The sequence below is a fragment of the Apteryx rowi genome, unplaced genomic scaffold (assembly GCF_003343035.1).
Source record: "Apteryx rowi isolate R43461 unplaced genomic scaffold, aptRow1 scaffold_1, whole genome shotgun sequence".
In the NCBI taxonomy this organism is placed as follows: domain Eukaryota; kingdom Metazoa; phylum Chordata; class Aves; order Apterygiformes; family Apterygidae; genus Apteryx; species Apteryx rowi.
Genome location: NW_020447196.1, coordinates 8,758,807 through 8,829,006, shown reverse-complemented (window position 1 = coordinate 8,829,006; position 70,200 = coordinate 8,758,807). Strand labels below are relative to the sequence as shown.

At 38.3% G+C, this 70,200-nt stretch overlaps 2 protein-coding genes across 4 annotated transcripts; both read right to left on the bottom strand.

Moving 5' to 3' along the window:
- Positions 1-19,080: 19,080 nt before the first annotated feature.
- NUDT7 (nudix hydrolase 7) lies at positions 19,081-28,371 on the bottom strand. Of its 3 annotated transcripts, XM_026058624.1 has the most exons (6): positions 28,303-28,371; positions 27,913-28,066; positions 26,805-26,963; positions 24,592-24,663; positions 21,728-21,771; positions 19,081-20,089 (listed from the first exon to the last, which is right to left on the bottom strand). In XM_026058624.1, the coding sequence occupies exons 1-5, from the start codon at positions 28,335-28,337 to the stop codon at positions 21,733-21,735; spliced, it is 459 nt and encodes a 152-aa protein (XP_025914409.1). In that variant the 5' UTR covers positions 28,338-28,371; the 3' UTR covers positions 19,081-20,089; positions 21,728-21,732. The 3 variants fall into 3 exon arrangements, with proteins under 3 accessions (XP_025914409.1, XP_025914401.1, XP_025914392.1); XM_026058616.1 differs by having other exon boundaries at positions 19,081-21,771; XM_026058607.1 differs by lacking the exons at positions 19,081-20,089; positions 21,728-21,771 and having other exon boundaries at positions 23,883-24,663.
- Positions 28,372-32,470: 4,099 nt separating this feature from the next.
- Positions 32,471-42,945, bottom strand: LOC112962459 (hypoxanthine-guanine phosphoribosyltransferase-like). Its single transcript, XM_026058638.1, has 9 exons — positions 42,928-42,945; positions 37,360-37,474; positions 36,697-36,875; positions 35,722-35,784; positions 35,175-35,192; positions 34,891-34,970; positions 34,358-34,407; positions 33,444-33,505; positions 32,471-32,518 (listed from the first exon to the last, which is right to left on the bottom strand). The coding sequence occupies exons 1-9, from the start codon at positions 42,943-42,945 to the stop codon at positions 32,471-32,473; spliced, it is 633 nt and encodes a 210-aa protein (XP_025914423.1).
- Between the last annotated feature and the right edge of the window lie 27,255 nt (positions 42,946-70,200).

The window sequence follows — 70,200 nt, the reverse complement described above, 5'->3', positions numbered from 1 at the left end:
CGGGCGGAGGGGGCCCGGCCCGGGCGCGACCCCGCCGCAGCGCCGCCGGTGGCCCCGGGGGGCTGGCGGCCTTCTGAAGGCGCCCTGGGGTTTCTCTCCTCGTGGGCTAGAGCCACAAACGGGAGCGACGCGGCAGGGCCGCGAGTCCCTCTCCGTCTGTCACCCGCGCAGAGAGGCCCCTTGTGGGGATGCTTCCGCTCCTGCACAGTTACAAAACCAGAAAGACCCCCAGATACTTATATTTTACCCCAAACCTTGATGCATAAGCCTGGAGCAAGCTGTCCCGGAGGAGCGGTGGACAACCAAGGCCGCTGTGCGTTCGAAAACGCGAGGGACGAGCCGGCTTTGGGCGCAGGGCGACGAGAGAGATGGAGCCCAGCTTCGTCCAGCTGTAAGTTTTCTTCTGCTGAGGCAGGACCCAGGTGGCCTGTCATCTGCTCACAAGTTTTTAACATGGGAACAGCTGGAATTGATCCACTCTTATGGTAACGCCCTGGAAAGACAAACAGAGCCAGGCCAACCAGTTCTGCTTTCGAGGGTCACGGGGGTTCACAGGCCAGGCATGCCTCTGCCTGCCTTGCCCATAAAGCCCAGCAGCCCCATCTGGCCAGACCAGCCTCACTCCAACATCCTTCTCCCCACCATGTCCCATCATAATCCAAATCTCCACCTAGGGTGCCCGAGCCTTAAATTCAAATCCCTTCACACTTGAGGGACTGAAAGCCCCCTCACTTTCAGAGCTGTGCTCCAGTCACCAAAGCCCCGGGCATACAGAGTTGTTTTTGACCAATTCCAAGTCCTTAAGCTGTTCTTTGGGCCAACTTAATATTCTTTGCATCAGAGAGAACATACAGACAGACAGCAGCCTCACGATTGACACGCACACTTGCCAGCAAGACACCCAAGTTTGAAACTCTGATGTAATGAATATTTAAGCCTTTATACAATGGGTGTCTGTTTGGTGACTGATGCTATCTGCTGAGCTACAGGTGGTGGGCTGGATTTTGTGGGGAACTTGCTTCCTTTAATGCAAGTTTTGGATGTGCTGTAAGAACACCTACTACCTTGAGCTTTGCAGAGAATCACAGGAGGGCTCATTTCCAGGCCGTAATGAGGCTCAGGTATCAAATCACTTAGTCCAAATCACTTAGTCCTGTGTTAATGAGGATGGGTGCCTCCAGCGTTAAGAGACAGCTGAACATGGATTTGGAAGATCACTACTTGCGGTTTTGCAGGTGGTTAAATTCTGTCTATAAAGTTCTGTATTAGATGTCTGTATCATTTTGTAGCTGGTCCTTAGGCCTGAGCAAGTCCCCTACTTACACACCTAAAACTATGCATGTATTTATAGGGCTTCAAAATTCAGTGCAGCGTGCTGTGCGTATAGCCAGCATTCTTATGAATCTCTTTATGGACACAGCTCTTCTATCTACCCCCTTGCAACAACTGAATTCTTTTTAAGAAATTTCAGGACTTTTCTGACTTGTGATAGGGATTAGCATCACCATCTCTGGACTGTGAAGTTGTTGCAGTCAAAGTTCATTCATATTTCTTAATTTCACAATATGCATTTATTCCACGTTGGATTTTGCATTCAGCATGTTGTATTTAGAGGCAGCAAGAACTGGAAATGTCTTAATCATAACTGTAATGAGTAATGGGGTAAAATATTTCCTTCACATTAATGAAAAACATGAGATACTGGAAGGCTGGATAGATTTTTTGGATTCATCATACTTAGTATGTAACGCTTCAGAGTTTTCTGTCTGGTCTTTAAAAAGTTTGCAGACAAAATATTTCTTAAAGAAAAGTTGATATCTAAGCCTGTTAGAAAGGTAGCAGTAAACAAATACACATTAGGAGCAAATGAGAACAAGTACTAGCCACAGGGAAGCCTCAGTAGCTTCATTATCTCAAGAAGTTCAAATGGATTTCATCAAAAGTGAAGTGTGATGCCTTAAATCCCTCATATGTTGTCCTTAAGATGCATTTCAGACAAAGATTCAAAAATAGCTCATTAAGACTATCGAGAATATTCTGTGTGATGTATTAAAATGATGCCATCCGCTTCATTTGATAGCAGCTTGTGGAGGCATGTAACCATTTTAAAGGTCAGGAAGTGTTTTTGCTCCCCTTGCTCCCTTGGTACAAGCGTGAATATTCCCTTCCCTGTGGTAGCTATACTTGGCTAATTCAGTGCTGTGAAAGGGAATACAAAGTTCTGTCACTTTAGATCTGGCCATTTGAATGCATGACCAGGCAAGCAGCAGCTGAATAAAGAATAACATGCATTTGATTCTAAATGATTTACTCGCTTGGCATCTTATTACTGTTCTAATTCAAATGAATGGTAAAGTGCAGAATGACTGAGGAAAGTAAAGCAGATAGAATATGTCAACTAAATGACATCCAGAATAATGAAGAGGCTCTGGGGCAGCTCACTTGCATCACTCCAGTGGTCTGAAACATCCAAAAGAAGCAAACCTGGACCTTGAAACTGCCTTTATTCGCAGTTGTTTGTCTGCTACTGTAGTCCTAGTTCATATTGATGACTTGGGAGTTTCCCAACTGACCCTATTAATAATGATTTAAATCTATCTCTATTCCTCTTTGGTCCTGAACCAAAGGTAATTTATCTTAAGTGATTTAACCATATATTGTTTGCAAGTCAAAATGACTGAAGGATGGCCATTTCACAGAATCATAATATTTTGCTTCTGATAGCCAGAACCAGTAGTTGCCCACATCAGTTGCGGTAACTGAGGTAACAGATATTTTTGCATAATCCTGATTTCATTATTTTGATTTAATTTATAACCATTTCTTTAAGAATATTAGATGATACAGCACAGAAGGTTACACTAAGATGTACAACCAAAATTTATTCTGCCAATTGACTATAAATTACCACTCTAGAAATAGGCTATGGGATGGCCATTTATATCACTTAAGACTTAAACAAAAACCTACTGAATTGTAATGGTGGATTTCCATTGACTTCAATGGCTCTTGGATTAGACCTTCAAAGTGAAAATGGAGGACTCAATTTGATGAGTGTAGTTAAGTCGTTAGCATATTCATGAGCATGTTGTCAGAATCTGAACAAAAGGGATTTAGAAGTTCCTTAATCACCATCTTTATCTGCTGGTCAAATTGGTGATACCTATTCAGCAGCCCTTCCTTGCAATAGCGATTTTTTAAAACCCTGATCTAGAAAGAGACAGAAAATAAAACAATTGGATAAATGGGGGTGGTTGCAGTCAACCATCTCTTGTTCAGTTGGATACGTTATTTTCAGAGCATAAACCTTTATTCAGCGAAAGAACCTATTGAAATCCGTGTGACTATATCAGGGGCAAGCCAGTCTTCATCACGGACATTGTTCTCAGGGTTGGGAAAAACATCATTGAAACCGGTGGGGGGAAGCAGTCATTCAGACTAAATCCAAATGTGTATTACCATACCTTTGGAGTAAGGCAGCTGAAGCAATAGGCGTTGTTACTGCAAAGGTGGACCACATGAAAGGACAGTCAACAGCTAAAGTAATGAGTTAAATGTAAGGCTTGATTCTGTGTGGAGATTAAAAACAAAATTTTGAAACTTTGTGCAAAAGAGCCAGCATCGGATATTTATTCTGTAACTTGTGTCCATTTTTTTGGAAGAAGAACAACAGAGAGGTTTGCATTCAAAAAATACTTGAAGTTATTGTATCAGTTTCCCTTCTTTGCAGGAACAAGATCTAGGGCCCTGAATGATGGCTAATCACTTTGCTCAAAAGAAGTAATGCATGGATGGCAAAACCAAATCCTTGGTTAGAATGGATAATATTGTATTTTTTACCTCAGTTGTTTTCTCAGGGGCATAAATCAAATCCATTTTCTCTCAAAGCATAAGGATTTAAAAAAATATTTAAGCTAAGTGATGCAGTTTCCCAATAGTTACAAAAAATACTAAAATCATATTGAAATTTATTCTGGCCTCTTTAATGTATAAACATGGCATTTTTTTAAATGTGCTGTGTTCCAAAACATTATTTTCTTTACAGTCTACTGTTAAGAAATTCTGTGTAGTGCAGGGACAGAAAACAAATCCTCAGGACTCCCTTAACTATGTCTTCTCCCTACAGCTTTGTGTGCTATATAACATCCATATTGCTTGGCAGAAGATGCATATGATGCATTATGTTTTGAGTGCATGTTCGGAATACCTACTTTGGCTGTTGTTATAACCTATAGTCCATAGTGAATTTACTATCAATGAGAAGATGGTTTTATTGACTTTTTCCCCCCATATCTGTGTGTAGAATGTATTAACAGAGAAAGAAATTTTCCAAGGAAGGAAGCGCTAAGAATATAGGATGCTAGATTTATTTTGTTTTGTTTTTGTTTTTTTAAACCAAAGGAGACCTCTATTTCCTAAGATTAATTCACATTGAGATAATTGTTTTATTTTGTCTTTGTTGGGGGCTTTTTCTTATTGGTAGAGCTATGTATGAATCATACGAGCAATGAAGCAATTCTCTGTTTATAGTCACTGAAAAGAACTGTACATTTCCCTTCAGTAGAGAGAAGCAGTTTAAAGCTCCCCAGAATTATCAGGAGTAATGAAAATGTGTTGTGTTTTAAATTAAAGAGGAAAAGAAATCAAACCATTCACACAGGATTTGGCAAGGCCAAAATGACTTATCCTGTTCCCTGCTCTGTTATTGTATTTCTTCATTATTTTATCATTTGTCTTGCACATAAATTGTGCTCAGATAATTCAGTGATGGGTACAATAGAAATTAAATAAACAGATCACATTATTGTTGTTCAAGAGATAATGTTTAAGACAACTTTTAAATAGATTGTGAAATCTTTAAATCATGGTGTCGATAGTTGTAAGCAGACATGGACAGACCAAAATAACCCTTTTTAATGAAACTGCTTTTATATATTCATTTTTAGAACCATACTGTCCATTTTGTTGGGCAAACTGAATACATTGTATAATAAAAAATTACTGCTCAATATCTTTGCCAGATATCTGTACATTCTAATGCTTCTGTTGTGTTTTCTGAAAGCATCAAGTATTTTGTACACTGAAAAAATACTATTATACTATTTTTGATATTTGAGTTGAAGCTGTATGTTTCCTTTTAGGATTCAGCTCTGAGAAATGAAGAGAAAAAGGGTGTCACACTGGGAAACAATTACAGACATAGTAAATCACAATGAGCAAATTTACCGGAGAAGGGTACATTAGTAATGTCATGGCTTAAAAAGTCATTCTGGAAGAGCATCACTGAAAACGTGAGCAGACTTGCTATATTGTCCTGACTCCATCATTTCAACTCTTTATGACTTGTTTCCCTGTTTATAAAGCTGAGGTGAGTCATGTTTACCCCATAGAAATAGAGAGTGGTAACACACATTTACAATTCACTTGTAGTACTGTACAAGTGCTAAATACCCTTAGACTTTTTTAGGATATTATAATACCCTTCTTGAATTCCAAAAGGATTCATAACATTTTTCATACCTTGTTCTTTAAGGTAATCTAAGGGAAAAGTAAAAATTATTGACACAAGTTAAGTTTCCAATTGAAATTACTGTGGCCTTAGATGTCTGGAGATACTTTATGTACTTATTCATTCTGCGTGACTCTAGGCATTGAGAAAGAGTAATCCCGCTTGGCATTTTGAGTCAATTTGGTCTCAGTAATTATGGAACCACAGTAACTTGTTAGAAGAAGCTTGTGAAAAAATAATGTCTCTGAACTTTACAACAGAGCTTAAGTGTACAGAAGAATTCAATCAGTGAAGAAAATAAGTTTGAGAAGGATATCCACTTGTTAAGTAACTATATCACAGTGCATAATATCATCAGAAGCATCTGTCTGTGAATGTTGTCTTCCAGACTGATTACATCTAATAATGCATTATCTTTTTGCTCAAACTTACCTTCTACAAATCACCAGGCTGTTTTACCTTTTTATGGCCCATGTTTTTTTCTTTATTAAATATATATATTTATATGTGTATATATATCCATATGCCTCTGAATCTGCTCAAGACACAAATCTGAGCTTTTAGGTTTACTGAGCGGAGTTCAGCTCTGTTTTGCATATTTCTAAAGTTAAAGTCCAAGAGCATGGAACATGAGGTTTGCTGCTCTGGAAGCAACTGAAGCATCCAGCCTGAGTTTAAGCTTGAAGGCATTATACTAATTTACAGCTCTTGTTAGTGCTCTGGCATAGCACAGAATTTCCATAAGGTTTACAACACAAAGGCCTCTCCTCCTTTCCCCGCACTCTTGATGCGGCTTTCAGTACCACTCTAACTTTGCCTTCTGTGAGGGGCCTTTTGAGAGGAAGAACAGGATCAGGATGCTCTTGAGAATAATTGTGCTTCCTTTGGAGTATTTCATCATGATTCATGCTACCCTTAAATGGTCTCTTTTGCTGAGTTCTGTAGCTAGTAGCCACTTTATAACTCAGGCAAGGGTCATTGATTTTAATAGACCAACTGAGCGTGCCACTGTATTCTCTTCCACAGTCCATCAGGAGGTAAAAAACAAACAAAAAAGCCTCCATGAATCCCATCTTATTAGGAGATTGGTTTACTCTGAGCACTGTTAACATGCTAATAGAGCTGTTCATTTCAAAGCTGCTAGGTTAGATTTCACCTGAGCTGGCAGAAACAAGGGTTTTCACTGAATGACAGCATACGAGTCTGCAGGTAAGGTTTACAACCACAAAGACAGATGTCTACCACATCTCTCAAAATAGCTTCTTTTTATAATAATTTTAACAGAAAAACTGGTAAATTAGAAAGGTATGAGCCAGGCCTGAAAAATCTTAACTCCTTTCCTACCTAGAGAAGCAGGCCCTTAGACTACAGTTAGCATACTAGTGAAGCACTTTTGGTAAGCTTATGGTATTGATAACTGCACTGTACCCAATATTTACAATACTGCTAGAACAGTGCTCAAGTTTTATGACTTATTTATTGCATCTGTAGCTGTATTTCAAAGCAGAAAACGGGTATTCTAGTCTGAAATGGAGCCAGTTTGCTGACATGAATGTTTACTACAGAAGAGGACTAACTCTGCCGTTCTCTTTGTTTCTTAGGGTTTTGAAGAAGTATTGGCTTAATTACCAATGTGCTTTTCTGTATTAATCAGCTAAGTGTTAGACAAAGGTAATTTCTAGAGTCAAGATTAATGCTAACCTTGCATAGCAAAGCTTCATAATTGCAACCAAGACAAATAATTCTTTAGTGCTTCAATCTTTTGAGGAATCTGATCTAGTTTGATAGACTCCACAGTCTATAAGTGCATTTAGAACTTCTGTGGAAAAAAATAAAATGAATCAGGAGTCCAGAGCCCATACGGGTTTCTCACACTTTTCACTGATATAAAATCCAGATGGTAAGAGACTAGCAGGGAAGAATGTTGTTGTAGACTCCAGATAGACAATATATCTTGAAAAAAAGCATAAGATAAGCATCTATTTTTTCCTCTTTCTAGAAACTGTGAAGACAGATTCCAATTTTGGTAACTTATGAACTATCAGCAATAAGTATTAGGAGGACGTATTTAAACATGAATTGTAGGAGAACTTGGCCACAGCGGACATTAGACTGAAGCTCCAGCTAAGGAATCAAAGTGGGGGCTCCTTACTACCATGACCTAATTACACTGCAGGATTGTATCACTATGCATTTCTGAAATTTCTGTCTTTTGCCCGATCTTTTGTCCAATCTAAAAACACTGCAAGAAAATTTAGGCACTCCTAATAGATCTTTTTCTGTCAAGGTAAAATGAAAAGGCCATAACTGCTTCCTGAGCACACAGTTTGGTTCCCCCTCAGTTTGAGATATTTCTACATCTCAAGACTTGCTGGTAGATATATCAGCTGATTTAAATTAGAATTGGAAACTGTTTTAGGCAAGAATTTGGAATGCAGCCACAGAGTCACTTTGTCTTTATGAAATCACAGTGTAAGGTAGACCATGTAAGAGTGCTGGCATTTGCCTTACTCTTTAAAACAATGTAATTCAAAGTGCAGTCTACAGCTACAATTTAAAAAAAAAAAAAAAAGGTTAGCAAGTGCTAATGTGGAGAATGAAGTCAGAATAAAGGAAACTGAAATTTCCTAGTATGTGTCTGAGTATTTTGAACTATCCAAATAGAAAAGCTCTTCCTTTTTGTTGCATAAGGATAATAAACAAACTTTTCTGCTCAATATTTTAGCACTGAGCTGAGCAATACCCTTTAATGATAGGAAACTAGCCAGCATCCATCTTTAAATGTGGAGATGCTGAGTAGCATCTGGAACCTAAGGTAGCGCAGAAGGGAGATTGTGTTGCTAAATCAGATCCAAATACCAATACTACCTTGGTTAAGCTGGGGCATCAGAATTACTTCTGTTGAATGTTGTCCAAGTTTCCTCAGAGTCCTTAAGATCAATGGGATTGTCAGACACATATAGTCCCAGAAGACCATGAGGAAAGGAGTTTGTCTAATAATAGGCCAGACCTCTAGTCACCCTGGAGTCACCTCCTTAGTAGAAGAGGCCTGAACTGCCTTCAAGTCTTTAACTGAAGGGTTTAATTTCTGCAGTTCAGAAAAGATAGAGCTACAGCTGTGTTAATCAAGTTAAAAGAGGAGCAAGAACCTATACACTATTATTAATTAGGTTCAGAAAAGATCAACAGTGCTCCAAAAAGTCAGTATGGTGGGATTTTTGTCTTGTTATATGAGTTTTCACAAGGCAATGGAGGTGGCGGGGGGGGGGGGGCAGAACGGTACTTGCTATATTCTGAGAGAGCAATATAGGTGGGAACATGAAGGAATTAAGAGAGAAGGCACTGCCCTACAGACACAGCTAACCTAAAGAATCTGATATCATTTGTGGGAAGCAAGCACATCAAAAGAGAAATCCATGTGAAGTTGTTCAGAAAAGGTTCATGAATTACTTTTGAAAATGTAGGTCCTATCCAAATAAAACATTCCTGTAAGACAGGCAAGAAATCTTTTAAATAGCAGAATGAAAGTTCAGCTGTCTGTGGTGAAAACAACCAGGGACACACAACAATACTTTCTTTAGTGATATCCAGCTTCACAGTGCATCAGAGAAATGTGAGTTATGGCTGACCTTTGCAGAAAGCTTCAAAAGTTATATAGGAACAACGGAACTGAAGTGTTCTCACCTGTCAGTAGGCTTCCTGAATGTCCAGGCAACGGTGAATTTTGTGGCCAAAAAACTCCTCAGTTTAAAAAAAATAGAGCCAAGAAATAAGAAGACATTGCCAAATTTGGGGAGGGACTTCTAAGAATTTAGCAAAGATTCTGGTGAAAAGTCACAGCAATCACAGCTGCGCAGCTAACGAGCAACATCAGAACCAAACAACGGAAGTTAAAAGGAAAGAGATTATTTCCATAATAACAACAGAGGAACTTGACATGCTTATGTCATAGCTTTCCAATTAAAGATCTCTTGACATCAAAAACGGTAATGCATTAGGCCCATCATATAGTATTGCCACATGAGAGACAGAATGGCCCCCAGAAGGAATAGATTCCTTCCAGGGTCCTATTTTTCTGCTCGTGTATCTTAGCCAGGAACTGGATTTCTCTGCCAGGAGAATGGGAGATTCCTTTATCAGGGAAAAGCCATTCTGAGAGGGTTAGTCCAGCCTAATAACAGCACATCCTTATCCTTAACACATTTTCTCCTTGACGTAGCTGAAACAGAATTACAGGATATGCTTAATGATACATCCTCATAGCAACTCCCCTTTATCATTGCTCTCTCCTTTGAGCAGTGCCTTCCAAGAAGGAAGTCCTTGTGGAGCAGATCTTGCACTACACAACCCAGTGCCTTTATGACCTTTGCATCACAACCTATACAACATGCAGCTAGTCACTGGCAGAGCTTAAAACCACCCCTAAGCCATAACTTCCAGTCCTCTGCTTATTGATTTATGCCTGTGATACATATGATGCCTTGCTGAGTTACTTCCTATCATCTGAGCCGCTGTAATGGATTTTGCACATCCACAGACCACGCTATTTGTGAGGTAAATGTCTTTTTCAATTAGCCTAACACATTTTACCTCACAGCTGGGCAAAAAAGGGACACATATTATTTCACAAAGAGTTATGGAAGATTAGCTGTCAGAAGCTAACTCAGCCTTTATAAATCAAGCTGCAATTCATGAATTCAGGATATTCCTACTTACCCCTCCCTCAGCTGCTTGCTGCTCATGCCCACAGCCGGCTGCAAGGTGTTTTCTCCTCAGTTGTTTTAGCCCAGCTATTTATGTGGCCACCCTGTGAAATGCAACAGGGAATTGCTGTGGCTTAAAATGTCCCAGAGTATCAGTCACATTAAAATATACGTCCTTACTGCAAGAACTTAGAGGAATAGTTTCCAAATTTTTCTTCAGCCAGTGATCTCTTTCCCAGACCTTTTCATTTCTGATGTGGTGCCCCAGACCTCTTCCCTAAAATATCCATTTTTTATTCTTATAGGCCAAGCTGAGGACAAGCAAAGGTGGGGGATTTCTGCTATTAACTATTTTCCCACCTCTTTCCTTGTAGCTGAAGGAGAGAGGAAGCAGAGAGTTGTAACAGTGGTAGAGCACCCTTCAGCAAGGACTGGGACTCATGCTGCAACTCTTGCTCTACCTCCAGACACTTTCCCATCATCTACTACTAAGATTTCAGATGCAAGGGGAGAGCCTCAGCACAGTGCACTCCCAAAGGCAAGCATTTTCTAAATTGAAAATCTCTTCAGTAACTTGTGCCACTTTGCTTCAGAGCCGGACAAAAGGAGCATCCCCATAACCACCCATTGTCACTTAGGGCCAGGAGCTAGGTGGTTATGGGGATGCTCCTTTTGTCCGGCTCTGAAGCAAAGTGGCACAGCAAAGATGACTCAACTGCCAGTTGTGCCAAGGAATGCCACTTAAGGTGTGAATATTTGCCAGATTGTGCCAGGATAGGGATATTCAAGTTTCCACTGTGTTCAGTGGAAAGCATTATCACAATGAATGCTAGGCCCCTTTAAATTAAACAATATTCACTTCATGTGAAAAATGATAGTATTTTATTCCTTGACTCAAATTTAAACTGCTCTATCTTTTCTTCAGGTTACAGTGTATTAACACTGAGCAGTCAATCATCTACATTATATACTCAGAGGCTCATTTAAGCACCATCAATCTCTTGAGATTCATTATCAGCTTATCTTCTAGGTTCAGAACAATTCTATATTGTTTTATATTTTGTGGGTTACAAGATGAAATGCCAGCTCTTTTGTGGGTTACAAGATGAAATGCCAATTCTTCTGGATGAGGCAGAAGAGCACTTCCAGCCCAAAATGAAATGAAGGAGGAGTTAGAACATACCTGGGGGGGAGCACTGTAACAGTCAGAATGAAAAGCCACTTTCATGTCAGGTTTGATACTTAATTTGCAAAGACCAAAGAGATGCACCCCAAATTAACATGGCAAACATCTGTGCTGGGACATTTAATTTAGTTTAGTTTATGTAACAGTTCACATTGCATTTTGCCTATCTGAGCCCTGTGCATGCAGGAAATATGCTCCTAGACTGTTCATCAAGCTTCCGTTCTTATCACAACGTATATCCAAAAACTTCTTGTATGAGGGTTTATCTCACTCTTACTGTTCCCTTAGCTTTCGTGGGAGTATAATGGCATTCTTCAGCAATGTTCTGGGTGAGTTTGGTTTGATCCTACAAACCATACTTATACAAGTTGTCCTGATAGTCACTAAAATTCAACTTTGGTGACATACTATAAAGAAGTAAATCCTTGGTTGTTTTTTACCATTAAAACTGCATTCTTTAACACCAGTTGTAAGCAGACTGAACAGTTAAGAGTTTACCAATTTTGTTAGAAAGCATGATGGTTTGCTTAGAGCAGTCAGGTGCCAATGACAACCTATACACTGTAGCAGTTTAGATGAAGTAGTTGTCATGACAACTCAATTAACTAAATAAACATAGCTGTATGGAGCAGCAACCCATGTCCTCTGCATCATCTATACTTCAGCACAGAGCATTTTGAGTAGCTGTGCAAATGAATGTCCCCCCTCATTTTCCTCCCCTCCTCCCCTCCCGACCAGGAAACGATGAAAACGATGCACCACGCAGTACTGCTCAGCTGGAATCATAACAGCCGCGTAGCTGCTTCTGGCAGCACAGAAACCCAGGTCAAATTATTGCCATCTTCCTCCCTCTCCTGCTCATACTCCCCCTCTCCCCATCAGGTTGGCTGATTAGGTCACCTTTTCAGAAATGGCTTCTAGCTCTACCTTAATTAAAGGAAAAAAAGAAGGACAATTTGTGGATAAATACACAGTAAACTACCTGCCAGCCGGTAAAATCAGTTTTTACATAAAGAGCGAGCACACTCATATGACAACTAGTCTGAGATTGTCTGCAAACCAGCAGGTTTCAGTAATGCAGGCTCTTTTAGAAATATGTAGCATAGCAACTTAAGTTACTCAAATATCTCCGCTCACCAAAGACATATGAGCTCTGGAATAATTGACACATCTAAGTGGATGCTTAGGTCACAACTAAAAAAAATGTTTTAGTTGCTTCACAGCTGCCTTCACTACAAAAAGAATGTTGCTCCATAACAGAATAACTGCTCCAATACCCCCAAGGCACCCAGGAAAAGGATAGATAAAAAAAGAGAGGGAGAGACAGACAGACAGACAGAAGGGTTACTTACCAGACAGTTGTCGAGATTGCTGCAGGTTGAGGCACTAAATATGATATAAAGAACGGTCAGGTAACATCTGCCTGCAGTCTATCACCAATGGCTTTTTTATGTTTGAGAGCATCTATTTTCATGCTCCATCTTTTACCTCCTGTGTATTTATATGTCAGAAAAGATTATTGGGAGGAACTTAACAACAGCAGTAAACAGAGCCCAGGTGAGTAAGGCATGAAACGGAAGGAAAACAGAAGAGAAATAGGAAAGCAAAGCACAAAGGTGCATGTCACAGTCTTAACAGATCACCTGATAGACTCTGATGGTCTGCACTATCAAAGAACACTTACAATTTTTTCACCTCTATATCACATTCTGGTAGTTCCCAGTCTGATTTTTGATCATGAAAGAAGAATCAAACCCAACTCCTCTTTAGTCCAGGGAAATCCTTGGTTAAGCCACATTTAAATTTTAGCAAGAGACTTGAGYTTCCCCTGTTTGGTTTGTGCTATTTTGTGCAGAACAGTTTACACTGAGGTGAATTGTATCCAGTATTGAGTCTGATGGAATAGCAGAAGTTTTAAATACAATACTGAATATCTAAATGGAGTCTCACTCAGGAAAGCATTTAAACCACTTAATTTTGCCCTTCTAGGCTTTGGTGGGTTTTATGGGAAGCAAGTTCATGCCTAAAATTAAACGTTAATTTTTTTTTGAATAGAGATGATTTTCTGACTCAAGTCCCTAGTGATTCAGGTAGTAAAGCTTTAAACAGGGTTGCTCTGTGAGTCTACCAGGCATAGCTCTAGTTGTATTTTTGTTTTTAATTAGCAAAGGAAAATAAATCTACCTTTAATATTTTTCTGTTTTAAAAACACATACAGAATAAGTGCCACTCCCCCCAAAAGCCCCAGCAACAACAACCTCAAAAACCCAACATAACCCTTACACAGACTATTCCCAAAAGATAACATTTCAATATCACATTTCTGTGCTGTCAGATTCAAGCGGCGAATGAAAGATAAACTAAGGTAGTATTTACTTAAGATACAGCCCTCAATTTAGGAGAACAGACATATGCTATGATGGTTTTTAAGGTGGATCACCCCACTGTACTACAGTGAAAGCCTGAAGCCTCAAGACTCTTCGTCTGTTGTGCTCAGACACGTACACCTGAAAGTCACTAGAAAGTGCCAATTGAAGGAATTCAGTCCAGATAAGGTTTAATTATATACATTGGAAATACAAGACCGAAGACTATTCTGAAGAATTTCAGAAGTTTTCTGGGAGTTTGTGAAAAGGATTCATTTTGCTGCCCAGGCAGGTGTGAGGGGCCTCAGTGTTACCTTGCTTTGTCTGTCTTTGGGTGAGAGCAAGGTAGCCTAGGATTCTTACTCCCTGGGAGCTGAAGAAACTGGCTTCTGTGCAAGTGTTAAAGGACTCCTATGGACAGATGCTTGGAGAAAAATTTGGTTTACCAATTCAGTAACTGCTCTGGTCATATTTATCTGATTGTTCTCATTGAAAGCAAGGAAAACTTCTTCAAGCTTTTGAGCAAAGCACATTTTTGTACTGAATAAATCTAAAATTTACTATGCCTGCTTTTCTGATGGACAACTTCACATAGTAGACCAATCACCAGTATCAATGGAACTGCACTGATTTCCACCAGCTGCAGATCTGACTCACAGTGCCTAAATGTGACTGAAATGTCTTTATATTCTGAGTTTTGCAATACAGCTCCATATGATTGCTCACCATAAGAAACTGCGAAACATCTGTCTATCCTGTTTAATAAGCCTTAATGTTTAATAGGTAAATGAAATATTTAATRTTTATAAAAGTCAGGCTGCAGGTTGTGCAGTTGCCAAGTCCAAAATGGCCAGAGTACAAAACAGAATGTACACTGCTGCATTTGTGCCTCTGAGGACATAGCTGAAGAACTCTGATGTCAGTTGCTTTCTTAATGTATCTTAACGAACAACCTTCAAGAACAGACTTTTCCTGCTTTTTTGCTCAGCAGAAAGATGTTTATTAAGGATATATATTAAGCAAGGCCTCTGAACATGAACATAAGTGTTAATAAATACTTAGAAAGGGATCAGTGGACTGAGCAACTAAGAAACTTTTCCCCCTCTTTTTATTGTTGTTGACCTTCCCTCACCTTCCCTACTTCTCTCTGAATTCCAAATACACTTTTTCTTCATGTAACAGTCATAGCATCAACTGTCAAAAAAAACAAAACACCTCACCTGAAACTTTTCAATTTAGACAACCTTGAATAACCAGTTCAGATGTAAAAGATGCAACTTGGAGGATGTCAAAAGCGAAAAGCTTTCTTACTTGGGTCTGAATTCTCAGAAGGTATCAAAATGTTGCATAGTGGCAATGTTAGATAGCAGCCCCATCTTTGGGCTGAATTTATGGCTTACAGCTAAATTAAAAACCAGAGTCCTCTTCACCAGATAAATCCAGACAAATGTATTAAATGCATATTGTGTAATAGATACTTCCCATTTACCAGTGTATATACTGGTAAAACAAATGTGTTTGTTTGCTTAACTCTTTGGAAACAAAAATGGGTTAATTTAAGTACTTGAACTACAGTGTCAGCTGGGTGTAAACTGGCATAACTGCATTTACTTCATGGTTTATATTACGTGAAAACCTGTGTCAGGGAGGTAAACCTAAAAATACAATCTCCAGGAATATCTGTCACCATTTTCTTCATGTGCAGTTTTCTCATTCTTCAACTGTTCTAGCACTTCACTGAGTTCCTCACTGAAAGCCACAATCAGAAGGGGAAAAAAATAAAAATAAAAAGTGGTAACTCTGCAACAGATGTGCTAAAACAGCTCTGCCTGCTTTATGCTAGAGCTAAAGGGCAAGAACCTTCTGCCTTTCACTAGCTTTATAAAACTAAAGATGTCCTTACAACTCCACATGGGGGTAGATATGCTATAGAAGATATTTATCACTGCAATAATACATAATATCATGTTATTTTTGTCCCTCAGTCTCTCTTCTAATTACCCCACCTTTTCTCCTTTGCTCCACTTTTGTAGGATAGTCTTTGGATAATAATCCCCACCTGGTAACAGTCTTCTCCAACCAGAAGTCTTTTAGGAGGCCTCACTTACAGAGCTGCAGTCCCAGTGGAAATTAAACTTCAGAAGTGGGGCTTGTAAACAGAATTTGATTTAGAAGTTTAAAAGTGGAACTGGTTGTGAAATTACTGCAAAGTTTTAACACCAGTGTTTTATATCCTTAATAGCCAAAATGGACAAAAGACATGAGAAAACAAGCTCAGGAATTAGGTGATTCCCACTACATCACAAAATAAGATACAAATGCCTGCTCTGTAGTGGCAAGATATACAGAAGCTAGAGAGGGAAAATGTCAGATATATAATTGTATGCATTTTGTTAAAAATATTAAGATAGTTAGTAAGATATCTATGAAAATATCTAACTACCAGTGCTATTTCATAAAATTTTACTGGAGCATTTATTTTGACTGGTGCTCTTAATTTCAGAGTGCTGTTTTATGTGGTAAATAAATAAGTGTGGTAATCAATTACCTTTACTCAAAGCTGGAGTAAATACCACAGCAAATTCTAATAATTAAAATCAGTATGGGCAAAGTGTGGGCAATTATTTGATGCTGAGTATATATATTAATATAGTCATATTCCAAATAGCTATGCATTATGTTATTTGGATAAGCCTGCATCTAGCTGCCCTACGGAGCTAAGTAGCCAGCGTAAGGCAGTTTTGATGGTGGATCCCGACCTGAGGGGCTGTGCTGTGCTGAGCCAGGCTGTGCGGGGGGACCCTCTCGCGGGGTCTGCAGCCAGGCTGGCTGCTGGGCCCTTGCAAGGCACCTGGTTCCCCTCTCCAGGCACACCTCGCTTTCCTACAGTCTTTCAGGTTCTTTGGCCTTTTCCTTTTACCAGAGAGGAGATCTAATCATAGCCCCTGCTACAGCAACCACTTCCTATTTCCCCTCCCCAAATAGATTCTGTTTCTGTATCACAGACTCCTGTGCTCTCACCTCTAAATCATTTCTCTTTTCTTAGAGCCTTCTGGAGCTCTGCTCAGGTTAACAGGTTTTCACAGATATAAAGCTTTCAACCTGATTTGGGGCTGTCTTCCACTCTTTTTCTGACTGATGGATCATAAAGAATACACCCAACTACATACACCTTTTACACACACTTTTTTTTTGGCCTCAAATAGGGAACAATTTGATGCCAGGTGTATTCCATCAACTTCCATTTGTTAATGGTATTCCCAGCTTCCCAAGCATTGGCAAACCTTTGTTTACTTCTCCTACTAATTCATCAGTTACTGCATTTCTGATTTGACTGTTAATAGCTGAAAGCCTCAAATAATGAATTCTGTGTGACTTCCATTTTTAGCAATGAAACCTGGCAATGACAGAACTGCAGCACTCCCATTTTATTGTTTGTTTCCCATGAATATCTGCATATCCATACTATAGAAGATCTAAAAGAATGTTGCTCTTAATCTAAGAATTACACCCTAATATTTTAAAAACAACTAATTTACTATATTCTAAACAAACTGTTGATAACACCTGTTATGCAAATATTAAAAATAATGAATGAAAAGATAGAAGAGGAAATATAATTGAGATAACATACATTACCAGTTAAAGTAGGTCTGCAGTATGAGCCAAAGCCTCACAGCATGTAATTAGGCACAACTGCACTAAAGTCAATGAAATTATCATGATTTATGTCAGCTACAGATGTGCAGCAATTAACTTAAAAGAAAGTAAGATTGTTTCATTTGGTTTATCTAAAACAGAGAATATGTCCTACTTGTCAATCCCTTTTCTACAGGTGTTTGTTTCTATATACTAATCTAGCTAACTACAGAATTATAGCACTACATCCTTAATCCTTCAAACACGTATAGAACTCTAAACCTGGGATTATTCTTGCTCATTTCAACAAATTGGATATCTGACTCTTACAGGGGCTATAGTGTAGCATTATGATCTATCATAGGGTTCAAAGACAAATTTAGCTTTCTTCTGAAGCCCCCTTCCTATGTTTGTTGCCAGTAGTACTGGATTTTACTACAGGCAGCATTTAATTAGGAACAGATATGCAAATATTTTAAAGCAGCTGTGCTAACTGACAAGCACTGCAGCAGCTGTAGGACAAGTAGTAGGAATATATCTTTAAATACAAGATGAATCCAAAGGTAGTTTATAATAGAGTGGAGGTGAAGATACACGCAGGTCAATAAATGGTCATCCCAGTCTATCGGATTACAGAATTCAGGATGAGAAGTGTGTCCAAAATAATGAGTCTATTGCTAGCCAGTGAACAACCATTCCCCTGCAGCAGATTCTGACAAACAAGATGATTATTCTTCATTAATGTTTCATTACTACTTGGATGTTTTCCTTCCTAGTGCAGTTATTTTTTGTTTTGAAAAAAACAAACAAAGCCTACCCCAGATCTAAAGCACTAAGCAGCAGGCAACCATATAGTATTGTAAATTTAATTAACATCATAAAGCACTCCTTTTACTCTTTGGGTGCCAGTTTTAGTGACATAAAACAAATTTATGTTGAATCTCTCCCATCCCTAAATGAATGTTCTGGCTACAGAATTGTAGTTTCTGCAAGATATCAGAAATAAGTATGATTCCTTTTTCTATCTACCTAATTTCTTAGATTATATTCTGGGAGGGGAGAAGGTTAGAGGGAAGGAGGGATCTAATGGCCCTTTCCATTATAACTAAAAAAATTTTAACTGGAGATGGTTTAACATGTACTGCTATGAAAACTGCATTGCTATGGCAACCTACTTAAAAAAAAAAAAGAAGAATCCTTGTACGTACATTATATTGACTTGTAAGCATTTAAATGAGCTTGAAAGACAAAAACTTCTCCAGATTTCATACTGTTTATATATATAATATGATGTAGGCATAGGCTGACTATAAATAATGTCCTTTCTTGAGTATTTACATTCTTATCTAACTATGACTCTTAACCCTACATGAACTCTAACTATGCAAAAGTAACAAGGATTTTAATTAAACTGAGTGCATTGAACATTGTATGTTTCTCCCAATACAGAAGTGCTGTAAACTGGTATATATATCCGTTTATGAGTAATTTTCATTAGATTTTCTTCAATACAGTTATAATTGTTAAATACCAATTTACCTATCAAATTTATATAAATGTTAAATGTTTGCATAAACATTAAATACCAAAAGCCTGATTATTTGAGCACTCAAAAATGTAGAAATGTTAAATGCTGAATCACTGCACATTGACTAAAAGAATGACTAACAACTCACATTTAACTTCATACTATTTATTTTTAGTTAATTCTACATCATATCAGTAATTTTTTGTTCTGATACAAGTCTTTGCATTCATTTCACTGTCATGTTGCATTACTTACCCCATTGCTTGAGAAAGGATTCTGGACTCTATTTTTAATATATTTAACAGCATTTATTTAATAGCACTTTTCAACTGAGCAATGGCCTTTGCGATTTGTTTATGAGAAGAAGTTCAGAGGGTAAAAATACATGTATAAAACACCTTTACAGATTGGTAGCCATATTAACATACCATACTGAAATGCATTTGCATGACATAAATACATTTGCAATCAATAATTCCAAGTAAAGGAATCCTTTAAATCACCACATTCAAAATAAAATACAAATACAAAATACAAATCCATTTCTGTAATATTCAGGTGTAATAGAGGACTAGTAAGAGAGAACACTGGGACACCCAGGTCTTGATAAGCACTTTGTTACATGAATTTAAAGACAGATCTGAAAGGGAACTTAGGCATGGTAACATTTAACACTGCTGTGCCTAACTGCAAGGCACCAGGCCCATGGCATGACAGAAAACCAGGGCCTTTGTTAGATGCCTAAAACTTTCTATACAGTGCAGGGGGGAGCTAATCGCCTCGGGCTGTGAACCAATTCGAGGGGCAGAGCACAGCATTTCTCAGTAGGAAATTCTCAGAACAACTGATTTGCTAAATCTTTTCCCTTGCTAAGTTTACACATCTTCCCTGCAGCCCAAGGCCCAGGGGAAGATTCACCTCCGCAGAAGATCTGCCACAAATCTGATCTCACATGATGAACCACGGTCATGTTCTCCTTTAAAACCATGAAGTATGTAACAGCTGCAACTTCCCTTTAGTACAATATTCAAGTATACAAGGTTCTTACCCAGGATCAGAAATATCCAGTTTTAGTTCTCTTACACTTCAGTGGTAGTATCCTGACAAATGTGTGAATCACCAGATCTCATGATACTCCACCTGGGGCACTCTCCACTCCTTAGGTTTGAAAGTAAGAAAGGGAGCATGAATATGATACTGATTGATTAGGCAACTGTCTGACTGGGGTGGGGGAGTCCTGCACTAGTTTCTGCTTCAAGAACTGTGGAAATATTTCATCCAAAGATTGCCTAAGGAAACAAAATCCCACTAGCAAGTGTGGGATTTGCAAAATGGCAGTTTTAGTAATAGGTGCTTAAATTTCCTTCTATTCTTTTTGTGCTCAAAGTAGTAGTTTGGGCACTCAAATGCCAGATGGATATCTTAAAAATAAATAAATAAATATATATTTTTTAAACACATTAAGAAAACAGTTCCCAAATCTCAAACCCGGTATCAGTAAGATTATCAAGGATGCATAGTGTGTAGGTCCTGATGTGCATTCCCATCAGCATGAAGCCTCAGTGGTTTTACTGCAAATCACTGACGGGTTTCTGGCTGGACCTCTGCAAGTTTCATTTTTCAGCTAGTTCAAATGGTTAATTTGATTAAAAAACAAGATTTGCAGTTGATAAAAGGAGCAAACCTAACTGTTGTTCTGTGGATCTGTAGGGACAAGAACAACATTTGAAAAAGGAGAAGTAAAACCGAGGTTTGAACTTGTATGATTTCTTTGCTGGATTTGGTAGATAGATAAGGAAGAAAAAAGCCTACTGGGACCAGAGGAGGAGAAGTTGGTAATTATGTCACTTGGTACCCATTTTGTTTACTAATTGAAGGTCTAATTGGTTTGCTCTATTTTAATTAACAATGTTCTTATTTTAATTAGTTATTTTCCCTGTATACATTAGCATTAGGATAAACCACTAAGGATATGAATAATACAATGAAGAGTTTAAAGTTAGGTTTATCTTAAATGTTTAAACAAGGTCACAAGTGTTTAACAATGAAAATAAACCTGTTCATAAATGTGAGTACTACTTCTTTAAGAATTTCATCCCAGCTAAAAAAAACCATACATATATATATGTATGTATAAGTGTGTGTACATTTTTATATATACACACACATATATATATAAAAATAAAAGTGCCTTTTTTCTTTTTAACTTAAGAGTCAACTGATATCAAGCATGATTAACATAGATGCCAAAAGAATTAATGTAAGAATATGACAGGTTTGGTAGTACTTAGATATGCTAAAATGTTCAAGCTGGTTGAATCTTTTGAAACTTCCCAGCGCTATAGCCATTGTCAAAGAATCGATTCAAATCTACTAGCACTTATCTTTGAAGCTTAGGGAACTTTATCTTCTTCCATAATAGAGGCTGGGAAAAGGCAACGAGTGCCCTATGAAAGAACTAGAGAATTCAGACTAATTGTTCCAATTCCTGGGAAAAATATCAGAACAAGTAACTCATGTAAGAACTTTGATTAGCAAAGACATATGTAGCAACTGATATTTTCTTCACATGAACTATTTTTGACAAATGTGTCTATTTCCTTTATGTGGCAGGTAACAGGCTTGTTGTAAATGGAGAAGTGTCGATCTTCAAGTTTTGGATAAAGTTCTGCCACATGTTCCCATTTGCACGATAAGGAGCGCTGGTCTATATGAAACTAGTAGTAGTTCTCACATGGCTGGTTAGAAAACTACACACAGTAGTTAACAGTTCATTGTCAAAGGGCAGCTACTTACCAAGATCAGGCTTCTGTGGAGGCCTGTTCCGAGTACTGCTTACTCTAAGTTGTAAATGAAACAGAAAAAATATTCTCTAAATTGGAGGATAACAGTAAAATGGAAATGTCTGAAAACACACTAGTAGATAATTACAGTGTTTTGGAAAAAAAATCAGGATGTAATTCAATAAGGACAAATGCAAAGTGTTAAATGTAGGTAGATATAATCAACTGTTCAAATACAGAATACAATAAATAAGTATAGGAACAACTGGCAGATTTTTTTCACAGGCAGCTTCAGTGAAAGAAGTGGAATATGAGTCAATACTACCATGCTGCTGCACAAAGGGCAAATCACAGTGGCGTATATGAAAAGGAGCTGTGCAGTCATCCTGTCCTACCCAACCCAAATAAGTGGTTAGCTGGAGTACTGTGTCCAGGTTTGATTATCACATATTTAAAGGAGAAGAAAAAAATAAAATAAAGGGAAAGAAGAAGGTTCACTACAGAGTCTGGAAAGCAACAAGAATGACAAGAGATCTAGAAAAATATGACTGACAAAAAAAGATTGGGGAAATCTGATCATTAAGTCCAAGGAAGCCTCAGGAAGACGCAGTAGCATGGTCTTCAGATATGCAGAAAGTAACTAGGGAAATGAGGTATTCTCACTAAATAAGTCTTCCTTGCTACAGATAATATTTGTTAAGTTAGATGAACTTTGTAAAGTTAAAAATGTTTAAAGGACTAGAATAGACTGTCTAGGGAAGCTTAAGAAAAAGTTAGGTATTTATCAGGATATCATATAGCTAATCCCATATTTAGGTGGCAAGATACTAGGCTATTTCTTGAGGCCTCTTCCATCCCAGTTTTGGGACTGCCAATCTTACAACTTTTTTAATGCCACAACATAAAGAATATTTCAGGTAGAATACTGTGGTAGGATACCTACCACTTAATTACCTCTGGGGAGAGACAAATAGTAAGGAATCATAGATCTGCAACTTGAAGAAAGAGGCAAAAAGAAAACTCAGTCCTTGCAAGAAGATTTGCATTGATTTTAGCTTTGAATTCTTTTGGTACATTTCCCTCAGCTGAGCATAACTCCAAAATCTTTTTCTTCTTCCATAAAAGATCATCTTGCAGTTATCAGCAAGACACAAGCTAACGTTTCAGTGCCTGAAGGCTACTGCCCTAGCACAGTAGCCAAAGCATGCTACAGATGCAGTATCGGAAGCCATTAAAAAAAAAAAATAAATAAATAGATAAATCTTAGAACTGGGTTTTCTAGAAAATAACAATTAGCTATAAAAGTCATATTTGGGAAACACTTATTTGTAAAAAAGGATGCCTTTTGCTCAAATTGCAAACAACTAAGTATTCCATGAAAACTGCTTAATATAAAAATTTCTTTTTCTGCTTAACTACAAAACAATTCATAAAGAGTGCCTGCAACTCATTTTATCACCAGAGAATATGATACAGCTATTGAGTTAGGACAAAGGCAACTTTTATTCTGGAGAAACAGCTTTCAATATTATCAAACATGATCAAACATGACAACTGAGAGACCCTGAATGCTTTAAACTCACACTTGTTACTCAGAGAAGATCAGCTGTTTAAGGACTGGTAACCTGTTCACTTCTAAACTACATCTCAAATCCAGCCTAACTCAATTGTGCTTTTAAAAACGGAATCATTTGGCCACAATATGACCACTATGAATAAGCTGCTAGTCCACCAGCAACTAGTAAACAAGGTTTCACAGCGCAAAGAACACATGTACCTGACATTGCCAGGGTGACTGGTAAAGGTGCAATAAGCACTTCAGTCTTTATGAATACTGAACTCTACTTCGCTCTCTTCAAAATGACTCCTAGAAGCTGAATGAGTGATGCTAATAAGATGCTGAGGAAGAAAGTTCAGTATCATTACCTGTACACTAAGCTTTCCATAGCCTACAAGATTTCCTATGAGAAATGTTAAATTGAGCAAAAGGAATAAAACTCATTAAACCTCAATCTTCCCTCCAAAACCCCACAAAAAGCAAGAAGGTGACAGGTGCTTTCACAATCTATAATTTGATTGTGTGTTTCATAACAGTGCTTAAAGATACTAAACAAGACTATATGTATTATGCCATAATGTGGTACGTCACAGAATAAGAGACAGACAGATCCTCCAAAATTTTTATATTTAATTCAAACAGATAAAAGGTAGAAAAAGAGAGCAGTATTATCTCACTATGCAAAAGAAAGGCAAATCAGAGAAAGAATCTTAGATCACACAAGACAAAGGCAGAAATTGAACCTTTATCTTCCAAGTCAGTATATTAACTACAAGTCCATCAAAAATACTGTGCGCTTTTGACAACCCTAACATAGATACAGTAATTACATGAATCTAATTAGGGTTTGTTAACTTATTAGAACTTTTTAAAATCCAATTAAAGTTCCCAATTCAGAAAAATGCAAATGTGAAATTAAATCAAATAACAGGTACAAAGAGAATAAACCAAAACCTTTTTCTTTTTCACCAATTTCATTAAATTTCATTAATTGGCAGTCCTATATCTCATAGATTACTTTTCTTCCTTTCATATATTGATGCATATAAATTCATGAAGTTCTGCACAGCAGATGAAATTAAGTTGTCAAGATCATAATCAACTTCAAAGGTAGGTCTCCTTCCAAAAATTACAAGAGCAAGAAATACAGCAAAGTGTGCAGTAAGTCCCCATATCTTGAATGACATTTTATGCTCATGGTCATCATATGTAAAGCAATGCATCCGACCTGAGTGACCAGATGAAGTTTTATAAGGCAAGGTCATGTAATTTAAGGGCTTGATGAAGTACTCCAATGGCACCACAAAAACATCACTCACTTCATCTGGATTAGGAGTGGCCTGGAATGTATCCTCTATAAATCCTACAACTGGTGTTACCAAATGATTCCTCTAGAAGAAAATAAACAAGAAACAAACACTAATTTTGTACCAAGTAAAGGCAAGTTCTTTATTTTAAAAGCTTTTCAGATGAGTACGAGAAAGCTATGAAATATTCATACTTGTAATGCAATTTTAGTCCTTCAAATGGCAAGATATTTATATTTGCTTTTAAATAAACTTTCAAACTTCTTAAAACTCTCTTTTTATATTAATTAAGCATTGCTTTAACTAATATTCTGCTCATGCTGCATGATCATACAGCTGCTAAAAAGGTTTCTCAATCTGCTAGAGAAAGAAAAAACAGAAGCATGTTCTCACATGTCTGCTTGACTTATTTTGGGGTGTTCTGATTTTAATTCAAAATTTTCAAATCACTTATACTTTTATTTTATATATATACACACATACTATATATACACACACTCTACATATGTGATAAGAGTATATTTATATATATACACACAATACATACATTTTGAAACTGCTGGTTTATGCACATTTTTATTTTGAAGATTATCCCTTCTTCCATAGGGAGGCAAAATCTATTGAAATGGTCGCTTGCATAACCAGAAGACTATTAGTGTCCTCTTTATCTTACTAATTCCATTTTTTAAGTAACAATAAGCATTAATGGCAAACTCAACATTTGTACTGTTAGTTTGATGCAAGTCTGGAGGGACTCCATCTAAGACAAAAATCACTTTGAATGTACATACAGGGGAGCCAAAGTAGAATCTGACAGGTAAAAATTTATGGTCCAAAATCAAAGCTGCATCATATTCAACAATTTGTACTGTTTTAAGTAACTTTTGAGAGTTCTCAATTTATTTTAATTTTTTTGAGGAAATAACTACAGAAGTAGACAGTACTTTACCAGGGCATTAAGAGTTCAGTGTTTCCTGTATATTCTAAAGGTGCCTGAAGAATATGATCAAAATATGTTCCTTCCTACTGACTGAGGCAATTCACTGGAAAACACTGAAAACAGTTATAAAAACTGAGTGTATCCTTTTCACTTATAGCCTCTGAAGTGCGTGGGTCTGATGTTACCTACACAAAATAATAACTGAAAGAAATAAATAAAGCATGTTTACAATGCAATTTTAAGACTAATCCTCTGTCTTTTTAATGTGGCAAGGATCTTGCTAACAGTAAGGAGCTAACAGATACAAAAATCAAAGAATATTAATAAACTGTTACATCAAAAAGACACCTTAACATCAAAAATAAAATCTTTTACAACTTAATATCCCCTCTGTACAATGGAAAAACTGATTCCATGCAAAATATTGTTAGAAACTAACAGCCTGTGAATTTACAAACAAACAGTGACTTACACTCCAAAGACATCTCCAGAATGGAAGAAGTCTTCATAAAGTTGCAAACAGAATCACAGAATCATAGTCCACATAATTCAGGCTGAAAGAGACCTCTGGAAGTTACCTAGTTCAAACCCCCTGCTCAAAGCAGAGTTAACTTTGAGGTTACATCAGGTTGCTCAGGGCCTTGTCCAGATGAGTTCTGTGCATTTCCAAGGACAGCAATTATACGGCATCTCAAGACAATCTGTTCCACTGTTTAGCTAACCTCATGGTGAAGAATATTTTCCTTGCATCTAACCAGAACCTCCCTTGCTGCTGCTTGTTTGCACTGTCTCTTGTCCTTTCACTGCACACCTTCAAGAAGAGCCTAGTTTCATCTTCTCTATCATCACCCAGGGGGTAGTTAAAGACAGTAATTGGATCCCCTGTTAGCCTTCTCTTCTTCAGGCTGAGCAAACCCAGTTCTCTCAGCCTCTCCTCACACTCTATGTGCTCTCATCCCTTCTCTATCTTGGTGGCTTTCAACTTGGTGGCTTTCAACTTTCAATTTGCCAGTGGCCTTCTGGTACTCCAGTACAGGCTCTCAGGAGCCCATAACTGGTCACAGTACTCAGATGTTGTCTCACAAATGCCAAATAGAGAGAATCTCTTCTCTCACTCTGCTGGCAACACGGGCTGTGTACTTTAAGAAGCAGTGGCTATTCACAGTAATAGGCTTGAAAAGATCGTTATTAACCTTACGAAAGGAAAGTATGATTACAAGTGACAACAACATGATTTTAAGCTTGTTTTCTAATGATATGCTGACTTGTTCAGTATATTGCTTACTTTATCAATCCCAGGCACAAGCCTACAGATGACTTCCACCTCCTCTGGCTGGAGTCCTACTTCTTCTTTGGCTTCTCTGAGAGCGGTATCAATTTCATCTTTATCTTCTGCTTCACTTTTACCTCCTGGAAAACACACTTCCCCTGGTGATGATCTCAGCTAGAATTTAAAGGAGTATTACTGTTTAGTATAACACATCTAACGTTTCTCCTTAGATCCACACAGATACTGGTTCACATTACAGAACTACTTCATGTAACTTGTACAGTACTGCACAAGTTACATATAGTAACTTGTACAGTACTGCACAAATCATACTATATGTTTTTTCAAATTCACATTTTGTCTTCTTCCTTGCATATGAGATTGACAGATTAACCCAGACAACCAAATTGAACAGCGAGATTAAAATACTTAAGGCAAGAGCGAGAACAGCTAAAATACACATTGAAATAATGCTACCTTTTTGTACATCATAGGAATAGGCCTATACAAAGATCAGTAAAAAGCCCATTTACTATCAATTTATTAGCTGAATAACTGTAATCATTAGGGTCTTAGAATTTCTAAGCAAGACAAAAAATCCCCTTCACTTTTCAGTAACAAAAAAACCCCACATAAGTAAGTGAGCTCTGAATAAAAGCAGATGATCTAGGGAAAAAAAAAAAGGGGGGCCCAAGGGGATTTTTAAAGAAAACAAAATGCTGACAGAAAAGCTGCAGTGGGTTTAGATTGTTGCCTTTCCTTTGCTATCTGAACGCAAGGCGAGTAACACTAAAAGCAGGTTCAAAAGCCACATTCATAAAAACCCCACTGCGTAACCAGTTTTCTTATTCAAGCCATAGTAAAGAGAATCGGAGTTTCCTTTCCTGTCCTGGAAGCCGCCTTTTACCGCCGCACAGACTTCTAGGAACGTAGCCTTCTCCTGCCCTACAAGCACCGGGGCCACCGGGGTTTGGGCCGTTCGGGACCCTTCGCGCGCTCCCCGCGCTCCCGTTTGAGAGCCGTTAGGGGAGGGCGGCGCTCGCGCAGCCCCCAGCAGCGCGTCGCCGCCGCCGCCTCGCTCCCGCGCCCTCTCCGGAGCCCGCCGGGCGCGGCGGCCGCGTACCTGCATGGACCTGACGGTGAGCAGCAGGCACAGCTCGCCGCCCCTCACCATCAGCGGCAGCAGCACGGACGCCTTGGGCAGCGGCAGCCCGGAGAACCTCCCGCCAACGTCGTGCCTCCTCAGGCGGGCTCTGGCCGCCTCTTTTATGCTGCTCCTAGAGGCAAGCGGGCAGGAAAGGCGCCGTGACGCGCAGCTCGGGCGGCTGCCGGCGGCGGCCCCCGGCCCGGCCCGGCCGCGCCGCCGCTGAGGCGGGTCTCCCCCCCCCACCCCGGGTGGCAGGGGGCGCCCGAGGCACCGGCCGCCCCTCCAGCAGGGTCGCGAGGGTCCCTCCTCTCCAGCCCCGCAGCCACCTTCCTCCCGCTGCGGGCACAGGCCGGGGGGCGCCGCTACCTTTCCGCCTCGTCCTGCCGCTCCGCCGCCGCCATCTCGGACACCCTGTCCCGGCAGCAGACTTTCCCCCGTCTCCCTCCCCCACCTCCCCGCTGACCAGCAGGTCGGATTCTCCAATCAACGCGCGAGTTTGCCAGGCACCGCCCCCTGATTGGCGGCGGCGGCGGGCGGCGGGCGGGCCCAGTGGCGCGCTGTCACGTGACGCTCCCGCCTCCGGGAGCCGCGTGGGGGGAGGGGGCGGCTCGCGCGCTCGAGGCGGGCGCTGAGGGGCCCGGGCCGGCGCCATGGCCGCTTCCCCGGGTGCCCCCGCCGCGGGAGGACGGCCTTCACCGCCGGCAGCCCGCGGGGCGCCTCGGCTCCCTCAGAGAGAGGAGGCCCGGCCTGGCGCCACCGCGCCGTTTGCCCCCCCCCCTTTTTTTTTTTTTAGGTAAGAGGCGCTCTTGCCTCACGAGGGGAAAAGCGGGTTCTCAAAGCCTATTTTAATGATTTAGTGCAGGTAGGAGGCAGTGAGGCAATAGCGACTGGGAGGCCAGGCTGCCGTCCCCACTGATAACCCTCGCAGGGTCACCGCCAGTCTTCCCAACAGGATCCCACGCGTACAGTATCTCTATAACAACAAGCTGGTTGCAGGTTCACTTTGATAAACAAGTTTAATTACTTAACTAGGAGTTCTTCATTAGTAATCCCTCAATCTAAATGTATGCTGAGCGTTTCTTGAGTCTTTCCTGACTGTTGCAACAGTGGTCCCGCTATTTACTCATCAAAATGAATTTCAAAACAAAACTAATGATCCTAGTAAGCAATGTTATGGATGTATGTTCTTTTAAGCAGACTTAATTGCCTAAGTTGCTTTTCCTGCTCAAAGCCAACAGAGGGCCAAGAACCATCTCCATACAGGCATACCTCGTTTTATTGCGCTTTGCAGATGCTGCGTTTTTTACAAATTGAAGGTCTGTGGCAACCCTGCATCAAGCAAGTCTATCAGTGCCATTTTTCTAACAGCATGTGCTCACATGTGTCTCTGTGTCACATTTTGGTAATTCTCRCAATATTTCAGACTTTTTCATTATTATTATACCTGTTATGGTGATCTGTGAGCAGTGATCTTTGATGTTACTACTGTAATTGTTTTGGGGCACCACGAACCGCACTGATAGAAGACGGCAAACTTAATAAATGTGTGTTCTGACTGCTCCACCAGCCATTCCCCCATCTCGCTCCCTCTCCTCAGGCTTCCCTATTCCCTGAGACACAACAAGATTGAAATTAGGGCAATTAATAACCCTACAATGGCCTCTAAGTGTTCAAGTGAAAGGAAGAGTCGCACGCCTCTCACTTTAAATCAAAAGCTAGAAATGATGAAGCTTAGTGAGGAAGGCATGTCGAAAGCCGAGACAGGCCGAAAGCTCGGCCTCTTGCGCCAAACCGTTAGCCAAGCTGTGAATGCAAAGGAAAAGGTCTTGAAGGAAATTCAAAGTGCTACTCCAGTGAACACACGAATGATAAGAAAGCGAAACAGCCTTATTACTGATACAGAGAAGGTTTTAGTGGTTTGGATAGAAGATCAAACCAGCCACAMCAGTCCCTTAAGCCAAAAGCCTCATCCAGAGCAAGGCCTTGACTCTCTTCAATTCTGTGAAGGCTGAGAGAGGTGAGGAAGCTGCAGAAGAAAAGGTTGAAGCCAGCAGAGGTTGGTTCCTGAGGTTTCAGGAAAGAAGCCATCTCCATAACATAAAAGTGCAAGGCGAAGCAGCAAGTGCTGATGTAGTAGCTGCAGCAAGTTATCCAGAAGATGTAGCTAAGACAATTGATGAAGGTGGCTACACTAAATAACACATTTTCAGTGTAGACGAAACAGCCTTCTATTGGAAGAAGATGCCATCTGGACTTCCATAGCTAGAGAGTAGAAGTCGATGCCTGGCTTCAAAGCTTCAAAGGACAGGCTGACTCTCTTGTTAGGGGCTAATGCAGCTGGTGACTTTAAGTTGAAGCCAATGCTCATTTACCATTCCAAAAATCCTACGGCCCTTAAGAATTAAGCTCTACTCTGGCTGTGCTCTATAAATGGAACAACAAAGCCTGGATGACAGCACATCTGTTTACAACATGGTTTACTGAATATTTTTAAGCCCACTGTTGAGACCTACTGCTCAAAAAAAAATTTCTTTAAAAATATTACTGCTCATTGACAATGCACCTGGTCACCCAAGAGCTCTGATGGAGATGTACAACGAGATTAATGTTGTTTTCGTGCCTGCTAATGCAACATCCATTCTGCAGCTCATGGATCAAGAAGTAATTTCGACTTTCAAGTCTTAATTATTTAAGAAATACATTTTGTAAGGCTATAGCTGCCATAGATAGTGATTCTTCTGATGGATCTGGGCAAAGTAAATTGAAAACCTTCTGGAAAGGATTCACCATTCTAGATGCCATTAAGAACATTTGTGTTTCATGGGAGAAGGTCAAAATATCAACGTTAACAGGAGTTTGGAAGAGGTTTATTCCAACCCTCATGGGTGACTTTGAGGGGAGGGGACTTCCTCCAGTGGAGGAAGTAACTGCAGATGTGGTGGAAATAGCAAGAGAACTAGAATTAGAAGTGGAGCCTGAAGATGCGACTGAATTGCTGCAATCTTGTGATAAAACTTTAATGGATGAGGAGTTGCTTCTTATGGATGAGCAAAGAAAGTGGTTTCTTGAGGTGGAATCTGCTCCTGGTGAAGATGCTGTGAACATTGCTGAAATGACAACAAAGGATTGAGAATATTACATAAACTTAGTTGATAAAGCAGCAGCAGGGTTCAAGAGGATTGCCTCCAATTTTGAAAGAAGTTCAAGAAGTTGTGGGTAAAATGCTGTCAAACAGCATCACGTGCTACAGAGAAATTCTTCGTGAAAGGAAGAGTCAATTGATGTGGCAAACTTCATTGCTGTCTTATTTTAAGAAATTGCCACAGCCACCCCACCCTTCAGCAACCACCACCCTKATCAGTCAGCAGCCATGAACATTAAGGCAAGACCCTCCATCAGCAAAAAGATTACGACTCGCTGAAGGCTCAGATGATGGTTAGCATATTTTAGCAATAAAGTATTTTTTAATTAAGGTATGTACATTGTTTTCTTAGACATAATGCTATTGCACGCTTAATAGACTACAGTATAGTGTAAACATAACTTTTATATGCACTGGGAAACCAAAAAATGTGTGCGATTCGCTTTATTGTGATATTCGCTTTATTGCAGTGGTCTGGAACCGAACCCGCAGTATCTCTGAGGTATGTCTGTATTTAAGTTCTACAAAAATCCTGGCTTACAACCCTTAGAAGGTTACAGCAAATTTACCCTTAAGTGTGCTGCAGTTTCTGGACGGTAGAAGCTAGCTTCCAGTTCTGATTAGGAGCATGCAGACAACTAGCTGAAGTATTTTCTTGCTATAATGGTTTATCATGCAGTCTTAACAGCTAACAGTGAGTAAGCAGGGGAACCTGTATTTCAAGTAATATCTCTCACAAAGTTGTGATCAGTATGAACCCTCCCCCCAACAAAAAAAAAAGTTACATGGCATATACAAGTACTAATCTATCTTTAATTACCTTGATGTTTACTTTTTTCATTGTATTAAGTAAACTAGAATATCAGGATCTGTTCTGCATATGGTAAGCACTCTGTAGAGTAGACTCAATTAACCTTGAGTCCTTAAAATACTTGTGCAGCCTATTTATTATATAAAGTACATATTTAGCTATCTATCTATATATTTACACACACATGCATACATACAGAAATAACTGCAGTTTATATAAATACACATGATGTGTTACTTTATACAGTAACTAAAACCCAAATGTAACTGTATGAACATATATGTGTTCTGTCTCTGTCCCCTGGGATTCCAGTGGCGTATAATATACAATATAATACACATTTTATAGCCAGTGGTCTGTTCTGGTTTCACTAAAACTTGAAGAGAAGTCATTTGCCTTTGTTATACTGTTTTACAAAACATTATTTTCATCACTATAGGAAAAAATATACAAAGAACTGTCTTTAAAAGAATGTTGCAGTTATGCAGTAAAATGAATATGATTAGTAGGAAATTACTTCTCATCATTCATCCACACAGCTGTACATGACACTGGACTGTTACTCCAGAAAATTGATGTGATCAGATTTTATATTTCTCTTTGGCTTTCTCTTTCAGAATGCAGATATGCTAAAAACAAACAAACAAACAAAACTTTAGCCAATCTTTACCTTCAAAGGTAACGCAAGAATGATTTTCAGTAGTATTCCTAGGATTGGAAGGAGCACACACCAAAACACCACTGCTTTGTCAGTTTTACTACTTGTGGTGAAATTGAGCTGTTAATATTTCTTCCAACTTCATCTAAAATTTATGGAGAAGTTGTGTATTCTGGAAGAGGTCAGGTTTGTTTATTTATCATGTCCTTCTTTACATTACTTTACAATAGCACAGATCAAGTTTATGTCTTTTACAGAACAGATTTGTCATGTTAAAAATAGCTTCAAGTGAGAGACTTTTCACTTAGCCAGATTTAAGAAAATGCTTTTTAGAACTAGAGCAAAAATAATCTGCTCTTTCCATCACTTAGGATCTTTCTGAGCAAGTCTAATATTTGCTTCAGCCTAAAGTGGCTATTAGGGAACAAAGGGAAAAAGGACTTGATGGACATGTTCTACAGAGTAGGGAAAAACCTTCACCCACAGTCCAGTGTAGAGGCATTTTAAAAATTCCACCAGAAAAGAGCAACATAGGTTTATGCATTAAGACAGATGAATGTGGAGTCAAAGCCAAATTACAAGTTAGTTTCTTTTCAGCTGGGGCCAGCAGATTATATCCTGCCAGCCATCCTGGAGGATTCGGAATACTGTAGAGCAAAGCTGAGTGACAGTGCTTTTGGAGTAGATTCATAAAAAGGTAAGGCAGGTGTGAGTTGTTATGCATGTACATTAAATTATTAGCACGTTAATAACATTTTTGCCCTTTTAACAGAAATGTTTAGTCAGGTTTAAAGTTTTGTTATCCAGAAGCTCCCTAGGATAAGCTAATATTCTTGCTAGTTACTTGTGGTAATAGTCACGTATGTAACAGTTAAGGCACACATGTATGTACTTACATTTAGATCTCTGAAGTATTCATTATAGTCAAGAGCATATCCAACCACAAATTTATCTGTATCTGTAACAAAATCCAATTCTTTTTATACTTGAATAGTATAAATAGCTTTTATGTACATGGGTTGTCTTCAGCTAAATAAAAGCAATGCTTAACAGATACTTCATCTGCTTTCAAGTATTTAGCACACAGCACCTTTAAGAATCAGAGCTGTAAATTGATGACAGATTAAAATCCACACCATCCCCATCAGTTAATAATATAATTAAAATGTTAGTGACCTTTTAAGATAATTGTTTTGTTTCTTAAAAATACATTAATTAAACTTACTTATGAGATAGCCTTGGAAGAGGGGAGCAAAGGGGGAGGTTTCAGTTGTGGAGTAATACACCCACGTCAAAAGTCTTATCTTCTGCTGTCCCTCTCATGAGAGACATCCAAAAGCTAGGTCACAACTGTATGTTAATTCAGTATTGCATTTGTTTTTGAGAGTGAGTTAGTTCTGAATATGAAATTGAGCTCAGAAATTGAATTACAGCCCTACTTCTCTTTTTGGAGTAAATCTGAATCAAAATGGGATTTACAGTTTGAAAACAGGTTATATTTAAACCAGAGTCAAAATAAATGCCTTCTAGGGTCAAAACCAAACAATCAGAAGTTAAAAAGTTTGATTCTAGTTCAGGTATCCGGATACAAATAGCTAAACCTACATTCAGAACAAACAAACAAGAAGGTGGTTGTGAGGTTTCAGTGTGGGCTAGCTGGTGGTCAGTTTACAAGTTTTTACATGTTTTCTCTGCATTTTTCCCTATTTCTTTTGGCCTTCCTGATACGCACATCTTAGTGYCCAGGCTTACTGCATGTAATGAAATTCTGAGATCTTATTTTGGACAACTAGAAAAATGCAGTACTTACAGCCTGGTTTGTAACCTGAGCTTTGATGTGTCCTTTTAATGAGCAGGCTGTAAGACAGAGAAGAGAGAGTCATGATTTTTAAAATATAACTTGCTCCAAGCTGTAGACTTCACTTCTCCCACCTCTCTCCTTAAGCTTCTAGAATCATGCAGTTACAATAATCTCATTGTTTTAATTTATTAGAAAGAGAAGTAGTTTTCACCTTTATAATTGTGAAAAAAGCTAAGGGTCTGATCTAGGTTCATCCTGAAGCTCCATGTGACTCCTTTTATTGTCTTAGACTTAATTCTCTTCAATTCTGTATTCCAAATCGTTATTTTTTTCATGTAGCGATGTATCAGTAAACTAACATAGCACAGACAGGCAGATAAGCTCAAGTGGCATGTAAAGATTTTGGGGGAATAGGGAGGGAGGAAGGATTGTTTCCTGCTTTTACTTCCTCTTCCCCCAGATATATTAAAAAAAAAAAAGGCAGTATACTCTGACTATTCACCTGAATGATTTTGGTATCTTCTCATTATGATACGTTAGTCAGTACTTTTACCATCTTTGGTTTGTAGTCTTTTAGTTTTGAAAGTAGCGCCCTCATTGTTCTGCCAGTCTCAATAATGTCCTCAAAGAGATTAAAAAAAAAAAAATTATAAGTCTGAAAGAAAAAAAACAGACTGTCAGTGTAACTTGCAGTGTATAAAGCAATCAGAGGCATCAGTAGTGCAATAACACGACAAGCATATTTTAGCTGACATGATCAAGTGTTGTTTTATGTACAAAAAGCATCAACGTGCTAAGTGGGAAAAAAATCAAAATCTTTACTCACCTCTACTACTAACACATTCTGAAAAGATTATTCAGGGAGAGAAGAAAAACGTTTTAATGGCAACATTCACTAAATTATACAGCTAGGAAAAAAGTTTGCTCTGTGAAGTTCAGTTACAAATAAGTTGCAATTAATTTTCAAAGGAGTTTTTCACTTAACTACTTACATTATTTTAGTATTTTCTGAAAGCATTTATAGAAGCATAAAATATTGTGAGAAAACCACCTATATCAGGTTTTATGTAGTATTATGATATATATAGCAATAACATTTAAAAAACCATGTTGCATAAGTCAGTTTAATATAGTTCATTTCTGGTGTTTGGGGGATAAAGCATAGAGCAGGATTTTTAGATGCATTCAATACTGATTCCATTATGTTTTCACTGAGATCAGTGGGAATAATTCTCCATTTCAAGGCATGGTATTTTAAACCAGCTTTAAGTGGCTGTAAATATGTAAAATCAACATCCTAATACAGATGAACTTCCTGGAGGATGTGTAAGAACTGTTCTTTCCCCTTAAAGGCTAAAGATGCTAGTTCATACCTTCCCATTTAATGTAGACAGTTCTTCTCCAATGATATTGATTTTTTCTGTAGGTGAATCACTCTAAAAGGAAATGGGGGAGAAGTCATACAAAATATGTTCAAAAGTATTACCTTGTGTTTATCAGGAATGTTGTGGTGCTGTTGCTATTCACCTGTCACACAGCTTTATGCAGTGTTCTTTCAGTAAAAGAGCTTTTAAATAGTGGAAAGCAAGAGATGGGAGTGAAGTATCCCAGACAGAAGTTTGAGCTTCTGAGCAAGAGTGTATTCATATTTCTAGAATCGACATCATTGCTTTCAGCTATTTTTGTTACCACTGATTTGTTTTAGAATTCCATGATACTTTTATAGGATGTTGTAAACTGTTGTATTTAGCTTGGGATAAATTTTGATCAATGCACAGAGCTTGAGTATTCAAAGAGTGGAGAAGATAAAGCATAGAAAACAAGATAACTGTAAATCACAGAGTTGCTTTATGGTAGTTGGCTCGGGCCAGCTAGGGTTGGCTCGGGTGAAAAATACCTTTTCTCCAACACACAGATTACAGAAACAAATCTCACCATCATTATCTGTAAGAAAAAGAAATAATGCAGAGGGAGACCTTAAGCAAATCTCTAATGCCGAGCTCCTCTCCATACTCCCTCCCACCAAAGAGTCCCATGGTAAGGACAGTTAGAGTAGAACCTGTATGGAAGCTTTGGGCTAGAGAGCAGGACTTTGGAGACCTGAGCCCAGCCCTTGCTTTCTCACTTTAAGTGTTCGGCTGTATATTCATGCCGGTGAATATAAATACTCATCTGATCCTTTGGGCAGGGCAGTAAATCAGTTGCCTTTCAGTACATAATAAATTAAGTTGCTTTGAACAGGGTATATGCTAAACTCAATTTCATGTGTTTTTCATGTAAACTAACAGGATTCAGAATGTCAATATATGGGGAGAGTCAATTTTCCAAGGAAAAGAAAAGTTACTTACACAGTAGCTTTTTATTCTAACAAAATCCACAGTAATAGGCACAGATTTATCACTGTTTTGATTTAGTACTTTTATATGGTCCAGCAAATCAGCAAAGAATTTATAGCCTCCTTTAAGGACGCGGAGTGCAACAATGTGATGACTTCCCATATCTTGTATGATATCTCTTGCCAAACATTCTGTCCTGGAAGAAAAAACAAATCACAAATCTTGTAAAATGTTTAGTATGTCATGTTTGTTTGTCCATACAACAATGCCCAAGTTAAAATTCTGATCTTGCTGTTGAATTTTTTAGCCAGCAACTTGTGACCACATGAAGACACAGGAAAGTTAGTTACATATTGGCAGCTAAGTTCACAGGATGACACTTACCCACCTGACATATAGCTGGTTTAAATGATATATCTAAACAGTGCAGAACAGGAGGGCTTAAAACTATTTGAGATGACTTGGAAACCTAACTGGGATTGTAGAGAAGTCCTCTCCATAAAAGTCCTCTTGCATTAAACTCCAAAGCTAAACTTAAGTTTTATAGCTGCAGGGTTTCCCTGTTCCTTAAAGTTTCCATAAGGGAGGTGTTAGTCAATGTGTAGCGTATCAGTCTTTTTTTTTGGAGGGCAACCAGGGCCTTTGGCATCACTGCTGCTGCTCTTTCTTCAGTACCCCCATTTCTATCCAGGACGAGTCCGTGAGGAATAAAGACTCTTTCTAGATCTTCTTCATAATGCTTAGGAATGCAAAATAGATTTTTATTATAGCTGCTTTCTTCATCTTTTATCTGAAAGTGAAAGGGAAATAGCTCTTCAAGAACAAAGACAGAGCCATACAGGAAAGAAAACTTTCAGCCTCTGACACTGTGGAGGAAGAGAAAAGTTGTGAACTCTGTATTAGTAAACTAGCTGTCAGGCACAACTTTGTCTCCTTCTCCACATTCTCCACTGTAATGGCCTGCTTTGGAGGCCAAGCTTCGCCATAACTTCTAATAAGTCACTTAGAGGCAGAAAACAGTAAGAAAAAAACTCACTAAAGAGCAGTAATGAATGACATAGGACCAGCCACCATCTTTGTTTTGACAGAGTATCTTACAAAGCCGGGCTAAAACAAAGAAACCCTATGAGTTTCCCCACCTATAAATGTAACCAAGGTGTTGAGACCACTACAATGAACAGACAGTAATGCTTTTCTAGCAATGTGATAAAAAGCTTTTGTTGCAGAGTTTTGGTTGTGGAAGTAAACAAGACTCTGTTCTTCCCTCCCCCTCAAAGAAAAGGAGAGAGTGTAAAAGTAAAATATATCTGTTTGAGAGTTTTTGATCTTTCTGGTATGATGTTTCATAAATTCAGCTTTTTGGTTCTAGAGAGACACAAAAGAAAATTTAATTATTTCTTTAAGAATAGGGAACACAAGTGAATGGGAAATGTGACCTTTGATGACTACTTTCTTTGTCATAATCAGAGGATCTTTAAGAGTCTTTTTTTTTTTTTTTTTTTTACTCCCAGATCATTGGCAATTATTGATAATCCTATTTTCTTCACCCTTGTAGCAGATTCCTCTTCAATACATTGGCAAATGCCTACTACATCAGGAACGGGGAGTGTACAGAGGAAGCCGTTGCAGAGCACCCACAGTTTAATCACAGAGAAGGAAATCTCTCTTGTGCACAGGGTTGACAGTTATTCTCTCTGTTCCTTCACCCTGTTCACTCAGTTCTCCATCCCACAAAAGGAGAAGCAGAACCAAGATTAAAAATTATCCTAATTATACTTTTTCAACCTGTTACTTGTTCTGTCATAGTGCAAATTAGGAGTTCAACACTTCCATCTCCTATTACTAGAGCTGAGTGTAAACAGGAAGTTCAGAACCTCCCAATGTAGTTCTACATACATGCATCAGTAAATAGCTACACTGCAGATAGAGATGCCCAGTAATTACTTGGGCTAAGAAATGGCTTTGAAGTTGATCTCCCCACAAATATAAGTAGGAGAATTAATGTATTCCTGAAAGCAGAGAAGTAAGGGCATAACAGGTTATCTCCCTGAAATATCAGGAATATTATAAAGTGTCAATAGTGAAGCTGTCAGTAGCCAAAGTTAATAATCCTTAAGATTAATAACATATTTTTAAATAAAACTTACCTGAACATACTAAACTGCACTTCATATATGAAACAGGCTAGTAAGATCATGTGATTGATGAACTCATCTTTTTCAGACACTTCAGAGAAACATATGTACATAGTGATATAAAACATTAATAAAAATTGTTTTCCAGACTCTTCCATACCTTTGAATTTTTGCTGGCGCAGTAAAGTTCCCACATCATAACAACCCCAAGCCTGTTTTAACTGTTATAGAATCACATTTGGTACATGTCCTGGGAGAGAAACAACTATGTTCTTTAGGTAGATGAATGTGGTATAAATAACACAATCACAGTGCTGCAGAACAACTTGGTTCTTCAGCTCCAGGGTGACTACAGTCTCGGTATACCCTAGCAGAGTCTCTGACAAAGCAAGATCTARTGAATGTGCTAATATAATGCCCAGTTCTCCTTCTCTTCTCCTCAAACAGAAACAAGAAGGCAAAAGCAAAGAACAAGAACAAGGTATCTTCTACTCTTATGCTGGATAATTCAGTAACCAATATGATTATCTGAAATGTGAAGGGTGTAGGTTCCTGTTCCACCCCAATATCATAGGAGAAAGCCTCAACCACCATCAACTAGTTAAAATCAAAAGGGTGCTTGTATTCTCCATTTCCCTTTCTGCAGAAAAAAGTTCCTTGCTCATGTGGTAGGCTTGGATTTTAATTCCTGCTTGTCAGGTAAATTGGAATTACAGCTGGTTTTCTAATCAGCAGATGAATTTAGGATGCAGCACTACCACGGCCATCATTTTCATTGTATAAGAGAGACAGCTCTGTCCCTTAAGTTTTGAACACTGGAGACAGAGGCAGAATTCACAACTGAACTTTTGACAGAGGTAAGCACATACCTACCATCAGCTGCTCCCAGAGAGCAGGGGAGATGACTGACCTCAAAAGAGTGGTAGTGTGAAGAGGGGAAGCTGCAGAGTGAGGACCTGGATGGGAGCCAGGGGCCTGCTGAGCTGCAGTCCAGTGCCTTCCACTGTGCTGTACGCTCTGCTAGCAGAGCGCCCCTCAGCCTAGGGTGGAGAAGCCATAGCTGCTTTCCGCAGATCAGGGCCTTAACCCTTTTCCCATCAGGGTTTAGGATTATAGGTCTTTCCTAAACACGCTGACTCCAGGCTGTTGGACTCAGGGGTGTCACGATATCTGGAAGTTATGCATTTTTCCATTTGGGATTCTCTTCAGACTTGTCTGTTGGCCCCAAAGAAATCTGTTTAAAGGAAGCTGTGTCTTGGGATTCTACCACCCTTCAAGAAGATAATGGATGCTTCACTCCTTGTTCCTTTGTGAAGTGGTAGAACAAAAGCAGGCAAGGAAAGTATAATCCAGAAGAAACAGTTGTGAATGAGAGTGTTGACATGTAGGTATTAGAAATTCATTAGGAAACACCTGAAATTCATTACTGAGATCTCTTCACATCTGATATTATCCTGGTATTGTTAAAGAAATATGGGACTAACTAAAGAAACTAAAGAAAAAAAATTCAAAGCTGGGTCACATCTKCACTAGTGCAAATAGGTTAACTCCAAACCAGTTGGATTCAACAGAACTTAGATCAGTATAATTCAAAATATAAGAGAACTTACTTATGAATTAGAAGTCTGCTCAGTGTGCTACACAGTGCAGGTTTCTTTGGTGGAGGAACACTTGGAGAAGCAATATAAATACAGTTAACTTCAAGACAAGCCAGTTCAGAGTGGCATATGTTCCTAATATCATATGGTCTGTTTATTTAGCAACAAAATAGACTACTGCAGCAGAAAACAAAGTTTTAATAGTTTGTTTGTGTTCAGCATTCTTGCCAAGATCCTAAATCTTTCCCATCAGTCTTGGCAAGCATAACACCCTCCTACCAACTGAGAAGCATCCTTTGATTTACTAAACAAGCCCCAGAACCAAGCATTTCATGGCTCAGTAATGGATAGCGTGGAGCCCTGAGTTAGGCAGTAATAGCATGAAGTATTGTGAGAAAAAAAAAAAAAAAAAACCCTGCAAACTCTTTAGATAGATGAATTGTTTTTAATTCTGCTTTTTTGGCATAGGAGAGATGACTGTTTAGGAAGAAGGGAAAAATGGACCTTAGGGAACAGGGGTAGGATATTACTTGCAAAACTCACAGCAGCTATGAAGTGAGATAATCAATTAATGCGTTGTATTTTAAATTGGCTACAAATAACCCACTTCATTTGAGGATAAAACTAGCAAACAAGTGTTAACAAGGATTTCAAAAAAACAGAAGACTGTTGTACAAGGCACTGCAGATAAAATCTCATCTTTTCTGAACTATCTGTATTCTGCAAGTATACAAAACTGATAGGCCTCGATGTTCCAAGGAAGACTTACAGAGTATTCTTGCAGCTGAGCACTGTTCAGTGTATCAAGAGTGATATTTTTCCTGTTTTAATTACTATTTTCTTCATGGCTGAAGTCAATAAAGTGAAGTGAAAGCTCAGGTGAAAGATTGTTTTCAAATTAAGTTTGTTTGTCCTTTATTAATCTTGCAAGAGCTGTTGGCACTTACAGGGGTATCAGCTGAAGATCAGGCTAGACAATAGCATTTATGAGCAAATTTCAGTGCAATGCAGAACTGCTTATTGGAATTTTTGAATGTTATATTAACCCCCTTGACTAGCTTGAAAGGGACTAATTTCTGCCTGTGTAAGATTGCTGGTGGTGACAGAATACACATACAGGTTACGAGATTTGACCAACAGAAAACAGTGACAATAAGACATTAGAAGCATTGCTCAAAGTTAAAAGACAGTGTTTATTTAAGACTACTTAAAAATGTAAGGATCATTTTTCATTTGGAGTGCAGGAAAAGCCTTTAAGAATAATCAGTTTACATGATAAACAGTAGTTAAACAAATGCTGTGTATTTTCTACAATCACTTTCTTTTTTATGCAGCAGAGAGCCAACGTGCACACAAAATAGAGATGTGGCTTCTTCATGTTGATGATAAAACTAATTCAGGAGGCTTTTTTTCTTGCAAGACTCCCATCTCTATTGCATTCTATGTAACTGCAATTTAAATGCAATGAGTATGTTACCCTTGATTTGAGCAATTTATTTTATCCCAGTTAAGATACTGTTTGCCCAAGGAACAGCTTCCTTTTTTAATGCATTTCAGCCCTATAATTTGGGATTTCATTGGCACAACAAGTTAAAGGTCAGCTGTGTTGCAAAAGAATTTAGCTTCCTAATGGATTTGATGAGAGGCATCAGAACTGGTTCAGCTTAAGTGAGGACCAAGCTTTGACCATGTTAATACAGCTATTGAACACAATTAATCAAAAATTTGAAGTATACTGGTATGCATGGTGATCATTGATTATAGCTGCTCTAACAATACAGTTCAGTTTTGTTTGGTTAACTATGCTCATTCAGAATATTTTGTACAAACAAAATTTTCACTACTACATTAATATCTTGTTTGTTGCTATGTGTAAAGAATTTTGAAAGGTTTACTGAAAGGTTCATAAGCAGAACCTTAAGGATTGCATCAATTTGAGCACCACATCACCATAGCAACATGCTGCATCTACCTTACAGGCTCATAAAAGTGTTTGCATCATGGCACATGMTAAATAATACAGCAGCATCCTATTATAATAAAGCAGTTGACTACTAAACTATCACAGAGTCATTAAGTTTTTAAAACATCAGCTTACCATTTGAGGAATTAGTTTTTAAATTTGAATTCATACTCATCTGTTGCTCATTTGCAAATGAGCTTTGCTGGCTTCATAGTTTGAACTGTCTTGTTGGGGTTTTCCCCTGCCTTTAAAACTACAGCAGTTATGTAGAATAAAGAGATACATAAGTAAGTATTGTTTCATTGGAACAGAATGAAAAAACGTGGAAGTCTGATACATAATCTGTAATAAGTTTATATAGAACTAAGTCTTTTAAGACATCTTTGCTTTGAAAGCCAGCTTTTCTCCTGAGTAAATAATAAGAAACAAGGCTTTTCATTATTCAATTTTTCTAAAGTTTTACTATTTTCTCTGAAGCTATCTCCCCCCCGCAAAGCTCCCCTCAACAAAATAACCAACCAAATGTGGCTATATTATGTCTTCTTACCTGCAGCCCACAAGCCATGATCTTACTTTGAACTATGTTATCTGAGAATGAGTTGGTGTTATTACTGCCATCTCTCTCGCTCTATTTTCATCTTGCAGTCAGATCATGACCTGCTTCTAATAGGTTAACTTTGCCATTCTTCCTACAGGAAGCATTACGTCCTTGTACTAATACACTCACCTCACAATCCCAGGTTATTACTTAGTCAGATCAACCAGAAATAAAGTAAGCATTAGCCCTGCTGCAATCAATCAGAATAATGATTATGGGGAATGAGGAAGGTGCAAAAACATGAATCAAATTAGTAGGAAGGACTAGACAGGGTAGCAGTATCTTTATCAAAAATAGAAATCAGATACATGCTTGTACAGATGGCAATTCAGTAGTATACGTATAGAAGGTAGTTTTGTATACCAGTTTCTTACACAATATTTGCAAAGCATTGTTGCGGTAAAGCCCACAGCTTTTCAAAATTCTTGTGCTAACTTGCAGTCAAAAATCAATATTTGAATGAACAGAGTCATATTTTTAAAGATTACTTGAAGCAGAGATCTGCAACTGTTGAGACATGGTAAACACCACCTGACATTCTTCCAGGTCATCTTTTCATAGAAACAGAAGGTGATAGTTCCAGTAGTATACTCTATATCATTTAGACTCAAATGGCACTGACATTCACTATAATCTGATTATTTCAGTGTTCCAAACTGCAGTATTATCCAAGATTAACATTGAAATCTTAGATTTCTAAAAATTAACCCTGCTAACAAAATGGGTTAAAGCCAGGTTGCATACAACATGTTACAGAACGTTCTTACCAGTCTGGATACATTTTTTTTTAATTCACCAGTTCAGTTTTCTGTTGTGGGGAGAACACATTAAGAAAAGAAGGTTTTTCTCAGTTTCTTTGTAATCTCACAGACACTCTTCAGATCGTTGTTGTCAACGCTTGAGATAATCCAGAGACACTTTCAAAGTGATTAATGAACATTTCCACAACCTTCATTGATAATGTTAAATAGTAGCACTATTTGGGAACTATTACTGCCTTGAGAATATTTGGGCCCTATTTTATGCAATTAGCAATACCTTCCTCAGAATTTTCCCTCATATTCCCAACCTTACATATGTGAGTTCTCTATCTTGTGAAAAGAAGCCTTTCCAAGTAATTCCTAGTGTAAGGCATGCTTTTTTAGCAGGTAGCAATGTGGGTTCAAAAACCTGGAGAATTTCTCAACAGAAGCGCAACTTGAAAAGGAGCATGAACAGAAACAAACAAGCAAATAATGGTGGCTGTTGCTTGAGCACAGCTACTCTCCCTTCCTTATTCTTAAGTGACAAAATACAGGTGAATAGCAGCACCGCTGAGGAGCTCATGCAGATAGACGTTTCCTTTTTAAGCATTTGTGGAGAAAAGAGCAAAAAGTAGTGACTGCCAGACTTGTTTGTATGCATTTCCTTTTGCTCACTTAGCCCTCTCCTGGGCTTTTCAGCACAGTGTAATTTAGCTGCCACAAAATGACGTTGCTGCTTTAGAGAGCCCTGATAGACTGAACACACACCACAGAATCTGGCTGCCCCTGCTTGAATCCCTTGTATATAAATGAGAGCAGGATGTTGTTTAATTGGCAGGTATGACTGGAAGAAGGTGAAGGTCTGAAGAACAGTATATTCAGAAGCACTGAGTGCAAGGGTTGACTTCGCTGGAAGCAGAGCTAAGATTGTGTTCAATACTTGAAGGGATCTGAGTCATTTACTGCGTGCTGCGCTATTGCTCTCAGTGTCACTGATTTCTCACTTATCAGAGCTACAGGGTTATATGACCGGTTCTAGGATTTAAGTCAGTTTCTAGAATAATTTATTTACAGGAAAAAAGACATTTATAGATTTCACATTTGTATATTTACTCTCGTGTATTTTGCTACATTTAAACAGAATTCCCTGTAGTTTTGCTCAAATCAACAGTATGGATGAGATTACTTGTTTTAAATCTCTTTCTTAATGAAAGGGTTAATGGCGTTATCTCCATTTACAAGTTCCAGCAGTCTTATGATGTACTTTTTTGTTGTTTTTTGAGCACAAGTTACTCAGATTACAGGGAATTAATAAATATTGTGTGCATATCTGACATGATTTGTAGCACACAACTTTGGTTGTGTCCTACCCTTTCTTTAATATTCTTTTCTTCTTTGTATTACATCATTTTTGGCACGCTTAATCTACAAAAGGAAAACTTGATTGTAGATCACGCTTACTAGGCAGCCTCCTCTTTAAAGAGACCACCTTAAAATATCCTTAAGTGTAACAAGCACACTTTGGCTCTGTCTTTATGAGAAGACCACCTCTGTTATGTAAATTACTTTTATAAGTCCCTGAAGTGGTTACTTGAGGCAGCTTTGATTCCATATTACTCACATTTTTACAAATTATGTTTTGGACCCTGCAAATCTTTGTCTACTTTAGACACCATACCGTTTGATCTGATTTGAATAAGACCTAGTCCTAAAGTTCTGCTTAATCTTGTTTCAAAAAAGGATTGCAGAAAACCCCTCCCACTTCCTTTAATTATTTCTGAGCTTTTACTACACTGGGACTATTGTCTGAGCTAGAAATGAGCAGTGACTTTATGACCAGGGTCCATGTTAAGTCCATTCATAAATGGTGTGTGCATATACACGCATATTTTATATACAGTAATATTTTTAGATTTCCATAGAAATGCTAGCTTCTCTTCAGAGAGACTGTCAATAAGAGGCTATTGTTGTGACATTGTTTTGTGATTTTGACATCTCTTCAGCTGGAATGAAATTCCTGTTATTAAACTAGGTCTGGTCTACTAAGATCCCCATAGACAGAAATGTAGGACAGGCTACCCTGTGGCCTCCAAAATTTCCTGAAAGGATTCATGAGAAATCAGTCAGGTCAACATCCCTCATGGAAAGTAGATCTTGGAAACTCTGGGAGACTCGAAATAGAGTGTAGCGTGGGGAAAACCATAGACTTTCATTGAACTTCAAGCTGGTACAAGAAGCCTCTGCTTACTGCGTCTGAAGCTCTGAAGCGTATTTCTCAGATCATGTTTGCGTGAATGAGTTTAGGATTCTCAGTGAACTGCATAGAGCCCTAACAGTAACCTGATACCATGATCACCTGGAAGTTACTTAGAAGCCCACAAGAAATGTTTGTGATCTCAGTTACTGTTGGGCTGAGATTTACGTTATGAAAGCTACTGCCACAATAAATGTTTTTATTGTCACTCTTTGAAGAAAGATACTGGGATTTCACAGGTGAATGGTGTGGAAGTAGTTCGCGCTACTGAATAACAAAAATAGAAAGTAGCCATTTGACATCTTAAGACTGGTCCTAAGTTGTATCATCATCTTCCCACAGGAAAGAACAAAAATGTTAAATGTATGTATTTGTTCCCTGTAGGAACTTTTTCTTTTTTAATTAGATGTTTTGACAAAACCAAAGCACCAAACAAATCAGCAGGTATCAATCTATTTCCCTCCTCTAAACAACAGGATACTGAAAGATCTAGTAAGTGTAGTCTGTACAAACAGACTGGAGATTCCTTAGATCAGCACTGATAGTTTGGTCAAACAGCAACCAGTTAACAGAACCACCTTGCTCTTATCCTTATATCAATTCCCTGAACTACTGAGTCAGTAAGTAGTTTTCTCAGGACATGATTTTGCTGCTTACATGCCTCCAACTTTGTTAAAGCTCTACATTTTCTTATGTTTGAAGTAACTCATCTTGAGACTGCTGCAGTAATTTTAAAGGTCCTCACAAAATGCTGTAGAGATACTAGTTAGTAAATCACATCAAGCATTTCCTCTTAATTATTTTCAGTCAGAAAGCCAACACATGCTGTTAGATGTATTGTACAACTATTCAAGTAAATTACTAAAACTTTACAAATAAAACAGAGCAAGTGTCCACTAGAGGGAAGCCTCTACCGTAGAAGACAATACTTGAAAGAAAAATAGACTTTTCTGTGAAACAAACTTTCTAGACTAAGAAACTCCCTATTCACTTACCTATACAGATCTCACTGAAATACAAATACAGTCAGGAAGTTTAAAGCAGGCATCCTAAATATTTAGATCAGTTTCTGGACTTGTGTAATCGTGGATTACAGGAGAGCTGCTCTGATTTGCACCATTGAAGACTTGACCCACATGGACTCTGTGTTCCAAGCGATTGATAAAGTCTTAATTTAAACCTGAGTACTTGTATCCAGTGATTGATGTGCTTGTTAGAAGACTTGTTTTATATGCTGTGAAAATCAGTAATTTGGAGCCATCCCAGATGAGTTCTGTTTGATATTCAGTTGTAGTTAAACCAGCTTCTTACTTGCTTTGCTAAAAAGCAGTTTGGAAAAAAAAAACCTGCATTGCACATCCTATGGTAAACAGTGCATATTTCAATTAGAAATTAGAAACTATTTCACAATCTTAAGGTTTTATCATATCTTTTATAGTCCACTCCTGTAAATTATATAGCAAATGGAAAGTTTCATGAGTTTGAACTTTCATACTTTTCTTAGCTATTTTCTGTTTGGTCTGAAGATGCATTTTTTTTTTTTTTTACTTTCTTGGAACAGAAAGTGGTCAACACCTTCACCAGTATTGGATATTTATAAGTGTTGTTCTCAGAAAGGTCTTCCACTTTTGCAGCTCCTCTAATACCCCCCACAACATCTAGCAAACACATACTGATGGCAGAACTTGAAGGAAACATTCCAGTAAAAGGAGACTCATTTAAATTTGAATGTTTCTGGGAAATACCCCTGACACCAATTCCTGAATAGACAAAAGACATCTTAAGCAGACTCAGACATTTTGATTACTGACCTAGAAGAAATGTGCAATATTTTTGAACAAAGTTTTTCCAAGCAGAACTTAGTGTTGGGGGTGGCCTTGGGGAGGAAACCTTTATGTACTTTCTACCGCATTATTTCGTAGCTAAGAAATGTTTCAGTCTCCTGGCCTGTCTATATTAGAAAGTGGTTTTGAGAGAGGATCTTAGAGTAATAGAGCATGGAGACAAGGAATCAAGACTTCTGGATTTTATTCACAGCTCTGACACATGGTTTATCTGCTGTATGACCCTGGCCAATTTATTTTCCTGACTACTCCTGTTGTCCATCTGACCTTTCGCTGTGTCTGCTCCACCCCATTCTCTCCTGTAATCAGCTGACCTTCATTTTCTGAGATTCTCTCCTTTGTGCTGAGGAGGTCATTATTATTTTTGGGATAGTGCCATTTAAGAAACACTGTTGCTGTCATTAGCTAATGGTCAGATTAATTATTTGGAACAAAAAAGATGCTGTCTATTTACTTGAATGTTAAAATATAGTTGTTCTAATTTAATATGTCAGTGAGCAAACATGAATTGTTCCAGATCTACCACACTATCCACTGTGTCTGGTCAAGTTCCTGCTTCTTCCCTTCTGTCCCCCTCCCCGCCCCCCCAAAAAAAGACAAAGTTGGATGCACTGTTTTACCTAGGGAGCAATGGGTGGTCCGGGAAGTGGTCTGCTCTGCTCTTGGGGAGCTGGACTCATCACTACAGAGATGTTTAATAAAAATATTTGTTGAGCAATGGCTTTATCTGAGTATGTGATCACAGCTGTTTTATTTTAGCAATGTAACAGCAATAACAATTAAATCCATATTCCTCCTTGGATATTTATTTTTCTGGATTAATTCTTACTGCATTGAAAGAATCTGGTGTGAATTGCAAAGGAATAAGTTAGCAGAACTGCATGTATCTGATTTTAAGTTACTTGTAATACCTCTATAGAATTATTCTATTTACTTGAGACCTTTCTAATTTACTTGAGACCTTAAAACATTATAAAATAATACATACCAAAGAGGCAGTATTTTAAAGTATTCTATAATTTTTCTCTCTATTTTTTTTCTAATCACCATGTTTGATGTTAACAGTGTTTTGTTCTTCAAAGCCATGTTCAACTATTAAAAAAAGCTAAGTGCCATCTTCGCATAACAGCATGCAAGAAAAATGTGAACTATGCATTTTGGTAAAAAAAATACTCTTTTAAAACACCATGCAATTACCATGTTCAAATAAATAGAAAGAGCTAATCCCTAAATCTCAATTTTATAAAGCCAGCTATTTCAGTGTTGCCACTGGCTTTTGTTGAAATATTATTTAACAAAGATGACACTGTTTGAGCTTGCTTAGAAAGATTTTGCTGCTGCTACTTCTGTTTACTTATAGGCAGTTCTGGTTGTTTGCTGCTTGCAATGAAAACCACTGCCAGTATGTATTAGCTGTGCAGGCTTGCACATAATCTAAAGAGGAAATTCGGTGCTGGTCCTTCTGTAAGGACATGGTTTCACAAGACAACGAAGGAAACAGAAAGCTTCTATTACGAGTCTGGTGTTTTCAGTTCTTTCCTCAGATCTCCAAAGTACTTCAGTTACTGCCTGTTGAATCTAATGGGAAGGGTGAATCTTTGGAACCCGTTTACATTGTTGCAAATGTGAATACCATGGGGGACTTGCACTGTTATAAAGTCAGTCAATCCTAATAAAAGTGTTACCTTTTTCATATTGCTGAAAATGTATTGTTTGGTCTTCTTCCATTTTCAGCACCGAGATTTTACACCTTCACTCTCTTCATAAGCTTCCTCTTACTCTAGCAAGAAGATAAGAACTTTCCTTGCCCTTGTCACCTTACTCACTAAACCCATTTCCACCTGGTTCTTGCATCTCACATTTTTCCATCCTAAAAGCATGCTCTCAATTTCCCTCTAATCAGCTACCATATCTTTCTGTTCTTCCCATCACATCACCTCTAATTTCTCCTCATTCACCAGATTATCCTCCTGGGCAAATGTAAGAGTTCTCATCTATCCATTCCACATGGCGGCTTTTGTCCTGGTTAATGTCTTCCTTCTTGAGTGCTTGTCCTTGTTTTGCTTCCAATTTCATTAGCTCCTTCCTTCAAACATCTTCTGGTTTTCACATGTTTTATTTACTCTCTCACTTTCTGAGAGTTTCTGCTGTAGCAGAAAAATGAACAAGATGCATTTTCAACATAATTCCCTTGCATCCTCATTAAAGATCATGAAAAGGCCTTCTTTAATTGGAATCAATGGATTATGCCCTTAATGCATATCACACTAAGTAATTTGCTATACCACTTTAATCTCTGATTTGTGCTGCAGCGAATGGCATGAAATGCAGCCTGTGGAATTACTGTATTCAGTCACTTCAACTAGAGTCCTCTGCAAAGAAAAGCCTAAAAGGACTCAGTAGTTCAGGATCATCACATTTCTGTTCTGTACATATACTCTAATACAAACAGTTGCTTTTTCTTTAGTCTTATATGACCTATATCCCAGCCTGGCAGTTTTTATTTTATATATATTTAATATGTGTATTTTGCCAGCCTAAAAACTAAACATGGCTTGCTCATTGTACTTGACAGCTACTATTGAAACAAGACAAAGTTGGAAATACGTTATGCTAGAGGCTTATGTTTAGTTTTGGATTACTTTCAAGTAAATCCTCCAGTGTTAATAAAATAATTTAGATTTCTCATGAAGCCTCTTTAGGCAGTTTCTATAAAAGCAATAATTCTGAAAAAGGGTAAGTTGTCAGCACTGATATTTCTGAAATTGTTTTTCTGCACCCTTTTAAACACTAGCAAAAGGTTGTTGAAAGGGCAAATAAATCAGTCAGCCTCAATGCAACAAAACACTGTCTTCAACTCTACTTTCCTTTTTTAGTTGTCATTCTTACCCAATGCAAAGCCAGGTCTTGCTTCTGCAATATGTATAAAAAAAGTAAAAATTTCCTGTTATGCAAAGTCACAAGTGAAATACCGATTTATGTAAAACTACACATTTTCACATAAGACCAAATCCGGAATTTTGCTGGAAACCACCTCATTGAAATCCAGACTAGGATTTTTAAAGGTATTTAAGCAACTCGCACTGTCTGTGAAGGTGCTAGTTTTCCACTGACAGCCAGCTTCTATTCCCAATTCATTATGCCTCAGATTTTTCAAACCCAGGTACTTGAATTACTTATCTGTCATCTTTAATCTGAGCAGAATTTGGACAATGTGTTTAGTTTCATGGCTACACAAATATTACAGAGAGAAATAAAAGGTACTTAATGCAACACATTGTTTCAGGGTTCCCTTAGACTGTTGTGATGGCTTTGGTCTGATAAAATCAGAATCTGAATTTTTGAAAATTAATGCAGTTCTACAGTAGTTAATTTACATATGCTTTAAGAAATCTATATACTAATAATCAAACCTATGACATAGTCCATTTAAAAAGTGGAGTTAATATCTAAAATTTAACTGCAAAATACATATTTAAAACATAGTTAAAACTATTAGATATAAGCAATTACAAACATCTGTTGAAAGCAATCAATAAAATTCTTCATTAATAAACAATCTTGTTTAATCTAGAAGCGTTTATATAACTGAAGTTTTAACTACTGTAGGACTGGTAGTGATATTCTTATGCCCCAAACCCCCAATGGAATTAATTTCCTATTCGCTCTCATAACAACAACGGAAGTGTTGACTATATGAGGGTACCCAGAAAGAAGAACAAGTCGGGTTTGTTTTAACTGTCCTAGAAGCACCTTGGCTAAGAGCAGAGAGTTTGTATGTTGGCAAAAGTGATCCTACAAGCCTATGAATAGGGAGCAGCCATGCATACGTTTTTATGGCACAGTAAGTGTTTGTAGCTGTGTTCAGCCATTCACAAGAGGATGTCATAATGAAACTAAAAACCATGATTAAATATTACTGAAGGCCAACAGCATTCTTTGCTCCTTAACTAGTCTTTTCCATGTTTCATTTGAGTGTATGCCAAAACTGACATAAAACTAACAGTAAGGAAGGAGCCATCTTGTATAACATTGTGTGATGCTCTCACATGACACGGCAGCTCACTTTCATTTGTTGTTGTTAACTTACATTTCAGAAAGTGCCATCCAGCACTGACTGAAAAAGAGATGACTTTGTAGAACAAAGTTATGATGCAGTGGTAATCAAGAGAAACCAGAATATAAGACTGTGGGCTCGGATGCTGGCTGAAGATCACTCAGTCTAGCCACAAATCTAAAAATGCACCACTGTATGGTAAAGCTGGAAAGTCTCTAGCATCTTGGCTTTTACTAAAAAAGTTAAACTCATGGACTCATGGAAGACAGCTGTGATAGTTTTGGTCATTTCCAGATCTGTTAAGTCTTCATTTTAGCAGTTAYTCTTTTAATTATCTTCTCAAACAACTGCCATTTTAAAACATTCATTGCAATTGGCTCATCAAAAACTCATTTTAATCAGTAGGGATCCAATTTAGGAAAGCACATAAGCATACAGTTAGGACTATCCCTATTGAAGGCAGTAGCTAAAACCATTCTTAACTTTAGACATATATTAAGGCTTCAATCTGGCTTCAATCAGAACTAATGAAGTTAGAATGATTCAGTCCTAGGGTAAACTCAAACTCTGTCCCTCAAAAAAAAAAATTAGTGAAACTTTACAGCCTTTAATCTTCTTTTACTTCTAAGAGAACCTCTGACAGCTGCATTGTGGAGGGGCAGAAGGGAGGGTTGTCTGCATGTCGTAGGTAGAGACTGAGAAATATAAATCTTCAAGTTTCACATTGTCAGTTCAAGAAATTCCATAGTTTTCCTCCTCCATTGCTATTTTAACATGCTAATTTATCATCCACTTAGAGTAGTGAAAATAGCATGCCTTTTTGCTAGATTCCTGCAACTTTCATATGGCATCCTCTTGTTTCAGTTGCCTTCACATAATACTATCAACATAAAAACATTGTATAAAAATTATCATATCTTGCAAGTATTTCATACCTGACCATTATCTTTTGTAAGCTCATTCTGTCAAGATTATGAGAGGCTTTTTCAAAAGTCAGTGAAGTTGATGGCATGTGGCATCTTCCTTCCTAGTGCCCTTTCTGAGGTTCTTTTCACATTCTTTGCTATTTCTCTGCCTTTGGTTTCACACACCACTGGCATCTCTTTATAAGCCTTTTTGTATTGACAGTGCTACTATGCAACACCCTTTGTTTCAGTCTTTCAAATCCCCTTTGTTTGGCAATTAGAGACTTAAGTGTTTGCCAGTTGCTCAATATTCTCCTGTGATTCTGTGCACGGTTGGAGATACCGAGTAGCTACTCATTCCATTTGTGTGAGCAGTTCAGTATCTGGGGATATAATGCTGGGTTTTGATGCATCATGATTGTTGTGAACAAATTTTTCCACAATTTATAGTTCTTCATTCTCAGTTTTTAATGTCTTTCAGTCTTTCATCTTAAGAATTTTAGCTCTTGAGTAACACACTTGCATTTTGTCACAGCTTTTTTGCATTCACTTTTCATGGTATAAACATCCTTATGATGCTGAGCCAAATTAACACATGGGGCCAGATGAGATTTCAAATCCATCCAAGAGAACTAAGTCATAAATCCCATTATTTCCTCTCAGTTACTTTGTGGAGATTATTATCCCATGTGCTTACCTCTTGAACTCACTACATCTTTTTTCCAGATATTTTTTCTAGCACGAGAAATAGCCCATTAATACTTACTCTTAGAAAACCTCTTTGCTGGATCCTGTACTAAGTTGCTTTCTGAAGTCTTGCATGAAATTTTAAGTTTGCAGTGGCTAAAGCCAGTAGATAGCTGCTGGATTCCTTTATACTGCATAGAATAGAGCAGCTTCTTTTGTGTAGCAGGTTCATAGGCTAAAGAGATTGACTTGTCTTGCAATCACACTAGAGGTCTGTAGTGCAAAAYGTAGCCATCTGGGTATCAGATACATTTATAACTAATTCTTGAAGAAATTGCACTTGCAGATTTATGAAACCATGCCAAATTGAAGACAGAGCTTCTTTGAGCTCTTAATGTAGTTTAATTAGATTGTATGATGCAAATATATTTTAAAAACTTAGAGGTTCAATATCCCCCCCCCCCMAAAAAAAAGCTTAAAAATAAGTGTGTCTATAAACAATATAACTGTGCTCCATGTTTTTCTAAACCATTTAAAGGAAAATTGTTCACCAGGAGTTTGAGCTCACAAACAAGTTAATTAGTAACAACTTTTATGTCATATTCACTGATTGAATACCACTTTTTCTGCTTATGGTATACCTGCAGAAGGTACACAAGAGCTTAAGTACTCCAGAACAAAATGAATTATCAGGAGCTCTCCTGTGCATCAATATGCTTTATGCTTTGAAACACACAGAAATAAAATCAACTCTGTTATCTACTGTTGGCAACATGGCTGTTCATTTTTTTTAAGATATTATAAGATTATGACATTTGTTAGATGTCAGGCAAAGAGTGTGGATGTTATAACTATGATGAAACATTAACATAGTAATATGTAAACTAGCAAGTTTTAGAAGAAAGCGCTTGTGAGACTAGGGAAGATCTGTGACTGTACTTCTCAGTCAGGTTTTTCACTTACTAACAATACTTGGTCCTAACAGGATCATTTCAGACACCTTTTAAGTGACATTTATCTTTATAGTCTTTGTGATTCTGTGTTCAGGAAGGGGTAGGGAGGTCCAGCTGAAATGATGTAGTTGTCATAAACTAAACAACACAGGTAGTATTAGTAAGAGCTTGTAATAGTGAAGGTTTTTTATGATAACATGGTGCAAGTAGTCTACCCAGAAAAAAAAAAACAAAACAGACTATTAAAAAATATTAAGTTGTGGACAGTTATAATAGGACTCTCACACAGCTGTGTCGGTGGGCTCAAAGCACAGGCTTCTGCATAGAGTTAAGATGCACAGTATGTTGCTATGCTTAAGTGTATTAAAAAACCAACATGATCTCAAAGTGTGTTTTCTAGCTGGGAAAGATTGAGGAACAGGCCATCAAGGAGCAGTAAGGGCCAGCTACTCCCTAAAGGAGAAGGAGCTGAGCTTATTAATACAGCTCCAGGGCAGGGGTCTCCCCAGGCAGGGCCCAGTCCCACAGTACCTGGGTGAGGTGAGCAGAGCAGGCCTGCAGACAGCAGCTGGGGTCAGCTGAGAGTCCAGATTGCCAGACAAGTTGTGGGGAGGAGCCAGGTCCAAGCTCAAGCTGGGAAGTCAATCCACAGGTCAGATCCAGTGATGTTAACCAGGGTCAGACACAGTCCAGTACCTGCTGGTCAAGTCCATAGTGTCAAGGCAGGTCCAAGGTGAAGTCAATTTATGGGTCATAGTCTGGATCAACAGGGCCTAAAGCCAGCCATAGTAACCAAAGGCCTAGGTCTGAGCTTAAATGGGGCCCCTGCCTCCATGGGTGGGGGTCCCAGGTGAGGCTGGTCAGGGCCATTAAGGCCTATTAGTGCACTCAGGACCCTGATATAAGCCATGTGTCAATAGGGGACTTGAGCTGCAGAAGGCTCTCTTTAAAAAAAAAGCCTGGAAAAGTTATGCTTAAATTAAGCTACAAGAGCAAGTCACAAGAGACCCATCTGTGATACTTTTTTACATAATATCTGTGTGTGTCTGAAATAGGTATCTGAAAGACTGGAAAAGAATGGTAAAAAATAAATAAAGTTTTATTTACTCTAGCAAGAGTTCTTTGTGAGAGATCACACAGTATCCATTCAAGCTATAGGGGAAATATTCCTTTCCAAAAACTCACATATTACATTAGACATTCAGGTCTATCACTGTAGCTTTGAATTCGGTAGCAACAACCTAATTTGTTTCGATCAAATGCTTCCACAGCTGTGCATCTTCAGAGGAGGTGAGAAAATAAATGGTATGATGTAGAACAGGGCAGCTATTTTGGATCCTTGTCCCCATACACGCTGAAGGAGCACCTGAACAATTATTCTTGCTGTCGGCAACTCATCGTGATACCATTAAAAGAAAGCATATCTATCTCACAGGTATCTAGTGGATTACATACCTCCCAAGCATTGTCAGAGACATCATTTGTATTCCTATCCCAAGATTTTTTCTTTAATCATTATTCAGAAAAACTGTGAAGAAGACAAACATAATCTTTCATTACCATAGGTTTTCCTTGCTATTGACTGTGATATTGGAACACAACATAGTCTTTTTTGTTAATCACTGTGCATCCTACATCTGTGTACAGCTACTTTTGAGAATAATTTATTGGAAGTTACTTGCTTTTCCATTTTTATGTGTTTGATGGAGTAATCTGTTATATTCATGTGCAGCCAGGTGTATTATTCAGGATAATGGGGAACTGGGATACATCAGGTAATGGAAAACAGGCATAATGTTGTGAGATGTCCTGAGGATCTCAATGCAGAGATACCCCAAAAGCTCTGCGCAGTTAGTTCAGTTCCAGTACAGTTCAGCAGTGACCCTGTTAGAACTGGCCTTTATGGAACCTCTTGGGGACTCTCCATACTGTGCCCCTGCTTCTGAGAGCTCTTACTAGCTCAGGCACAGAGTGCAGGAACTTGCAAGAAATCCTTTTCCTTTCATTGGATTGTCAGCCCAGAGGTGAAGCCATATGGGAAAAATGGCTGATTACAGAAATCATTTCAGTTGGAGGTTGGGGGACAGGAGGTTTCCAACGCTCCTGTGACCAATCACAATKCAAATTTCAGAGCTGGTATAGTCCTATATGAGAAACTGTGTGTATAGCACCTTCTGAGTAATGTAAGATAATATATGCAAAAGGGAATTTCAAAACTTGTGTCTAAGAAACAGGAACAAAAGAGACTATCCAACAATAATTTATATGTTATATTCTGTAAATTATTCTGTCAGTTCTAAATGTAACTTGTTGCATTATTTCACATTATTTTATTCTTCTTCCATGGTTTTCTTCAGTGCTGATTTGAAGGTAATAAAAGGTTTTTCTTTCTCTCTCAGGTGTATGTCTGATCCTCAGGTTTTATGAATAAATATTCATTTGTGTGTCTTCTCGAACATCTGTGGATAAACTGCCATATTGCTGTGCAAAGAGAATGCTCTGAGCGCTACAAATCATCTCTGACAAGCCTATACTGTAACACAGGTATTGACCCTATCTGTCTTAGTACAGTCAGTGATAACTTTGGGCCGCAGTCTAATGCCTTTATTTGACTAACACCACAGACAGCTACATTTTTCTTACTATGTATGTGCATTGAATAAGGAATTAATCTGCCTATGTGACAATGTCTATACATAGACACTGTAAGTAGTCTTATAAGTTAGGTTACAAGTCCTGTCTGAGAAGCAATTTATGACTGCACTATCCAGAAGTTACCATGGGAGATATGTGCCAAAGACTGATCTTGTTTCCTATGTTGTTCCCTTGTTTCAAAAGCAAAAGGAAGCAAGTATTTTTTGGTCAACCTCTGAATGCTTCCTTCTCCCCATGGGCCCAGTTAGCTCACCTATTCAGTACAGTAACATTTTTGTTCCTTTCCCAGTTTGTTCTGTCCCTTCCCTATACACCCAGGCTGCACCCTCTGAGTTACTTGAGGTGCAGACACAAATTTGGAGCTATCTTCACTCTGTTAGGCAGGAAGTCAGTGTCTTATTTTCTTTGCTCTTACACTGCTTTGGAACAAGCAGTGTAAGCAACAAACTAATGCAGTTAAATCAAAAGCAGTAACTGCCAACTTAGTATTACCCAATATGAACAGATATGGAAGAGTGGACAAATCTAGGCAGACTAGACTGCTGGCTGTTGGCTCAGCAGATACAAGAGTGACAGTTCTGAATTCATCTTCTCATGTATACTGTGGAAGCTGGGCTTGCTAATTCAAGGTTGCATTTTTGAAGGCATGTGTGTGTGCCAGGCTCTCTGATCTCCCATGAGTACCCCTGAAAATTTGGTCTTTACTTTTTTTATGAGAAGCCTCTTTTCCCTCTTCCTCAGGATGGGGACTGTCTTTGGCTAGCGAAAAGATGATCTTAGTATAAGGTGATCTTAACTCATAATGTAAAGAACTAATGGTTAAACTGCTGCATCAGTTACAGCTCAAAGTAAAAACAAGAAACAAATTGTCAAAGTGTCAGTAAAAAGCATGGAAGCTCCTTTGTACATCCACTATCTTTTCCTTGCTTGGAATGCTTAGAGAAGAAGAAAATTAAGCAGTATTTATCTTTATAGTGGTATAACTGTGAATGCAGTTAATTAGCATGGGGAAAACAAATGGTCTTAAAAATAATGTTGGAAATGAAGGGTGGTTAGAGAGATGATAATGCTTTTGCTGGCTGTGTGACAAGCTCGAATACAAGATGTCTAGTCTGAAGTTTCCACCACAGAAAGACTCATTGCTGTAGTTTATGTAAAACAATACCATTTTATCATTCTTCTAATAAAATTAACTACAATCTGGGCTTGTAGTGCAGCGTTTATATGCTGGCCTGTATGCCCAAAGGTCATTGTGTTGTCCCTGTAAAATGTTTGAATCATTCTTGAAAGAAGAGTAATGGGATGAAAACGTCTTAATTGGAAGTGTTTGCCTCCCATGAATGTAGGAATTCTCAATACTTAGCTATAGTAGTGTACTGGATGGTTAGCAGCCAAGCCACTATAGTAGGATGAGAACCTCTAATGTCAGCATTGGCCTCAGGAATGAAAAGCACACAGGTTTTTTTAGATAAAGGTCTTACTTCCATCTGCAGTTTAACAATAGGTATTCAGCTTCATTTTAACTAAATGATTTTGTTTCCTAAAGCAAATACAATGTCTGTGTTAGGATAATAAGAACTACTATCATTATGCATAAAAATCTGGTTCTACTGAAATCAGTGGCAAGACTACTTGATTTCAGTGGAACCTGGATTTCACCCTTCCATTTAAATGTCAGATCACAGTAGTAGCCTTCCATGCTTTGAGTAGTATCTATAGCATTCTGGATATTCAATGTTAGCACTGACAGCAACAAAATCAGATCACATTGTGCATGACAGTATATGAACCCTCAATAAGTGGTTATCCTTGTGCCTACTAATTTACAGTTTAAAAGTAGGTCACAGTAATTCTGTGAGAAAAATAATTCTTATGCCTGAATCAATGCACATAGTATGGGAACAGATTTTTTTTCCCCCCCAGGATAAACTAGGCTAGAGGAGACAAGCTTATGCTGAGTCCTCATTCTACCATTTAGAGAAGAAGCATGAAGTGGAATTCATGTAAAAATATCATGAAAGTGGAAGCAAACTCCACTGCAGGCTAGTCCTAGTCTTGCTTCTGCCAACCCAAACAGGAAGCCTCGTAGTCACTTCAACAAGGAGCCTCTTGACTAGCTGAGTCAGCTGAGTGCAGGGCAGCTGCTGACCTCCCTGTAGTGCACTGCTGGCATGGGACTTGTGCCCTGATTCACTGTAACGCAGCGTGGCTTTCTGAACGCTTTAGCTGTGCGGTTAACAAAATTTACCTGCTCTGCAGTTTAGGAGAGCAGCCCTTAGAGCACGTGGTACGTGTAGCAGTGACCGCTAACTGGGAAAAGTCTGTCATGAATAGCTACTATTTTGCTCTTTGCCCATCAATCCGAGTTGCTGTTTGCAGACCATGATAAAATGTTTTACTCCTGTTTGCAGCAGAAATACCTGCATTCCCACATCCTGTCATGTACACACACACTTTCACCGCTACCTCATTAGTTTAAGTCAAGGAATGAAACACATTAGCATGAATATGCTCACAGCAACCAAAAAGCTATTATCATTAATAAGAAAATAATTCTTCCTGTGCAAAGCTTTTTGTGTGTGTGTGTGTGTGTGTGTGTGTGTGCGTGCATGTTAACCAGCAAAATCAGATTTTACCTTAATTTCTGAGGTGTTGGGAAAAGAAATTATGCTTGCTAGGTGAAATCTGAAATGGTACAATTTCACTCTGATCCTGCTGGGAGTCACAGGACTGAAATGACTGGGTCAGGAGAGGAGAGGCCGTTCTGCTTTGGCTTGAAAGAAGAGAGAGAGAGAAATATGAGGGACATGGAAAACATTAAGATGTCTGAATAGACAAATGGGCCACAACTCAGCTGGAGTAAATCTAGGAGATGCAATGAATTCAGTCAGTCTATGCTGGTTCACTCTAGGCCTGCAGACTTTCCAGGGTTTGACTGAAGTAAATCATATAGTGATTCTTTTAAAGTTTATCCCATCACTAATTATTGGGATATCTAAGGGACTGACTTTCACTTTGTGAGGCTTTTTAAGAACTTGATTTTACCAAGAAGCCACAGGATTCAGGGTAGCATTTTTTAGACTGGTTGGTGTTCAGTGGTATATTTTTTCCCTTTGAGGTTTGCTTTGTTCCACAGCTGTGGCTTTATTGGGAAAGGTCTTCACTTAGTATCTGTTTTTTCATTGTCTGTTCTTGGTGATGTTTGCTGAAAAACAGTATAACATTTGCAAGATACAAATGAAAAGAGTGTGTCTTGTTAGGAACCTCCCCCCCAGCCTTGTTAGACTGCAGGTATGCTACCCAAATCCTACTCATAACTCTGATTTTATAAATAGTAATGAAGGTACAAAAGGCAAAAACTATACAAACTTGAACATAAGTCTGAAAAGTTATAAACCCAGACAGTCCATAAATCAAATGATAAGATTCCACAAGATGAAGAAGTCACAAATAACAAGCATGTAAGTTCACTTGGTAGCATGTTGGAAGTGTGCCATCTCCTAGAACTGGTAATCAAATCCRCTTGAACTAGTGGTTTATGACTTAAATAATGTGAAATATTTTCCATCTACTGTATTAGAAGCTAGATTACAGAAATCAAAGAGAAAGGTTTAACTGCTAAAGAAAATAAGAGAAGAAAGTTGTATTTTCACAGACATTTCCTTTGCAGTAAATCATCTTTTGCCTCCTCACTTATGGGAGAGGAGGTTACCTTTCGTTTAGTTAAAATTTGCTTAAAGCCTTTCTCAGAGGCAGCAAGATATTTTGGCTCTTGGAAATGTTGCCATGAACTAGATGTGCCTAAAATGGTGTCTGATTTTTCATAACCTTTCTAACCTTTCAACCTTTGCTGTTTCCAAAATGAGGAATTTTGAAATACAAGTTCAGAAGCAAACTGCATCCTTTCAACAATCCATTTTGATTTTCAGATAAGACCATCTGTGCAATTTTAGTGAAACCTTCCAAAGTGTTAGTGATTCACTGACTTTTTCTTCAATTGACGATTAACATAAATAAGTGGAGATTTGGGCCCAAATACATGTTTGTTTGAAGCTTCATGTTTTTCTTTGGTTTCTAAATGGTTGTTTGTTGCTTAAAGATAGAAAGGTATCATGGGTACTTTTACGTAGTGATAGGAGAAAGCGTTATTAAGCATTATTCCTGATGTTAGAACTGCTCATTTTGAGAGGAATGTCTTTCATGGGAAAATGGGAGAAAAAGAACCTGTTTTGTATCTGCTGTCAACATAAATAAAGATCAATCATGCAAACTGTTCTTTACAATCAGAGTAAGAGCTACTAATGTGAATAAAGATTCTCATTATTAAACCTTTAAGTTAAAACAAGAAAATAAGGCTTTGTTCTGGGCCTCAAAATCTTTAAAAAAAGGAGGCAATACCCATACTTTTTTATTAGCTGCCTGCTGTGGTACCTTTTAGATCAGACATGCTTTGCCTTTTATATATTTTGTGAGGCACTGCAATAATGTATTGTTTTGAAAATATGGGCAAAAAATAAAAATATTTGTCCTGCAAATTTCCCAAATAAGAAACATGCAGCAAAGAATTTTAAGTACTGTTGCTTCAGTGTTTTCTCAGACCTTGTAGAATGTTAGGTAGGGAAAGAGGAGAGGGAGCAGTTTGCCTGAAAATAGTTACAATCACTCCAGATCTGAAGTAGTATTTAAACTGAGCAGTAAGATATAGTCTGGTTTAGTATTATTATACTCATTATTATTAGTTTTAGTATTCAGTGACTATCAACTGTCTTTGGAAAGTGACAGGAATTAAAGGATGATATAATACAAAGTAAATTTGTATAAATTAATTTTTAGTAAAAAAACCCTACGTCAAAACAGACCTCACAGCGATGAAAATTGGCTTAATCTTTGCCATGCCAAATGCTCAATCCAAACCTAAACTATTGTTTCATTTTGTTGGGTTCTGCAGACATATTTCCCAACCATAATTTATATCATTAAGTACTGAATACCATATAAAAACTGTACACAACCTTGTACTATGTAATTGGGGCATCRTATCGCTTTCCCCTGCAATTTTTATTTTAATTTTGTGGTGTTTGTATTTGTTTTCTAAAATAGTGCTGCTGAGTAAGATTTGTTCAAGGATAAATGTTTTATAGAGAAACATTTCCTGAGAAAGAAAGATTCCAATATTAAAGGAGCTGTTTTGATCTCATGAACTGTGAAGGCTGGAGTAAAACAGAGCTGTAATCTCAAGTCTGATTTTTTCTTGGAAGTTGATTTTACATACTTTGTTCAGCAATTCTCTGCAGAAAATGATGGATGGCAATAGTAAATCCCTGTTGCAGCTTCATCAGTGTAACTGTTCCATAGCTGTTGCTACAGGCTGAAGCTGCATTCATATATGACATCCTCAAGGTCCTTATCCTCAAGACATCAGCAAACGGATCTATGTACTTTGGAAACCTCTTACCCCACCTATGTTCATTTCTATTCTCCGCTGAAAATACTTTCTGTGTTGCTCTCCAGAACACTGCTCTCTAGCTGTCGGAGGAGTGGAGTTCCCCTCCACAAACTGCTTCTTGCTGACTGGAACATCCTATCTTATGTATGGCTCTGCATAATGGCAGGAACAGATTTTATCTTACCACACGGAAGGGCAGCTCTACATCTCTCTGAGACAGTACAGGACCGTAGTATGTCTCTGAAAGCAGTACTGACCCTAGGTGGAAGCATCAGAAGAATGGCATAAATCGAGATTGTTGTATATTCCTACAGTCCCAAGCAGCAATCTTTCCAAAAAATTTAGCTCCTTATTTGAGTGGTGGTGTGATGGACCCAGATCAGGTCGGACCAAAAGTCCAGTAGGCTTCATTTGCTCTTGTCCTCTATAGGGGTAAATCTCTTGCTTTTACCACTTTTTATACATAGAAGACCAAGCTTGTTGACTTTATGTCTAAACCATTATGCTGTGAGCTGGTCAATCAGAAAGCCATCTTACTCTCCCCAGCCCTGCTCATCATTCAGTGAATTTAAAATGGTATCAGCATCTTYGGAGACCTCTTGCTGAAGCACCATGCTAACAAAACAGGAAACAGGCAAAAATGTAGAGACAAGGAGTTTTTTGTCCTGGGCTCTGATACCCAGAAATGTCTTTGAATAAGTCCAGAGTCTGCAAACCTGTCTTCTCTGCTCTGGACCAAGCTCTTAAATGGCTATCCTGTGCTTTTAGCCTCCTCAGTCTCTCAAGGAACTTGATTTTTCTTTTTCCCAAGAAGACTCCTCAGCTCAGAGTGAAAGGAGCACAGATGTAATTCCAATTTTCTAGGTAGAGACAGAGAGTACTCAGGGCCAAACTGACCTGCTGATAGGGCTGTGCCTGGCCTTGTGGTCTAATCTATCTTGTCTGGCTTTGCAGTGCTGTCAGATGGCAAATGTATGGGATGTAAGATGATACAAAGTCCTTTTCAAAAAAGACCCTGAAGTTTTTTACCTTAAAGACATACAACATCTGTAGAAAGTCTGCATTCTGGTTGCCTACAGGGGGAAAAAGAACATGCAGAGCTGAGTCCCGGGAGCACTTTGGGCTCCAGTATTCTTAGAATCTCTGAGCTCAGATAAGTATAGAAATGCATCCCATTTCACAAAACTCCTGCTTTGTRCTAGGGTTTCTTTATGATAGAATTTCTGTTTCATCCTAAATACATAAATTTAGGATGCAACTTTATGTGCAGAGATCTTAAAAGCCTTCAGAAGGTACTTTGTCAGGGCAGGTGCTGTGGAAGGTATTTGTAAGACTGTCCTCGAAAGATCTTATTCATGAGGACAATACAGCCTATCTAAGTGGAGTCAGGGGCTAGAAGAACATATCGTAATGGGTATCTTTTGAACAACCACTACTTCAAGGATTTCGTGTGGGACTGCATAACTTTTAGATAGCTCTACAGGGAGTCACCACTGTGACTAATACAGACTTAGCTGCACACCACTGGCTGCCAGTAGTACTTTGGCTGCAGCAGCAATATGCTTGATGCTAACTAACTGCCCAAGGATGTACCCTGCTTTCTGGGCAAATTTTGCAGCTTGTGCTGCAAGGCCAAACATGTCTTGAAGCAATTTGTGTCCTGGGTCATAACTGATATAAAACTATCTTAGCACTTTCCTCTTAGTCTGGAAGTTCTGCCTTCTACCTTCTAGAAACTCAGCATGTAAGTCCTTCCTATCATGCTCCCTCTCAGTTTTAATTCCTTTTAATTCTATGTATCAGATCATCTTTTCCCCTTATTTTCTCAGCAGACAGTTGTTCATGGAAAAAAATGCTCTTAGTGTCTGGCTGTGGGGTGGATCATATTACAAATACAAAGGACAACCTGGCCTGGGTATGTGATGTGGCAGTTTTCCTCAACTCTGACCCTATTTCAGTAGCACTTAGCACCCTCACCTAACTCCTGCCCACAAGCTGTTTCCCACCGTAGGAGTGTTCATTTTCAGTACAAAAATATCCCTAACGGAATGTCAGATTACCCACATTACTGCTTTTTAATGAATCAGACTCTCTAATGTAAAATAATCAGTGTGGTTTTTGGTTTGGCTCAGAGGCAGCTTATAATAAAATACTGAGTAGTAAAATGTTAGGTCAGAGATGCCAGAATAATACCAAATTGTGCATGCCTATCACATTTTACTCATGTAATTGTAGAGTTGTTCTGTTTTTGCTTACAGCAGGGACTGTTGTACCCCATTGGCAGATGTCCATTTCAGGTCCTCTCTGTGCTGATTTTCAGAGGACTGGAATCACTGTAGCTTGCTTCTCATTTGTGATCATAACTTGGATTTTTAGCTAAACTGGGGCAGCTTGTACTTTCAGCTGTGGATGCCTTTGGTACTTCTTCCTGTGGCAGACGAGATGGGGGCTTTCATGCTGTTTTGGATGTTCTCATGAACAGAGTCTCTGATGAAAGTCTAGTAAGACAACATGTATATGATGGAATGCCAGTCACTGCTTCCTGGTGCACATGCATGTCAGCTACTGGGATTTCAAGGAGCTTCTCTCTCTTGAACAAACATAGAACCCACCATAATGCTGGAGTAGGAGATGCAGTTAAGGAGACTGTTGTGCAGTCCCCAAAGAGTCATGGCCAACTGCCTAAACTGTTTTTGGCTTGAAAGCCTACTCCTTGAAAAAGAGCTAGATCAGTAGTTTCATGTCTGGTCCTCTGAAGTGCTCTGGAGTACTTCCAGTGAGTACCTAAGATCCCTTCTGTTCTCTGTGTCTGCATGCTAATGCAGTTCAAATTACTCAGAAATTTGCAAGGCCAAGTCTTAAATTATGGCCTCCACTCATTAATTAATACCTACTGCCAATGTGAAGGTATACAGGGTGAAATTCCATCTTCTGTATAAGACAACGCCAAATCTATATACTTCTTAAGGTCTTCATAAGCCATGTTTTTCACTTGATTACTACCATAATTGGAAGTTTCATTCTTTCAGAGAAACAAAAAGATGTGTCTATCTCTTTTTGCAAAGCCTGTTAGAGCTAATACTTCTAATTCTTCCAACTTCAATGGCCTGTCCTAGATTAATTGTAATGATAATGAGAAGCATGTTTTGAGGCTTGCCATCCAGGTGGCAAATTCTTGTTTACTATGAGTTGATAAATCAGCTATTATTTAATTTACACAACAGCTGCAAAAGTAATTACTTGGATGTATGGAACCATTATGTTTAATGAAGGTGGATTTCTAATGACAGCTACATTCTGAAGTCCTTACTCATACAGCTATAACCAGAGCTTTGAAATTTAGGACAACTTTAAAGGAAAGATCCTATGAAGGTTGTCTTAAAGAGTAAATCCTGTTCAAAGTTGCTCAGTGGGAAACGCTAATCTTTTGCTTCTTCTTCAGTCATATGTGCATCATTAAGTATAGGAAGCAGAAAAATTTGGTTAAATTATTGTCCATAAGAGGATTAATATATTACACACATTGCTGAATGATGCAAATGCAAGAAAACCAGTAGGATTTTACTTATTCAGATGAGAAGAAAGCAAAATAGTTGGAGTAGAGTGGAACTAGACACATTTGGACTGTAGGAAAGGAGCCAAAATATGGATCCTGGATGATCTGCCGAACAACTCTCATCTTGTCAAAAGATGTGGGACGTGGCCTCAGACATTAATAAGCATTTTGTATCCTGTAAGATGTTGCTGCATACCAGTGCACCACAAACTTTCTTATATTACTTCTTTCTCTGATGTTCAATAAGATAATATCACAATAAAGTACATGAGCCCTGTGTCTTGCTGAGAATCATGCCGGTGGAAGGATGGCCGAACAGAACATTGTATGCATTCTGAACTCACTTCTTGGAAGGATGATTTGAATATCAAGGGAGCAGGAAAGAACTGGGTTGAGGAAACTGTCTTTTGGGAATTAGGGTAAGAAAATGTCACTGGCTGCCAGTGATGCAAGTGGAGAAAGGGAAGTGCCTGAATAGATGGACAGATGAATGGGWACTTGAGTTGTGAAGGGACCGGACCATGGACAAAGTGGGAGAGGAGGTAATAAGGGGTAAAAAGCCACAGTTAGGTAGATTCAGTACGTATTTATCTTGCTGGAACCTCAGAACTTGGGTATTCATCCCTTATCCCTCTTTTTTTTTTTCCTATATATAAATAACTTGTAGACTGCCCAGCACCGCTGATACCTGCAAAATCTTTCCATTGACTTCAGTGAAAGTGGAATTGATCCATGCATTTTTAGCTTATAAGCACTGCAGAGCTATGGTGGTTTAAATAGTTTTGTGTCTGAGCTGACTGGCATTGAGCCATGTCATCTTGTTCTGTGGTCGTTGTATGCGTACTGTGTAGAAGATTAAATGGACTGTCTTCTGCTTTTCAGACTGTTTCCAACTTTTTTCTTATTACAGAATACATTTATTTCTCTCAAGCCATGATATTCTTTTAAAGTGTTATCTTTTGCGTTCCACCTTATGCATTTTCATGTTTGAGAACTCCTCACTTTCTATCAATTTATGATAAATGTGATTCTATTGCTTCATAAAACTGATGGTTTCATATGATTTAGCGATGTCAGAAATAACATGTATATCAGCATTGATGCTGATCTCCAGCCATTCTGAGTGACAGCATCAGTCTTTATAGGGACTCCAAACTAGATAATTTTTGTGCAGCTCATAGTGGATAAGCAATGCATCACACAAGGAATTTGAGAAGAAGCACCAGTGTCCATGCATCCATTCCAGTATCCATGCTTAAGTCAAACTCTGACTGAAGCTGAGATTTTAGTTGTAATTCTTGCAACTCCTATCAAAAAAAGGAAGCAGTGGTTGTCCATTGCTGTCAATGATGACAGTCAATTTTTTTTTTACTGCACTAATTTTGAGTATGAACTCCTATTTGGCTATAAAGTCCAAATTTCATAAGGAATGCTTTCCCAGGCACAAAACAACAAATGTCCTGTTGGCCTACCCTTGTTCCTTCCTGAGTGCCTTGGTGCTCTCTTTTCCTCAGTAATGAACACAACTGCATAGTTAACGAAATTTTTTTTTTTTCATGAATATGGAACAATCTATGGTAGAATGGGGCTCCATTATATAAGAGACAGAACAGATATAGCAAAATACAATAAGCAGTAATCCTTGCCTCAGTTAAAATCTCAATTTTTTAATGAGTGATGAGTGTTGGGAAGCTATGCAGTCTGATATATAGGTCACTGGACTAGGAGACCAAGATTTATATTCTTGTTTCAGCTCAAACTTTGACTGTCTATATGACTTCTGCCAGGATTTTTTATTCTGGCTCTTTAAAGTCCTTGAGGACTTAAAGATGTAGATAAAAAACAGAGCGTGATTTCCCCCTTCTGTCAAGCACCTATCTCCCTCTCTTTTTCCTAGTTGCATCTGAAGGTACTTCAAAGTTTTTGAAAATGTGGTACCTTAGATGGGATTTATCTTAAAGCTTTCAATGCTAAAAGTTATTTGGGGAAGGATTGACTTCAAATACCTTGATGTAAGCTTTTGAAAGTTGTATCATCTAAGTCTTAGACGCTGTAACTTAGTTCTGTACTGTAAGTTTGATTGATAGAGAAAAATAAGCACAAGCAAGAGGTAGCATGAATGACCATGGTACCATGATTTTGAAAGGAGCATAGGATGCAAGTTCAGAGTTTCATGTTTAACTTCTAGACATATAAAGGTGAGATGAATCCAAACTTTTGCCTGTGTGTCTTTTACTGTACTCCCAAGCGTTGCCTGTTGCCAGCCTTGCCAATAGCCAAAATTGTTAGCTGCCTATATAATGGTGCCTAGTGCTCAATAGTGTTGAGGGCCCTGAACTCTCCTATAGTACATGTTAATAAGGCCTCATTTCTCAACATGATTTTTGTCATGAACAATTGTTTGAGCATCAAGCACTTCTGCTGAAACCTCAGTCATCCAGCTTGTGAATAGCCTTACTCAGCTGACGCATTTCTGTGATTATTTTTCTTCGTTCTCTAAAAACTGAGAGATACAGCACTGTCTCTACCTGATTTCATTTTACTGATTGTGACAATTATATCCATAGCTGTATTACCACTGTTCTTTCAAACAGTTAACCTGGGTATGTCATTGTGTAATTGTTTGTGATTTTGTTATATTGGGTTTGTTAGATGCTCATTTTTCCCTTACACAAGAACACATACATTTCCTGTGTTAATGTTCATGTTTACAAAGATACAACATTGGAAAAATCAAGGATAATAAGTTTTGTTTGAGCATTTTGGTGCACATCCAAGCTAGATGCTAATAAAGCACAGTAAGCCATGATGGTTGCACTATATTTTGCTCTCTATGGATGATGATTTTCTAAGGCAGCATATTTCAAACAGCTATTGAAATGCTTTGTTTGCAACTTGAAGAATGTATACATGAACTCATTAAAATCTCTTTCATCATCATAGTCATTAAATTATCCTTAAAGGTCAGGCCTTGCTGTCTTGATTCGGTGACGTCAGTAAGAGATTTTCACGGCTGGGGCAAGCAACATTTGGCTCTAAGTCATCCTAACTAGTAGATGAGATTGATGTAGGAGCTGTTGAAAAAAACTCCACTTCTCTTAGGTTTATTACTCTGAGTTCAGTCTCATGTTACTTGACTTCAACAGATACTTACTCAAAGTCCAGTGAAATGGAAAGATTTCCAGTTGGGGCCTCTGGGCATTTCTGGACTCCAAATAATGGAGAGGATTTCAGTGGCTTAAGTGAGCTTTGTATATACAAAATGTATAGGTCTAAAGCTATACTGGTTTGCAGTTGTATCTCCCTCCATTTCATGTAAGCATCTTTTCAAAAAATAGCAGTTTGCTGTTTTTAGTTGAAAACTATAAAGAAATTTCTGACATGAAGTTCCTTTTTCTTAAAACAGCACAGTATTCATTGTGTGAAAAACACTGTGATAGACATGTTTTGTGAGGTGAATGGCATATATTCAATGTGAATGATTATACAGTGTTTCCACAGAGAACATTTTCTGTGGATTCAGCCTAACAAAACATATGCTTCCTATTATATCAAATACATTTTTTACAATAACCATTTCAACATTATGAAAATGTTTAGATGTTTGCTTTATAATTTATATCCTTCTTTCAAATGTCACCTCTTAAAACTCCTAATCATTTTATGAAAAAATACTTCAGCTCTTTTAGCAATTATTGCACTCAGAAAACAAAGGAAACCCAATCACATGTATTGCATCTCAAACTGTTTGACCTCTTTCACAATTAATAGGATATTTTATAAGATTATAAAAAAAGCTTAATAACATTCATCTGCCACTCATTTCCATTTTTCTTCCTTAATTGTCTTCTGCTGTCATTCTGTCTGTGTCTGCCATTCTGGCTCTCTCTTCCTGTAAAATACTCTAGCAGTCTATTATGTGCAATGAAGGAGAACTGAAGCACAGGAAGAACTGAAGCACACTCTGGCTTTCTTTTCCCATAAAGTACTTGGGCAATCTGTTATGCAGGGGAGGAGGGAAGCAAATGGTGGAGCACTGTGTGAAATCCTGGACTTTTGCTTTGTCTTTAGGAAGAACAACATAGAAGTAAACTGTGCTTTAGGATAAATACTAAAGATTAT

What these genes read in the sequence shown, in the direction of transcription:
- NUDT7 (XM_026058607.1), bottom strand. Translation starts at nt 28,337, where the DNA reads ATGGCGGCGGCGGAGCGGCAGGACGAGGCGGAAAG. An exon ending in CGGCAGGACGAGGCGGAAAG is followed by an intron (nt 28,067 to 28,302) that starts GTAGCGGCGCCC and finishes GCTTGCCTCTAG; the next exon opens with GAGCAGCATAAAAGAGGCGG. An exon ending in TTGTGCCTGGGATTGATAAA is followed by an intron (nt 24,664 to 26,804) that starts GTAAGCAATATA and finishes ATTTTCTTCTAG; the next exon opens with AGGAATCATTTGGTAACACC.
- LOC112962459 (XM_026058638.1), bottom strand. An exon ending in CGTCCTGGATAGAAATGGGG is followed by an intron (nt 36,876 to 37,359) that starts GTACTGAAGAAA and finishes CTTCCAGGACAG; the next exon opens with AATGTTTGGCAAGAGATATC. An exon ending in AATACTTCAGAGATCTAAAT is followed by an intron (nt 32,519 to 33,443) that starts GTAAGTACATAC and finishes GTTTGTTTTTAG; the next exon opens with CATATCTGCATTCTGAAAGA.